The 72,089-nt window shown below is 37.7% G+C and overlaps 2 protein-coding genes across 3 annotated transcripts; one reads left to right on the top strand and one right to left on the bottom strand.

The window, feature by feature from the left end:
- Positions 1–14,606: 14,606 nt before the first annotated feature.
- On the bottom strand, positions 14,607–31,542 carry LOC134542555 (uncharacterized). 2 transcript variants are annotated; one of them, XM_063386915.1, is made up of 4 exons: positions 31,453–31,542; positions 28,293–30,352; positions 17,723–17,935; positions 14,607–15,703 (listed from the first exon to the last, which is right to left on the bottom strand). In XM_063386915.1, the coding sequence occupies exons 3-4, from the start codon at positions 17,834–17,836 to the stop codon at positions 15,308–15,310; spliced, it is 510 nt and encodes a 169-aa protein (XP_063242985.1). In that variant the 5' UTR covers positions 17,837–17,935; positions 28,293–30,352; positions 31,453–31,542; the 3' UTR covers positions 14,607–15,307. The 2 variants fall into 2 exon arrangements, with proteins under 2 accessions (XP_063242985.1, XP_063242986.1); XM_063386916.1 differs by lacking the exons at positions 28,293–30,352; positions 31,453–31,542 and adding an exon at positions 27,945–28,072.
- Positions 23,230–28,421, top strand: LOC134542716 (uncharacterized). Its single transcript, XM_063387190.1, has 4 exons — positions 23,230–23,508; positions 25,382–25,541; positions 25,827–26,150; positions 28,325–28,421. The coding sequence occupies exons 1-4, from the start codon at positions 23,340–23,342 to the stop codon at positions 28,419–28,421; spliced, it is 750 nt and encodes a 249-aa protein (XP_063243260.1). The 5' UTR covers positions 23,230–23,339.
- Positions 31,543–72,089: the final 40,547 nt, after the last annotated feature.

The following is a 72,089-nucleotide window of genomic DNA, read 5'->3' on the forward strand; positions in this document are numbered from 1 at the left end:
TCAGTACCCTCATAAGAGTTCAATTTGTATTTAAATACTTTTTTCACTTTAAATCGGAAACCTAAACTATTGTGTTTTTTCCTCTCTCTGTGTTTCATTTGTTTTTTTTTATTGCCCTTTTTTTCAAGTATATATATTTTACAGACTTGAAATTCACAGTAATGTTCCTTATGTTACGCAGGATGACATTTTCCGAAAATAAGATCCCATGGGTGGTTAAAAACAGGCAACAGTGGGTACTTTGTCTGCATGAGAACAGGATTTTGCATTGTTCATGCCTTCTGCGTTTCCATGGCAACGGGCATCGCGCGGCAGTGGAGTTTCCACAAGGAAGGGCAATTATAATAAGCGGCGCAAGAATGATATGCCTGTAGACTGCCGTAGCGAGGTACGGGTACATAAGTTGTACGTTGCGTGCACGAGTCGGGAAACCATCGGTGCTATTAATTTTCTCTCCGGTACATTATACAGCATTGTAATAAATTTTCACTGAATTTTTTTATTTACCATTCCTGTAAATGGGAGATCTGGCTTAATTTTTTTCCATTAGTATAACCGTACGAAGCCGAGTCGGGCAGCTAATTGTGTTATATTACACATTTGAAACAAAGTTAAAATTCTTCACTTCTCCTGACAGTCCCCATGAACTTAAATCTACAAAAAAACAGCATAACCTCAATAACCTAACATTTAAAGTTTTTTATTATTTTTTATTTAATAGTTTTAATAAGGCATTTATACTCAATTGAGTAAATACCCACTCGCGTATATCACGCAATCCCACCAGCACGGAAATCAAACGCTCCAGCTCCTAGAGTTCTTCCATAAAAACATCTGAGATCCTTAGTGGGAGGCGGTGGGGGGTATTTATAGCAAAAGCAAACTTCAATAAATGCCAGCTAGTGTATATGATGCTGGGAAAAGTTAAAAACCCAGCTCTCAGCTTGTGGTTGGTGGGTCAGCAGGGGGTAACTAAACGGGCGGTTAAGCAAAAGAAACAAAAGAACGCAGAACACGGACGGGGAGGTAACTGGAGCTGATGAACCAGTAGGGTGGTCAGCAAGCCAGCCACGTGGGGGGAGGTCGGTCTTCACGTGAGGGGAAAACAGGCAAAGTCATGCCAATAAGGGGGGGGGGGGGTGGACTGGTCTTGGTTCTTCTTTAGGGTTAGGGGGAGTCGTGCAAGAGGTAATCTCGAACATGGTGAAGAACATGAGGCCCATCAAACGTCACAATCGCCGGTGGCTGCGATCACAGGGTTGGTGTGGCTCCTGATCTTCCTGTAGAACCCATTTGCCGCCTGCCAGATCAGTTCTCGTGGGGAAGGCACGTTGCCCAGCCGGTGCAGAAGGCGAACAGCGACGTGGAGCGGCCACCCAAGGACGGTGCTAAGGCTGAGCTTGCAACCGGAGTACACGGGCCTCTGGCAGTAATCCGGCACATACGCCCAGGGAACGGCGCCGCACAGCTGAATAGGGAGGATCAGCCGGTCCCACATGCGGAGGCGGACGTCTTGACCCAGAGGGCAGGCAGGCGCCGTGCGAGGAGCCGCGCAACCCCTGGCGGCCATGGTGGTGAGATGGTGGGTCCACAGGAGAGTCGAGTCCAGATGAATTCCGCGGGGCTGCCAAGAAATTCACTTCGTAAATAAATAAACAAAAGATAACACATAACCTCAACTTAACTACCTACTAAAAAATAGCCAATACTCGCAATATGTAGCAAACAATAACGTTAAAATTTCTCTGAAGAAAAAAATTAAATGAAAAACTTATAGGTATCTTTAAAATTAGAATAAATGAAGTTTTATATTTGAAAAATAAGAAAAAAGTACTTAAATCTATAAATAATCAAAATTAACTACGTAAATAAATGAACAAAATTAAATCGCTCAACGCGGTCAATTCAACTTCCTTACTGCTCGGTGACGCGAACCCATAAGTTTTGCCTCTACCAAAAATCTCTCAACGCGGTGTGCCGGAAATTAGGTAATTTGACACGTTTTTTAAAATTTTATTATAATTTTAAATTATTTTTGGAAATTTTATTTTTATTATAATCTGTTTACTAAAGGGTTACACTTTGTTCGGCTGGTGTACGCCACATAGTAAAACTTTGCAGCAGTGGACCGAAGAACCTTTCTCAGGGACCTATCTGAGCTGTTGCTAGTCTAATGTAGTGGTCGGTAGTCCGGTTGAAATTTCTCTCGCCTGCAGTCACGTCCCAGGTTGGTAACAAAACTTCCCTTCATGACTAAAATCGCATAGAGCAGCTTCTGGCCTGCAAGCTCTACTTCTCAGAGACCTGCTGAGAGTAGCGAGTCTCGGCACGAACGAGTCTCCCATAGACACTCGTTCCCAGCATCGTAGTGCTTTTTTGATCACTCTCCCCTCTCTCCCCCCCCAATCAGTTATTAGAAATTAACCTAGGACCATTGACCTGACGTGAACCCCACCAAAGCGGTGGCCTACTCCATGGACATTCTCCCTTGCCCTAAAGAGCCCCCCTCTCCCCCACGATTCCTAGCGGCAGAATCTGTAACTTCAGCCCTGGTCGCCAGCGTGCAGAGCACACGCTCGTGACACCTGGTGGCAAGTCAGCTCACTGCCCCCGTTATATCCCCTTTAGGCCACCAGAGTGCACCACCAGCTATGCCATAAGGGCCTATGCTTCCTCCTCGTGGCCTGTAATAGTCGATTGTATGTTGCTTTCTGTACCTGCCGGTAGAGACCGAAGCAGTCGGACTTGGCGCAAAAAACTGAAGTCGTGGCTACGACCACGTCGGGCACCTCCGGATATGTTCGGTCCAAAGCCGAACCTTCCCCCTCCTTTTCCCTTGGGCCCTAGCGCCCGTTTTAAATAGGAGCCTTGTCCACTATCGCCGAACTTAGTACTCTGACCTTGGCTACTTACCACGTCTTCTTGGGGTCCTCTGCGCTAAGAGGCTTTTCGGCAACGACGTACTCGTTCGAATCAAGAATGTAGTCATCTGTCTTAAGGGATGTGATCCCAGCTAAAAATTTCAGTAGCCAGTCAGTAGGAACATTTAGAACAAGTCATGTATTAGTTTAAATTTTTTATTAATTTTTTTATTTCTCTTATCGATGATTTCGGTCTCATCATCCTTGGTATTCTTGGTCCGCGTCATTTGGATGTCGGCGCGTGACATCTCCTGAGCCCTGGAGCTACACCCTGTTTGGTGAGTGACTTCGATCTTTTTCCTCCCCGAATTCCCGTTTGTTGGCCTTCGCGCCGACTGTGTTTGACTGTCTGGAAGCAGGTCTAATTCGTTTGGAATTTGGCTTGTGTTTCAGACAGAATCCAACAGTTGGGTGCCGAAATTACACCCATCATGTTGTGCAGAACCTCCAGCTGCTTTTCCCCCTAAGAAGATCTTTCCTCCCGGCCCGACGTCATCCTTTGAAGACCCGGGTGATATTAAAGATATATTTCCCCTGACATATAATGAACTAAATTAATTAAATGCATACCAGCGAACAGTGGCTTCTTTAAGAACTTAATCGACGAGAATATGTAAAATCCATGAGACTGTTATTTATGTAATCATCGCAAGAATATAATAAGGTGGAATGTTTCAATTTTTTGTTCTGTAATGATGTTTAATTAATATAAATTGTATTAAATGATTTCGGGGTGGCCCCTTATTTTTGTTACTTGTTAATATCTTATTGCAATGCCGAAACAAAACCTATTTTAATAAAACTTCACGTACACCAGCTATTCGTGATTTTCCGCCTCCTACAAACCCTAAGGGTATTTCACGTTTTATTGGTATTGCAAATTTTTACTCAAAATATATTCCTAATTTAGCCGAGCACGCAGCACCACTAAATACGTTGCGTAAAAAAACACACCTTTTACTTGGGTTCCGGAACAAGAAAAAGCTTTTAATTTCCCAAAACAGGCGATTTCTTCCCCGCCTGTACTCCGCATGGCAGACTTTACCAAACCTTTCATTTTACAGACTTAAGCGTCCAGTGTGGCTATTGGCGCAGTACTGTCACAGGAAGTCGAAGGCTGCAGACAGCCCATTGCGTTTGCGTCGCAGACACTTACCCACGCCGAGAGGAAAGCCTCCTCGATCTACGAATTGTATGCCTCGCGGTGGTATTTGGCATTGACAAATTCCGCCAATTTATAGAACACAGGGAATTCCTGTTAGAGACAGATAATCAGGCATTAGCCTGGCTTTTAGCACACCCGAAACAATTAGAGAAACTCGGGCGGTGGATTGCTATAGTTTCCTCTTTGAAGTTCAAAATCCAGCACATTCGTGGAACACAGAACATAGTAGCAGACACACTGTCCCGCATGTTCGAAAATCCAACTCGGACTCCGCCCGAAGGAACACCACTCTTATGTCAAGCCCTATTGACAGATTTTCCGTTGGCATTTCAGGATTTACAGAGTCAGCAGGAAGCTGATCCCCACATTTCCAGCATTATTAACATTTTTAGTTCAGGAACGGCGCCAAAATACTTTAGGATATCTAAGGGGCTGTTGCAAAAACGCACCCCCCAATCAAAAACATACAAAATTGTGCTCTCACAAAATCTGCATAATATTCCACTATTATCACACTTCGCCGATGGGCGCACACCTTGGCATATATAAGACCATTCAGGCTATCAGACGTCACTTCGTATGGGACGGCATGCACAAATACATCACCGAGCAGGTAAAAGTATGCCAAATCTGTGCGCTGAGTAAGCCAGCGCAGAACACTTGTTTCGGTATTTTAACTTCAGATGTGGCCGAGCGCCCCATGCAAAAGATGTTTATAGACTTTGTCGGACCTTTCCCGCGCTCAAAGACAGGAAACACTATGCTGCTGGTGTGTATCGACGCTTTCACAAAATTTTCTGGCTCATCCCGATGCGAAAAGCCACCGCAGAAAACACTGTATCTGCGCTATGTAATCAGGTCTTCAAGACGTCGGGAGTCCCTTCTATAGTAGTGTCAGACAACGCAACCCAGTCCACGGCTAAGATTTTCAAGAATATGTGCTTCTCACATGGCATCCTGCACGTCACAACCTCGCCTTATTATCCATAGCCCTCGCATGCTGAGAGATTCAACCGCAATCTCCGGTCTGCTCTAATAGCTTAACATGCGTAGGAGCAGGATAAATGGGATTCAAATTTGGTGTGACTGCAAATGGTCTTTAATTATGCACATCACGAAGGACACAAAAGTACTCCTTTCGAACTCATGTTCACTTACCGACCTAATACCTCTCTTTCAAATCTTTGGTCCTTAAATGACCTGTTGCCCGATGATCCGAGAGACTTCCGGGAGATTTGGAGAAGAGCTCGTAAAAAAACTCAATCTGGCTCATGATAGCAGAAAAAGGAAATACAACAAAAACCGATCAACCTAACCCTTACAGGATAGGCGATTTTGTGCTTTGTAAGGCACACCCACTCAGCAAGGCAGTGGATAAGTTTTCCGCCAAGCTGGCGTATCGCTGGAGAGGTCCCTTTCAAATACAGCGATTTTTAACGCCTGTTACGGTTAGCTTAGCTGACCCCAGTTCAGGAGAATACGTGACCAGAGCGCACATCTCCCATCTAAAGAAAACACAGGCTGACTTAAAGTAGATGTGTTTACTTTCTTACCCCTAACATAGGGGACTCTCTAATATTAGGCATGCCAGAAATCCTCGAGGTCTTACAATTCCATGGTACTAGAAATAAGAATGCTAGCATTAAGTTGTATTAGTTTTAAATGGCCACTTAGTTAATAAGCACTTAGGTAATAAGTTTAAGGTTTATCGATATGTTGTGCCTGAGAGGCGGACGCGTCTCAAAGGTGTTAGAATATAAGTAGTAGGATACAGGCGAACCTGGTACTAGTTTTACTAAGGTGTGTATGTTGTTTTTTTATTTTCCATATATGCTCCGCATTCAAGCGGGGGAGTTTATGCCGGAAATTAGGCATTTCGACACATTATTTTAAAGTTTTTATTATAATTTTAAATTATTTTTGGAAAATTTATTTTTATTAAAATCTGGTTATTAAATGGGTGATTTACACTTTTTTTCGGCTAGTGTACGCCACGTAGTTAAACTTTACGGCAGTGGATCGAAGCACCTTTCTCAGGGACCTATCTGAGCTGTTGCTAGTCTAATGTAGTCATCGGCAGCCCGGTTGAAATTTCTCTCGCCTGCAGTCACGTCCCGGGTTGGTAACATTACTTCCCTTCATGACTAAAATCGCATAGAGCAGCTTCTGACCTGCAGCTTTACTTCTCAGAGACCCGCTGAGAGTAGCGAGTCTCGGCACGAACGAGTCTCTCATAGACACTCGTTCCCAGCGTCGTTGCGCTTTTTTGTCCACCCTCCCCTCTCCCTCCCCCCCCAATCAGTTATGAGAAATTAACCTAGGACCATTGACCTGACGTGAACCCCGCCAAAGCGGTGGCTTACTCCAAGGACATTCTCCCTTGCCCTAAAGAGCCCCCCATGACACCTAGCAGCAGAATCTGTAAATTCGGCCCTGGTCGTCAGCTTGCAGAGTACACACTCGTGACACCTGGTGGCAAGTCAGCTCACCGCCCCCATTATGTCCCCTTTAGGCCACCAGAGTGCACCACCAGCTATGCCATAAGGGCCTATGCTTCCTCCTCGCGGCCTGTAATAGTCGATTGTATGTTGCTTTCTGTACCTGCCGGTAGAGACCGAAGCAGTCGGCCTTGGCGCAAAAAACTGAAGTCGTGGCTACGACCACGTCGGGCACCTCCGGATATGTTCGGTCCAAAGCCGAACTTTCCCCCTCCTTTTCTCTAGGGCCCTAGCACCCGTTTTAAATAGGAGCCTTGTCCACTATCGCCGGACTTAGTACTCTGACCTTGGCTACTTACCACGTCTTCTTGGGGTCCTCTGCGCTAAGAGGCTTTTCGGCAACGACGTACTCGTTCGAATCAAGAATGTAGTCATCTGTCTTAAGGGATGTGATCCCAGCTAAAAATTTCAGTAGCCAGTCAGTAGGAACATTTAGAACAAGTCATGTATTAGTTAAAAAAATTTATTAATTGTTTTTTATTTCTTTTATCGATGATACGGTCGCTTCATCCGTGGTATTCTTGGTCCGCACCATTTGGATGTCGGCGCGAGACATCTCCTCAGCCCTGGAGCTACACCCTGTTTGGTGAGTGACTTCGATCTTTTTCCTCCCCGAATTCCCGTTTGTTGGCCTTCGCGCCGACTGTGTTTGACTGTCTGGAAGCAGGTCTAATTCGTTTGGAATTTGACTTGTGTTTCAGACAGGGTCCAACAGTTGGGTGCCGAAATTACACCCATCATGTTGTGCAGAACCTCCAGCTGCTTTTCCCCCTATAAAGATCTTTCCTCCCGGCCCGACGTCATCCTTTGAAGACCCGGGTGATACTAAAGATATATTTCCCCTGACATATAATGAACTAAATTAATTAAATGCATACCAGCGAACAGTGGCTTCCTTAAGAACTTAATCGACGAGAATATGTAAAATCCATGAGACTAATATTTATGTAATCATCGCAAGAATCTAATAAGGTGGAATGTTTCAATTTTTTGTTCTGCGATGATGTTTAATTAATATAAATTGTATTAAATGATTTCGGGGTGGCCCCTTATTTTTGTTACTTGTTAATATCTTATTGCAATGCCAAAACAAAACCTATTTAAATAAACCAGGGAACCTATAGACCAAGCTACTTATGAAGTGTATATTTATTTTTCATATTCCTTAATCCATTTAAACGATCCACTAGCTCCCAAGTTGCTTGTGTGTGTAGGGAGTATAATTTTGTTTTGTTCACCACCTCGTGCCCCCTCTGGTAACTCTTATTTTTTTTTCTCTCTTAATTTTGTTCAGTTGTTTCCTAGGTTTTTATTAGTTAAATTAAAATGATATATTTTTGAGGCACAAGTATCGTTTCAGCGGCTAAAGAAGTTTTCACTTCAAAAAATTATCAGAAATACAATACGAAATGTTGGGAGACCAATCCAGAACTTCAAGGTTAGTAAACATGTATTTTTAAACCAAAATTAAATTCGTACATATATATATATATATATATATATATATATAAATGTTATGTTGGTTTGTGTAAGCTTCAAAAACTCGAAAAGTTCTGCACCGATCGATCTGAAATTTTACTATTACCCAAGCAGCAAAAACATATTTTAAAAATATTTTTGTAATATTTCTTCATTGCACTGGCAATATTTGTAAAATAAAACATTTTTATAATATATATAAAATGTTTCCTGAAAAACATTAATGAAGAAATATTTTAAAAACGTTGTTTGTATAACATTACTTATAAGGTCTTTTAAAACCTTTGTTTAATATTGCACGAAAAATATTTCATTAAACATGTTATCAAAACATTTTTAATAAAACCTTTAAAACCATTGATTTTGAATATTTCTCTTAATCGTTAAGAAATTTGAAATATTTTTTTTTATTTAATGAAACTGGATGGAGCTACTGCAGCGTTGCTTATTGAAACCACAGCCATGATCGAGACCGAAATGAAACTGAACCATAGGTGCAGAATTCTATTCAACCGTAAAATTGTGTTTTGCAGAAAGTCTTAAAAGCAAGCCGACCTCCGTAGCGTAGTCGGATGCACACCGGCTTACGGTGCGAGGGGCTCTGGGTTCGAGTCCCGGGTAAGGCATGGGTGTTAATTTACAGTAAGAGATTTGATTGCTACGATAGGATTAAGATTGGAATGATTTAGTTCTGGTTGTGGGCGAAAGCTGTTAACCATACAAACAACTAAAGAAAAAAAAATTTAAAAGCAAAGCTGCTTTCATTTCAGCAGTATCTGTTTCTGATTTCCTATTGGTAGAACCAGCAATGATTTTTTTTTGTGCTTGTACACAGAAACGAAAATGGTGGCTACGATGTGTTTGTTTTTGTTATGTGTTGCATTTAATTATTCTCAAGGAAGTGTTCCCGCAGATACCAATTAATTTTCTGCTGTGTAGGGCTAGGTAGATAATGTAAAGCTTTTGCTAAACTCTGGACAAGACCTCTCGGTACTTAAAGAATGTGGACGATGAGAGAAAAAAAAAAACTCAGTGTAGGCCTATATGTGGTGAAAGTGAAAGGTGTTATTTGGGTTATTTGTTTGTGCGTTGGTAATAAATAATCGTGAAATGTGACGTACACATTGCAGGTAAATTATAGTTTTCTGTTTACTAGTTCAGGAATAAATTGTTTAATTTTTCATAACAAAGTGATTTTGTTAACCTAGAAGTAATAACATCTTGAGTAGGTACAGGCAAATAGTATTTACTTTTTTTTAGGGGGTAAATCTGAATGCATTGTAGTAGAAACCCTTCATTTATCATAAATAAGCACATCTACGACACAATTTAAATACGATAAATATTTACATGGCTATCCACAGTTTCGTAATAGTGTCAAGGTCTTGATTGAACATTTGAAATAAACAAATTCGGTAATTATCATGACTAGTCAATCTTCCTTAAAAAAAATTTAAAAATTGACAATACTTTCATTTTGTGCTAAAAAATTTACTCTTTTTAACACAACTTGCGGAAAAGTGACAAGGGCTAATTAATCGGCTCTGTTGGTATTGTTTGGCTTAAGGGGTCGGTCCCATAAAATAATTATTTTGGCGTTTTTAGCAAGTAGGTATACCTTCCAGACTCTGGCATTAAGAAAGGAGGGTTAAAAAAAAATGGTTTAGAAATAAAACCAAGTGTAATTTAGTAAATTTTTCTATAATGGGATGGTTTTTGAATTGGTGTATATTATATATAGTTTTGGGGTAAGGAAGCCAATACCTATATTTTTAAAAAGTGTGTTATTACTTGATATCTTAAAATTTTTACCTGAATGCCTTGAAATTTTTTTTGTTACAATATGTTAAGTTTAAATTAATTCATGTTCTCATAGCACTTGAAGTTTTCTTATTTTTTGCTTCACATTTTATTTTTCAATAAATAACTACTGTTAATAATAAATTTGCTGGAAATCTATTCACCCTTTTTTGTTTGTGAAAAACATGCAATTTACAACCTTTGCAGTTCAGTTACATTGTTTGAACTAAGATAATTACTATTTTTCTTATGTTTTAGGTTTTGGCACTTTTTGCAGTTGAGGGTACTACGATTTCCAGAGTAGTTGGAAGTTCTCTCCGGCTAATGTTCGACAACAATTTGGCTGCCTGCTACAGTTGGAAGGGGCAGAAGCATAAGAAGGCACTGTGCAATTTGGAGATAGTCAAGATTATCTTGGGTAAGCCTCAACACATCAGCACTAGCTATTTTTCAGTTTCCTTTTCATATGTGAAATTTTAGGGTTGCTACAGGACTAGAAAACATGGAAAAGTCTAGGATTAAAATTGGTCAAGGAAAACTTTGAAGGCCTGGGGAAATTACTGGTGACTGGAAATTCAAATGTGTAGTTACAAGCTTTAAGCCTGTAGTTACTGACTTATGTTAAGTCCTACAATCAGAACAATCTTGTAAATAGTGACACAGATAATGTAAACTATACAGTTTATTTTCAGTGTGTAATTAAAAATTAATTTATTTCTGAGTCTTGACAAATTGAACGCAGAACATTGCTGTTGTGGTTTCTGAAATATTAATCTAAAGAGTTTACAAGTGTAAAACGCTCCCTCGTGACTACCTATCATTTTGTGGGTGGGGGGGGGGGGGGGGGGAGGCATTCAGTAGGAATAAAAATGTAAATTTTCTCGTTTGTGATGACCTGACAGATTTTGAAACACATCCTTCAACAACTAAGTTAAACAACCCTGTTATTGCACATGTACAGGGCCTCATGGTAGTTTGAGAAAAAATAAATAAAATAAATATTTTTGGTATATATGGCGATTGTTTGCATACAGCAGAAATTCACTACAGAATCTCCGCTGTCATAATCGATAGGGCACAAATTTGTTTGATATGAATGGGTGTTGGCTAGATAGCCTAAAAACATGTTGCTTAACGATTTGAATACAAGTTTTACATGAAAATATTATTGTTTGTGGGTTTTATAACAAGTTGCACACACCTAGAACAGACCATAGTGTGTGCCTCACACACTTTTCAAAATAAAATATTGTTTTTTAAGAGAACTTATTAATTTTTAACTTCAAAATCTTACTAAATTGAGAACTAACATAGGGGATATTTTGTTAAAAATTGGATTTGACATTTTCTCAACTGTGTGTTCTTTGTTGGATGCTACATTTGTGACTTAGGCTGTCGTTACAGCATTTAGACAAAGAAAGAGTGATGTGCATATGTCACTTTAAAAACGTATCAGGTAAAAAATGATGGGAGATATTTTGTTTAGAATTATATTTCCAACATTTCCTGTAAGAGTGCATTTTTTCTGCTAGATATAAAGAATATTTGTTAATGGGGGTTTTTACTGTTAAATACATATATGTAGTTATTAATTTTTTTATCCCCCCCCCCCCCCGAAGAAATATACTATTATCCAAAAATTTCTACTACCTGTTCATAATAGCACAAGACCAGACAGTTTCGGATATAGAGGCTACACTACTAGATTTGAACCTAGAGTGAACACTGTATGAAGCTGGTGCTTACAAAGAAGATAAATTAATCCTTTATGTGTTGCAGGAGTGCTTCGGCTCAGGATAAGGGAGATGAACACGAGTTCCTGAACTGAGGGTGGACAGTTTGCTGATTGTGCTATGTTAAATAAAAATTGAGTGCTTACATTGTTAAACCATGCATATTTTTTCTTCAACATTTCCTCCCCCTTTTTCCCCTCTTTTGGCATGAAAGAAGAAATTTGTATAGTAAATATTAGTGGAGAGTGTGTTCAGTCACATATGCAATTGTATTGACAGGGAGATTGCCTAAGCATATCTCATGTAGATTTTTTTTAATTCTGGTACTTCGCCGATTACTTATTTTGAGTTTCATATCAGCAGAATACAATGACAGTCCATGTACAGTGGTGGTTGATGTGCTCTACCAACATTTGAAAAATATTATAAATATGTCCCTTTTGCAATAGGGTTGTAATATTTTAGCTGAATTGCAGTAACCTTTTGTTAATATTTCATAAAAATTTTGCAAAATTTGTTTTGCAAGTTGAAAATTTTTGCAGCAATGTTAAATTTGCAACAGGTGTGTTCAAAATATCGCAGCAACCAACTATTCATATTTATTCCATATACTTTAAATATTGCAGCAATGTTTCATTTGCAACAGGCTTGCTCAAAATCTTGCAGCATTCATTTCTTAATATTTATTTCATGTACATATGTAATTGCAGAAATGTTTCATTTGCAACAGGAGTGTTCAAAATCTTGCACCAATATTGCTGGAACCTTCTATTAATATTTATTTAATGTTTTTGAAATATGTTGTTTTGCTATCGTAATCAATTTTTGTACATTTTATATATGTTTTTACATTATATTTTTAAAATGTTTTTAAATGTTGCAACAATTTTTCATTTGCAATGGGTTTGTGCTACTCATAACATTGCTGCAATGTTTCTGCAAAGTTTAATACATATTTTAAATACATTTTAAAATCATTTTTGTAATATTTAGAAAAATATTTTTTAAATATATCCTTGCTGGTTGGGTATATACAACCCGCATCAAGGATTGTTTTTATATTCTTTTCATGTCAGCAACATACCCGCGACCGCGAAAAAGTAACTGCGCCATTTTATTAATGTGTTATCTCACCAATAAAAACTAAAACACGCATTCTCTGTTATAGAAACGTTTCTCCATGCCAAAGGATTTCTCTTAGCAATGGAAAAAAACTACGTCAAGTGAAGCGAGCGGGAAATGGCTATATACAATGAGAATGCTTTTATTGTGAGGTGCAATAGTTAAAAAATGACTAAGCGTACCGGTACGGGACTAATTATACAATATGAATGAGGTACTTTAGTGTGATCGTGTCTTGATTGAGCTGCGCCGTTATCCACATCGTAAGTAGAGGTTATGTTTTGTATGGGTCTATCAGTGGTGATGGTTCTAGGCTATTCATTTTTTGAACTCCTTAGACCCTATACCTTTTTTTAATTTTAAATTTAATTAATATGTTCTATCGCCAATAACAACAATTGCATCACATTCATAGCACAAGTGCGAAAAAAACAGTTTTTTTTACCTATTATCTGTGTACCAGTGACCGCGCCATCTGCCGTAATCGAGGAAAACACTCGCTGACAACCGCAATAGTAATGGCGCAGTCACATGAGACACAATATTCGTTTCCAATTGCATGATAGGTGTGCCAATTATCCTCTTGCGGAATATTAATCAGCCAAAACTCTGCAACGGCACGCGACTTTCAGTTAAGAAATTAATGAATAACGTAGTGGAAGCAACGATTTTAACGGGGCCTTTCAAAGGTGAAGATGTCCTCATTCCTCTAATACCCATGATCCCGACCGATACACCATTTCATTTTAAAAGATTGCAATTACCAATTCGATTGGCATTTGCAATCACAATCAATAAAGCTCAAGGTCAATCTTTAGAATTGTGTTGTTTAGATTTAGATGCGGATTGCTTTTCACATGGACAACTGTATGTTGCGTGTTCCCGAATCGGAAAACCAGATAGTCTTTATATCTACGCATACAATGGAAAAACAAAAAAAAATATTGTATATCCACAAATATTGCAAAATTAAACTTATATGAAATGTAGTCTTTGTTTTGTTTCTCATTTCTCAACTATTCAATCACAATTAGCCACAGCGAAGCGTGGCAGGGTACAGCTAGTAATTATATAAAATTGTAGATACTGAATGTTATTTTTCAAAATTAGTATGCTCTGTTTGGGCAGAAAAATAAGGAAATGTAAGGTTCAACAGAAAATATCTTTAGCTCTCAACAAGGGCGTACAATGAAAACTTTATGGGTTTTTAATCGAAATCTAGGGGGATTTGAAGTTGGTTCTAGGGGAAACACTCTGTAGGAGTTGGCATCACTATGCGATACTGGATTATATTCCACTTAAGACACACGCATTGACAACGGCCAAGCTGTTAGTTGAGAACTAACAGCCCTAGAGATCGTTATGTGGATCAGTATGTAGCATTCTTCAAAACAGCAAGTCACGAGAAAGGGTGTAAAATACATTATAGCTTTTTGGGTGAAGGGAGGGAGGAGAGGAACATTTCGGTGCTGGTGAAAACAGTACTTCGTAACAAGAAAGTGTATGTTTTTAGAGTTTAGCGAGAAATTCTTTTGAAAAGTGGCGTATCTTAAAGGTGAACCAAAGTGTTCACGTCGGAGGTCTGTGAAGAAGTGTTCGAGAAGCCGTGCCCTCTGGAACCAATTTGGTTTCGAACCAATGTGTTGCCAACTGCAGCGCTAATGAGCCAAGCTGCCTCATTAGGCTGAACGCGAGCATTTCGCCCTCGCATCGCCTCATGAGCGCCTAATGAGCGGGTGGCAGCGAGCACCAGAACCAGGGTTTTTCACGTTATTGCCGCAGGATCGGTATCTGCAGTTAATACTGGCAAAAAAAAATCGTGATGAAATTACTCCAAACGCAACTTATAAGTACAAAAATACTATCTATGAATTAAAATTACAAATTACCTTCAATGTAGTGTTTAATTTATTACTTTATAACTGCAATATTTATCTAATCTGCAGTTAGGTAAATTTCATAGTTTAGAACAAAATGCATGGCTTAAACACTTAAGTCCATTTTTTATGCTCAGAAAACATTAACCCGAGCTGACTCGCTTTACGTGGGACATATAGGGGTCAGTCATTCCTAGAAAATAAACGGAATATGTTCGTTACATGTAGGGTTAAAATAAAACAAGTGTCACTCATCTAACTTCACAAACACAAAGATGGAGTCCTGACCACAATGGTGTGACCACAGCTCACAAAAATCATCAGAAGTCACGATTACATTCAGTTACTTATGGTATGTTTCTTCCACTATTATTCATCTTTAGCATGTTAATCATTTAACCTTAGGCCGTTAGCTGACAGTACTAAGACTTACTAAAGTGTAGATAGGTGCCGTGATTTCAACATTTTGGTGTAGCTGGGAACTACGGCGCCCTCAGGTAGAGGCGCTGGTGTAGTGTCCAGCATTAGGTCTCAGGCTGTCGGAAATACGGATACATCAAGCAGTAAAGCCTCCAACAGAAGGGCAATAGTTGTGATCTAGAGTGGGGATTCAGGAGGAGCCTCCAGTGTTAGATTGTCAACTGGCAGTTTAACGACAGCTTCGAGTGAGGTTGAAGTGGAGTTATCCAGCATTAGATCTACATCTGGCAGGTTAAGACGCAGTTGAAACCTGTGGTAGGACGATATCCTCGAGCAAGTTTACCGTTGAAGCCTCCAGCTCTAGGCTGCTGGCTGGCATTTCTTCGACTTCAAGCCGAGTCTCGGGTAGAGCCGCCGGCGCAATGTCATGACTTGGCAGTACTTCTACTTCCCCGGGAGGCGTCGCAGGCGGGGCCTCTAGAGGTGGGTCGCCATCCGACACCACCACGATGGCTTGCAGGGGATCGTCCGGCCGGTAAATGCGCCCCACGGTGATGTACCCATACCAAATGTACAGGCAGTCACACACGCGGGGCACAGTTCGTCTGAGGCACCACACCACGCAGATCACCGCCAGGACCGCGAGAAGCACGCCTGTCATTACACCGAGCTCATACCAGAAGAAATTCTGAAAGAACATCATCAACATACAAGGGGTTCACACACGTAACGCGCAATGGTTTTCAGAACACACACGGCACTAACATCACACATGAACTTTGAGCGAGGTACGTAAAACACCGATGAGATGCGACCAGTACGTAACTTGCTGGAGCCTGCTGCCTGCGGGACATGTATGCTCTAACTGGTTAGTCTAGAGGATGTGAGTATCGGCACATCCGAATTTACTGATTTTATATACTGTCAAACAATCAACTTAAAAATAAAAACTACCAAAAAATCTTTAAAACTAACTTATTGAAATTTGTGTTACATCTAGTATTAAATTTGAAGGGTTTTGTTTATACAAAATATCAGTTACATAACTGTGCAGTTTTTTTAGAGGCAGTTTGAAGGATGTTAGTTACTATCGTTTACAATTAAGGTAAGAAATTATAAACAATTCTGTTTACGGTATAATTGATGGACTAAATTTAAGTTTATAAGTCATATATTTAGAGAAGCTTTGGTAACACATTATGTATGAAAATACGTTGATAAAACTTCATTGGTTAATGGAAAACAGTAAATAGTAAAAAAATTCATCTTTTTTTTCTATGCGAGGTTATTTATTATTGTAACATTCTTCAATTAAGAACGAAGTTTAATATTCCAAGTCAGAAACACCAGAAGAAAAAAAAAATCCATCTAAATAAAATAGGATTTAATGCGCATAATCTCTATCGACGTTCGCATTGCGCTCTTAAAATAAACTGCTCAAGTCGATTAGCCGAAAATATTACTCGGATATACATATAAATAACATTTAAAGTATTTACTAAACAACTCCTCTCAACTTATGCTTTGCATTTTGTAATTTGTGTGAGTAAATATTTGTAAAACCCTTAATAAGAGAGAAAAATATTTGTTAATATTATTCTTGACACCCTAAACTCCCATTTTTTACAACATTAATAATTTTGTTAAAGTAGTTGATAGCTAGGTGTAACTGTATTAAGTTATAACAAATACAATTTGTACATATATATGTATAAATTTATGTATTTATTATATAATTTTATATGTCGTTAAAATTTGTTTTTATTAACGTACGGTTATATCAAGTTTTACACAAGTGTTATCCAATAGTTTGTAAAATGTTACATTTAGGAAACATTATGTTACATGTTAATTCTCAATATTTTTGATATTACTACAAAAACTCTAAACCAAGTTAGTGTTTGATTTGCAGTTTTTTTTCATGTTATGTGGTATAAAAAGTTTCTGGCCTTAATTTGGCCCCTAAAACAAGTCGTTAAAATTTACATGAATGTTTAAATTTAAAAAAAAAAACTCTTCTACCAAATTAGTTCTTATATGAGCATCTATACGAGATTAAATTGTACTAATACGTTGTAAAGGTTTTATAACGAAGCAGAGACGTATTTCTGCTAAACACTTCTTCCAATGCATTGAAGGAAAGATACGTTTGTTTCTGAGCGGCTCTTGATGTATATTTGCGGGAACAACAGGCTGGCATAATTTTGACGTGTTTAGCCAAATATCAACAAAATTATACGTCGTAGATAAGCTAAAGTGCGCCAGTATTAAAAAAATAAACCTTATATTTACACATTAGTCTCAAATATATGATATAATTTTACAAAAAATCCAAGTGTTATGTATATTTTATTTTAATGGTGCTTTACGTCACGTCGAAAATAATATTGTTAACGGGGGCGGGACTGTTGATCAAGGAAGAATCGTAATTAGGCAAACAGATAAATTGCAACTGTCAACTTTGATTATTTTTTTTTCGTTTTGTATATAAAAATACATTTTTGGTACGTTAAATATTCAAGGAGAAGCATTGTTTTTTTCCTACCTGTTAGGCAGAATTTCCTCGCGAACTATTTTGATACAATCATTTAGGTTCGGCTCCTGTTGGATTGCATACACTAGAGAAAGAGCGTATACATAATGTGTCTGTGATGGTCGCCCTACATCCGGCCCGGGTGCAGACCTCGCCACTGGGGGATCTACTCACCGTCAGGGCTGGATCTAGGTCCTCCTCCAGGCGGGCGGGGAAGGTTATGGCCGTGGAGGTCACCGTCTCGGCCACGCTCGCCCTGGAACTGACAGTGATGGGCCCCAGTGGCATGCAGCGCTGCTGGCTGGCGTCACTAGCACGGCAGCATAGTGCGAGCCCGCGGCAGTGTCACGTGGAGGTCTGGCCCAGAGTCCAGGGCGGGGCGCAGCGCTACAGGTCAAATTAACATTCATTCATCATTAATAACATTCCTCAGAGTTACACAAACGTTCCAAATTTCAAAAAATATATATAAAATTACCAAATTTCATGAACCGAAACACTTTTTCTCATAATAGCTTGATCTCGATGCTCCAGAAACCACTATTTATTCGTTTTTCAAATAAAATAATTTGACATAACATTTCCCTTAAAACACACAGAAAAAAATATTTTTAAAACTTACATTTGTAGGAGGCTTTGTCATTTTTTAACCGCAGGGCAGAACTCAGAAGTTAAAAAAAAAAATTCACTATAAAAAAATTTGGTATTCGTGCGAGGTTTCAGGTATTCCTTGCTTGGAGCAATTTGGTAACTACATATACGTACCGAAAATATGTATCGTGAACAAAAATTTTATGTTGACCAAAGTATTCCTACTAGGGAGATTCAGACCATTGCCTACACAATGCATGACTTCAGAGCGTCACATGAACCAATCAGTGATAAGCACTGTGTACAATCGTACACACTAAAATTACTCTTTAGTTTATGAAGCCAAAAAAAAATTTACACAGTTGCTGCGAGTTGTGTACGATTGTGCACATTCTTAGCTGCCAGTCTACTACATGTATAACTATCTATGATATGTAATTTTATTTTTGCTAACAGTTGAATGTGGTTGTTTGTGGTTCTTGGCAAGGTGCTATTTTGATAGATTTTGATTGTATAGTAGGTGTGGTTTTATCGTATTTTCTGTACTAAATTAATATTTTCTAGTATCTTTGAAATGTCCTCTTTACTGTGATGTAATTTTCTGTAAACACATTAAGTATTTTAATATTTTGCAAGCAAAAACTTTTATGTGCACAATTGTACACAAATGTAGCCACCTGAACTTTTCCTAGCGATGAACATAACCTGTAACTATGTTGGTGTAGGTATCTGTGCTTTACTGTTTTGTATTGTGTTAGCATATAAAATATCCAAGGAAACTTCAAGTTATGGAACCACAAGGTGACATGGGATTTTCTGCGTCTATACTTGACATGATCGAAAGTGGGGACATTTCTGACACTTGGATTTCAGATGGTGAAGATGACCTTGTTGAGGGACTTGTGAACAAAAACATTAGAGTGGGTGTTGACCTAGTGGGAGTGAGTGATTTAGTACCAGGACCTTCTGACAGTGAAGAGGAAGTTGAAGATAACCAGAGGTCAAGATGTACAGGTGCACACAAAGAAAATGTAACCAGGAAAAAGAGGGGCATTCAGTGGTGGCATAGACCACTGTCGGTCTTAGTTGCACCATACGAAGGTGTAGACAAATGTGGTGATGCAGAATTGTTGTCACCATTTTCTTACTTTCAAAGGTATGTACCTTTGACCTTGTTTGCTACTATGTCAGAGATGATAAATCTGTATGCTGTACATCAGAATAAAATAAGATTTAGGCACACTTGTCCTTCAGAGCTGCAAATTCTCTTCGGGTTACATATTGCAGCAGGCTCGTTGAAATTTCCACGTGTGTCTATGTTTTGGCATCAACATGTTTTTGGACAATATGACCCGGGATCGTTTTTACGAGCTCAGATCAAATTTTCACATCGCAAATGTGTTGGATTTGCCAGCGAACTGCAAGGACAAGCTGTTCAAGATGAGGCCTTTGTACGATGCAATTCGTTCCAGATGTTGGGAATTAGACTTGGAAGAACATCTGTGTGTGGACGAGCAAATTGTTCCCTTCACTGGCCGTTTCTGCCTCAGACAATATGTGAGAGGCAAACCTTGCGCATGGGGCATTAAGATTTTTTATTTGTGTGGCAAGTCAGGTCTCGCCTACGATTTTCTGGTATACCAAACAAACATGGAGGAAATCGTTCCTGAAAATATCAAATTGTATGGTGTAGCTCCATCCATTGTACTTCATTTAGCTAAAAGTATTGGAGGGCAAAAATGCCATCATAAACTTTTCTTTGATAATTACTTCTCATCCTACATCTTGTTTCAAGTAATGTTAGAGAAGGGAGTATATTGTGCTGGTACTGTTAGAATAAATAGGTTTGGGAAGACTACAATCATTTCAGACAGAGAAGCGATGAAAAAGGAAAGGGGCTATGCAGAAGAAATAACTAACCCGGAAGAAAACGTCACACTCGTAAAGTGGGTTGACAACAAGGCAGTAGTGATGCCATCAAACTTCGTTGGAAAGGGTGAATGTGACAAAGTACAGAGATGGTCCAAGAAAGAAAACAAGTACATCACTGTGGAACGTCCTGAAATTGTGAAACTGTACAATCATGGGAGGGGTCGATTTGTTCGACCAGATAATTAGCTACTATAGGACATTTATAAAGTCCAAGAAGTGGACTCTGCGATTAATTTTTCATGCTGTAGATATGGTAGTTGTCCAGTCGTGGCTGGAATATAGACGAAATGCTGAGTTGCTAGGTGTTCCAGAAAAGAAGCGGTTGGACTTGCTGCATTTCAGAATGCGTATTTCAGAAAGTTTAGTCTGTGCTGGAAAGAGTGTTCCATCAAAGAAACGTGTACGCCCATCCCTAGAAGAAACCTCTGCAGCTCAACCAGTTCTTCAACGAAGGAAGGGCGAAGTTAGGCCAAATGTGGATATCCAGTTTGATGGAGTGGATCATCTTCCACTTCATGATGGCGATAAATTGGGCTCGCGGTGTAAGATGCCCAAATGCGTTGGGCGATCGCGCATTTCATGCAGGAAATGCAAAGTACACCTGTGTTTGTCTAAAGACAAGAACAGCTTTGTGACATATCATACAAAGTGATTGCCATTTGGTCCTTTTGTACTTTTTTTTAATTTTTGTAGGAACTTTTATTAGTTTTTTAGTGGTGTAATTTTAGATATTTGTGTCAAAGCTGTGTTTTATGATCATAATTCTAAGAATGTCTGTGGCCTCAAATGGAAAAAAAATGGTTTACTATACTAAGTTACAAAATGATTGAAATTATGCCTAATACCATGTTTTTTTAATTAATAATTTATTTGAGATAGGTTAATTTGTAGTTGGTTTGTGAATAATTAGTGTTTTATAGCTATTTTTGTGTATTGTTAAATGTATTTCAATTACTAATTGGATGTCATGTTCAATTTCAGGGCTACATACATTTTGCATTACTTGAATCCTTTTGTGTACAATTGTGCACATCATTTTTTTTAATATAAAAATAAAAATTTGAAAAAAAGTAGTGCATTATTCTGAGAAAAATGTACTGATATCAACTAAACATTGAATTTTTTTTTCTTCGGAGTTTTATAAAATCAGTTCTGAAAGGGATTTATTTTTAAATTTTTTTCTAATGTTAGTCTTGTCCTCAATGTGTGGGCGTGTGGCCACCACGCATGTTGGAAGTGAAACTATAAGAGGTACAGAAACACGCGTAACCATACGTTGAAAATAAACCTTTATTTTATAGTTTCGCTCCATGTCTTCAATGGAACATAAGAATGAATTGATGAGTTTATGATAGCTAAAATTTTATATTGGAAATGTCTACACAAATTGCTACAACTCTAGAGCTAACACCGGATCCAACCTCAGAGTTGAGAGTTTAGAGTTGCGAAAGTATGCAAATGTTTACAAAAGTATTGGAAAAGTATACGCGATCATGAGCTGCTGCTCAATCTGTAAAAGGCTGTAAAGGTGTTTCAATTGAAAACGTTTTTTAAAAAAACCCTATGCCATAGAAAAATATTTGTTACAAACGTTACATATTATGCACGTCGCTCCGCTACATACTCACTCCTGTTACCCTGTGATTCTGATATTACTCTACCGGCTGCTATAAAACTGTTTAATTTCAAAAAGCCAAGGAAACTGAGGAATAAATTGGCCATGGCCTATGGCAAAGAACAAACCTAGAATTTACGTGGAGTGACTTAGAGAACCAACGGGGAACAGAAATCAGTAAAGTTTGACCAGAATCAGAAGCGGAATTGTACTGAATGAGAGTCCAATTTGCGCCACATTTCATAGTATTAAAACATATTTAAAGGATTACTACGCGATATTCGACAGAAAATTTGGACGTGAGTAATCTTGGGCAGTGATGTACGAAAACTCGCCGACATAACATTTTTTAATAAGGTTCTACGTCGCGCGATTCTGCATAGAGGCCCAAGGCAACCCGGCCTCTAGCACTGCAGCGAGTTTGGAAACACTTCCTTATCGACTCAGTGATCATTAATATATTTAAAGTGGCGCCCTCTGACGTATGGAAGTGACATGTTGGAGGTCACGGCAACCTCTCAGCCCATTCTGGAGATGATTCCTGTGCGATGGTGATGTCATGATTCAAGATGGCCGCCGTAATGTCAGAACCCTAGGTGGCAGCGACAATCAATCCATAACCAGGAACCATTAGCAGGAATACCCATTAGATACTACTTGTGTTGTTTAATACCCGATTGCGTTTCTTATGTTATATTTTTCTATTTCGAAATGAGGTGTTCAACCACAAAACCTTGAGTTGTTATACTTAAGCTATAATCGGTATATGTAGGAGAATTAAATCATAAAATGATAACTTAATGTAATTAGTCATTTTAATTCAATATATCTTTGGATTTTGTCTACAAAGATTTGTTTGTTTTATTATAAAATTTGTAAAGGTATTCAACCCTCATATTTTTACTGCCCAGTTTATAGATTAGTTATTTTGAATCAATTACGTATCAAACAACTAACACACCCAATACAACACAACACAAGCAACATTAGTAAGTGTTGTGTTCCCGTTGTAAATATAAAATAAATCGTAAATGTCAAGCATCAAAGCCACTTATACGACCTCAGATATCCTAAGGATAAAATGGGCAGCTTTTTGCGTGGCCTGTTTTCTCCAGGGTCATTCTTAAAACCAGCAAACTGTCCTCAGAGACAAAAAAAAATGCAAGGAATCATGAAATTAATGATAAATTTTCCTGCTCACCGCACAACCGCGTCACTAGTTTGACCAGGCGTTGTCATTTCGTGTCGGGTAGTCCTACTACATTTGATAGTGCAGTAAAATGTCTTAATGGCTCGGTGACTTCTACATCTTTCAGTTATATTCAATCGTCTCACTTCGCTGAGTCCTTTTCTATGGCATAGAGTAATATGTGCACCACTTCAATCGCAGCTTTCCTACTCAAATGTACGCGCTTCAAACCACGGCAACCGTGAGTCCGGACCACTTAAAGCTACGTTTTCCAAGGACCACCCATGCGCGATGCGCGATGCGTGATGCGTCACTGCGTGACCACGCAGCACTTGAACCTGTGTGTTGAAACGGGGATGATTTCCAAGGCCGCGCAAGCGGGGGTTTCCCGCTCGCCACGGCTGCGTGTCGCGGATGGGCATCGCGCAGCAGTTGCCTGGCCCCCGACTTCAGCGTGATCACGCATGCGATTTATCATGGAGTCAAAGAGTTTTACTGCAGAACAGGACGAGAAATTGATTGATTTAGTAAGGGAGCATCGTGTGTTATATGATTTGCATCACTGCAAGTACAAAGACAGTATTGTTCGAGAAAATGTGTGGAAGGAAATTGCAGCTTCTTTAAACAAAGGTGGTAAGTAGAGATTTTAATATCTGTGTTAATAATAAAATAAATACTAAGGCTCATAAAACGTGGTCTTAAAAAAAGTTCTTACTGCATTAAAAAAAACAACTTACGGTTCTATATAGTTGTTACTTATTTAAAAATAGGCCAAGTTTAAAAAATATTTTATGCAGTGTTTAAACTAAACCAAAAATAATTTACGTCGGTGTGCACCAGGAAATGTGGAAATAAAATATGTTCCATTTTGAAGTAGTAGGTGAGCCTAGGGCAAGTTATCACAATAAATTGTTTTCTATCTTTTTTTAAGTTTGATAATATTATGTCTTATTCTTCTAAATGCACAACAAAAATTATGTTTTTTGAAGTTTATAATCATATGTTTTCCTATTTATAGTTACTTAATTTTATGTCAATACTAAGGATAATGGCACATTTGCTAATAAATTATCTATTTTGACATAATATTTACAAATTTTACACTCAAATACAAAAATACACAGCATTACTATAGCACAAAGAGAATTTTTTTTTTTAAGAAAAGAATAACATTTGCATTTACCCTTTCTTCACGTGAAAAATACTTTTTAACTTGTTTTCCTCACATGATATAATTGCCAGCTTACTTGTCCTTCTTGGCTGCAAAAGTAATTTTTAAATTTGTCTCGTATGCTATACGCAAGATGAGTAGAATTACGTCCTTGTCTTGCCATGGGTATCATATTTTCAGTAGGGAGACACACATTTCGGTCCTCTTCTTCACCCGGGCATGGAATTCTTGCAGATCTTAGATGATTATGTATTATGCATGATGCGATGACCAGAAGATCCACTGTGTCAGGCTTGATGGCGATGGCAGTGAAAAATACTCTAAAATATTGGCAAAGTATTCCAAAAGCGTTTTCACACGTACGTCTAGCTCTACAATGGCGATAATTATATATTGCTTTTTCTTCATCACATTTAGATTGTGCCCTTGGGTAAGGACGCATTACTGAGGAAGTCAGCTGAAAAGCTTCATCACCCAAAATAACGTGTGGCATTAGAGTGTCAGTTCCAGGAAGTATAGCTGGTTCAGGAAATCTGAATGTTCCTTCTGAAAGTCTTTGTCCTAAGACAGATTTAGCAAATATGCCTGCATCACCTTCTTTTCCATAGGAACCAACATCTATTGCTAAAAACTTGTAGTTGTCGTCTACAAGCGCAAGTAACACAACTGAGAAATAGTCTTTGTAATTATAAAACAGAGATCCAGAATGTTTAGGTTTGATTATTCGGATATGTTTTCCATCTATCGACCCACAGCAGTTGGGATAGTTCCATTTGCGATGAAAACCAATGGAAGAACGTTTTAAAACATCTTGGTCAGGTGATGGTATTGAAGAATTCAACATTTTTGAACAAATAGATTGCAATGTCTCTTTTATAATAATACTTACCCAGCTAGGGCATATTCTGAATTGAAACGCCAGTGAACGAAAACTCTCTCCCGTGGCCATAAACCTAAAAGAGAAAAAATATATGTAGTTATTTATTTTAACTGCTTAAGGCTATCTTGGCACCGAGTCGGTACCCAGAAAGTTCGAGGCCACTATTAACTTAGTGATCCCGTCACCTTAGACTAGAAGAGTAAATCTGTGAGATGTATATCTGTGTGTAAAAACATTAGCTATTTAAACATATTTTATTTTATTTTGGAGGCCTTTTTGGGGAATCGTAAAAACCCAATAAACCTAAGGACGTGAACAATACCAGTACCTTAACTCACGACTCTTATAGCACTTAGGTTGACGTTTTTTAATTTTTTGCTGCTCATAAAAACCTCACGAAATATGTTTAAGAAAAAGTTTGATCATTTATTTACACAGATTTTTGAATTTTACAGCAGAAGACTGCAAAACGAGATGGAGAACCATTCGCGACTCCTACAGAAAAAGCAACAAGAAACTGAAAACTGGGTCGAAGACAGGTTCACCGGCATTTTCAAAATCGAAATACAACACAGATAGCCTTAAATTCCTTGATGAAACCTTCAAAGAAAGAGCGTAAGTACTCTTTACCTTATGTATTAAATAAAATTTGTATAAACAATATAATAATTGTTGAATGTTTATTAAAAATTATATATTCTTTATTGAAATTATTGGAGCTGTTGCAATTTTTTTGGTAGGTTTCAAATGAAATATATATTTATTAGTTGAAAGAACTTCTTATGAATTTATCAAAAAAAAGTTTGTGTAAACCCAAATACACCAGATCAAACTACTCACGCACGCGTGTGTGTCAACATAGCATAGCTGATGGCACTGTTGATTTAATTTTTTTTTCAGATCAAAATCAAACATCAGCATAAATGAAATAATTGAAAATAATCAAGAAACACAAGAAATGGTGGATGACTGTCCCTCTGAAGAGTGCAACCAATTTCAAGAAGAAGAAAGCGCTCAAGAATCTACAAATTGGCCTAGCGAGCAAACAAGTTCTTCAGAATTGTTAAACAGCTCCATTAAAAAAAGAAAAATTACAGTAAAAGAAAAAATGTTAGATGAAATAAGAAAAGGTCGTGAAGAAAGAGGGAAAATATTCAAAGATCTACTTGAAAACCGCGGCCAAGATCGTTCGCAACATCCGATAGACATATTCTTCCAGAGCATGTCTGAAACTGTTAAGCAATTCCCCCCACACCTCATTGCGGAAACTAGATTAAAAGTGTGCCAAGTTGTGTCTCAGATGGAACTGAGATCGTTGATGGAGCATCAGAACCAGACTAATCCTAATCACCAACAATGTTATCAACATGTGGATATTGGCAGCGGTTTTCCTGTCTCTGTCATAGATCCCACCCAAATTTGTGAATCTACTGGCAGTAATAGCTTGATTCATTCAACAGATAGCTGTAATTCTAGTGGTAACGATGCTAATGTGGAAGAAAGTGGCTTCGTGAGACTAATTTATAAAATAACCAGTATTAGTTCTGTGAGTAGATGAATGCATAGTCAGAGACATTTTAGGAAATTCATCAGTACATGGACATTTAAATTTTTATTAAACCTATAATTTCAATATAATTAAGTAAATATTTTTATATTTTGTTTTCGTTTAAGTACTTTGTGTATATAAATATGAAACATTAAAAAGAAAAACATTACATTAAAGAGGCTTAGTTAAATTTGTTTACCTGAGAGTAAGACATAACTTCTGTTCAGCAGATATTGGCCTTTTGACTCTGTTGCACTGCGATCTCGTGATGTCTTCTTTAACAAAGCCTAATATTGTATCAAATATCTCAGTCGACACTCTGAAATATTCTCTAAATTTAGTTTCGTTATCAATTAAGTGACGTAATATCAACACACTATAACATCCCTCGTCTTCTCTCCTTCTAAATATATCGCTGTCATCTTCTAGGAAGCAGGAGAGCAATAAATCATCATCAGCATCTTCCTCCAACAAGACGGCAGAGATCGCTGCTTCCATCGCGCAGACTTGTTTCCCGCGTTCTAACAAAACAGACCCAGGTCAGTCATCACGCATGCGGCGATCACGCATCGCGCATGACGCATCGCGCATCGCGCATGCGTGGTCCTTGGAAAACGTAGCTTTAGGCAACCCAATAGCAACGCGTCCACGGTAAAAATACCTTCAGTTTTTTAAATACTTTTCAAATAAAACACAGATTAAGGTAAACTAATAATGCAAGCTCACCTGTGAGGCCAAGCAAAAATTAGGCAACCATTTTTTTCTTTTTACTTCTGTATTTTACTAAACGGTATGAAAAATTCTGAAATAACTAATGAGTGAAGTAAAGAACAAACAAATAAAATTGTTTATAGTGAAGCGTAACATGGCCAGTATATGACTAAGTAAAGCATGTGCCATTTGTTAATTTGCATAAAATATTCCTTTCGTTAAAATTACACTATAGTGGAGATCCTATTATACTTAGAGACCGGAAAAATTCGCGGATTCATTTCGTGATAGGCTAAAATTCATACATGTGAACAATTCTGCTGGTTCTGCTATTGGCTCGCAGTTTAACTGGATCTCTCTGGGCAAATGACAGACTATTGACCAAAGAAGCCTCAAATCACAAGCTACCCAGTGGAGACGCCTCACAAGTTAGCACCCAATGAACACGCGTGTTTGCTTGAGAAATGCAGAGGATAATGGAGGCTATCCTAGATGTCATTGAATCCGCGAATTTGTCAGGTCTCTATTTATACTATAATGTCCTGGCCTAAAATCACGTAGAGCGCGTTACCAAGGTGAAGACTGCACGCCAATTCGTCGTCTAGCACGTAAAGGTGAAGGGGCGCGTGCTGCTCGAGACGGTGTCGCCCTTAGCGCCACCGAACTACTAGAGCTCGTGCGCCGGCCTACGTAGCTAGCGGTTGTAACGCACCAATTGTCTTGGTCTGAGAGAAATGAGAAAGTTTTTCAATACTAACCTTAATGACAGAGGGCCGCGTAACCCGGCACAAATAAGTAGCAGCAGAATGCATATCCTAGCCATCACTATTCAATCGTTTCGTAATTCACAATCCTCAATTGATAGTGGTATGCACGATAGTTGTTTCTAACAAAGGGTTTAATTGTTTTATTGTTTACGTGTTTTGGTCATAGATATATAGATAACTGATAAAACCCCAACAATCGATCTGGAACGATGTTAGACCTAGCGGGAATTGGACGTGTTAAAAATTACAACACGAGTTCATACATTACATCGGATACCTTTAATTTCATAATTTGATCCAAATGGATAAGTGCACTGATCAGTGATCGTCAGCCTGCACCTGAGTGTGTGTATGTGACCGGACAACCGCAGCTCTTCTTCAGACGTCGGGCAGACAGTCCCGGCCGCCGAGGGTGCTGAAGACTCTGTCACGCAATCCAACTTCCGCTTCCAGCACATGCCAACATGATTCGTCAAAACAAATTGGAGGGTTATGATGTCACCAAAAATGTCACTAGCGCAGCCATGTTTGTTTGGCATGTTGGTTGACGAGTTTCCATAATATATTTTGCAATTAGGTTGTACTATAAAATATTTTTATGAGTAGGAAAACAGCATAGAAAAGGAAAACCATATTGATACTGTTTTATTTACACTAATAATTAAATTAAAACACTGATTACTAATCACTCTTGGTCCACAGTTTACTCTCCCCACTGAAGCTTGATTCAACAATGGCTCCTCCTACTTCTCGTATCTTACCAAAAAACTAAGGTCCCAACAAACTGCCTCGAAATACTCACTCGTCCGCCGCACACAGCACAGTCCCGACGCACCAGTCTCCGCCCTCTTCACTGCCACGGAATTTTTTTTACCTAACTAAAACTAAGTGTGTTGGGGAGAGTTCCGGGTTAGGAAGGGAGAGTAAGTGCGTCTCAGGCCAAAGCCAAAACGCTCTAATCATGCAGGGTATTAGCCATGCAGGAGAGGTAGCATGCATAATGTGCTAGGAGGGGATTGGCCAGCCATGGCAGCGATTGGTGCCACGACTAACTCCCCTCGCTGACTATACTAGACTAAAACTAAATAATTTGAGCGCAGGTAAAACCTGCATAGACACAGGGAAAACCCTGTGCTCTAACATGCGGGATGCAAAAATGTCATGCATTAAAATCAAGCAGGAAGCTTACGGGAGACAGAAGGATGGATCTGGAAGAGGAGTTGGATAAAGTAGCAAAGAGTCTACCATGCAGGGGGGGGTTGGGGGCTTGGACATTGCTGTCCGCATTGTTTGGATGGCACTGGTTGTTTCGGGGGCGACTTTTGTCGTTTCCCGTCGGGCTGATAGCCAGCCCACCTGCGACGGCGACAGGAGTTGCAGTTTTTATACCCCTCAGCCCCCTTCTGGAATCATCTTGCACCCCTTTGGAGTGTCACGTCATCACGGTCGACTTAACACCTGAAGCTCCCAGAACAATGTCGTCCTAGTTACGCGAATCCCTGCGGATGGCTCCGGGCACCCGCAGAATCCTCTGGAGGAACGGAGAGTTCGATGACAAAGCGCCAAGGAAGGGGGAGCGGGAAGAGTTGGTAGCGAGGCGGCGCTGCTCATACGCTTAGGCGTGTAGCGCTAATGGACCGCTCCCCACTCGTGGGCTAACTAGCCGACCCACTGGCCTCGTCGCCTCGCCTCTATTATGCACGTATTAGGTAGGATGTTGAATTCAATAGTCAAAATCGGGCCTAGCGAGCACGAAAATTGTGTTACAAGAAAACTTTAAAATTGGGAATAACATACGTGCGATTAAAGATTATAAAAGTGAAATTACTAAAATAATGTTAATATAAATGTTGTTTTATATTTAACAAACAAATTTCTGTGACTATAATTCACTGAAGATTAATTTTAGTATGTAACGAGTATTAATGTGAGTTAAATTTACAGAGGTTTAAAATTTTTAAATTTGCACAAAAAGCACAGCTTCGGTGATTGCATTCAGCACAATGATGCATTAATTAATTTCAAAAAGAGATTTCTAATAAAATTTTGAGAAACCTTAGGCTACTTATAGATTTTGATAGTATAACATGTTTTAAAACACAATTGAAGTTAACTGTCCTACTTTATTTGACAGAGCGAATTGGAGGCCAATTCCCGTCCAATATGACTCCTCTGTCAAATACAGTTGTACCGTGTGCCAGGGCCTCCGGACTGCGGTCACGTGACGGGACCGCAACCAGCAGCGCCCTGGCGCTCGGGCGCGACTGCGCAGGCGTCTGTCTCACCGCGGGCCGCGGGCCACCGCCTCTGATGGTGCTGGACGCGACTAGGCCGGCGGACAGGGTGTTTCTCCAGAGACTTGTCCGAGGGCGTAACGGCCCGTCTGCAACAGTCCCAACCTTGGGCGGCCCGTGACCTCATCCTAACATCGTCACACGGAAAACTAACTTGTCTACAATTGCAATATCCCATGTCCGAATCTACTGATTACTAAATTTTGTCACCTGTGCGCAGAGAATATATAGCGCCGAAATAAGTGATTTTCGATTGTTTTTTTTTTGTTTATTGTTTTGAAGCATTGAAAATGAGTTGGTACCCGGCTAAGTTTTAAATATTCATTTAAGTTGTGGAAGTTGTGGAACTTCAATAATATTTAGATATTTGATAAAGCAAAAAAAAAATTTAATAAATAAATTCTAATTACACTGCCAAAAATTAACCCGTGTTCGGCCCTTGATAAGCTCTGATTACAAATGGACAGCACTTAATATATTGTCTTAGCCTTCATGGCTTCCTGTTCCTACCGCATGGTTTTTTTATTGTTTACAATCGGCAATCACGCAAAAAAAACATGGTTATTACTGCTATTCCAACAGTGTGTGCAAACAGACTTAAGCATATCAAGGCTCATGTCAGTGTAAATATGTTCAAAATAAACATGGTGGGTATTCTGCTCGTTCAGCCATAAAAATATAATGAGATTACAATTATCTCTCAATAGTTGTCTCCAGCTATAGAGTGATGTTGAATAACACTATCTTTTAAACTAAACAAAGTCGAAAATAAAACTCAAATGAGGCAGAGTTTCTGAAGGAAGAATATCTTCTTCATTTTCGTGAAATAATAAAAAAAATCCCTTCAACTTCATAGATTATACGAGCCTAATGGGAATGTTCAAGTTCCAGCTTTGAGCTGTATAAATAAACATCTCCAAAATGAATGCCATTTGGATGTTCGAACCATGACAAAATTAAACATTTTTCCGCTTTGATGATCCAGCCACAATAAACTTTATACGACTTGGCAACAGGGAATAATACCAATTTCTAATTGAAATACCATCTTGTATTATACTGACTGACGATGAGATTTACTGTTGTATAATCTCCAGTATTAATACTAAGCCCAAAAATATAAAACAAGCATACTCATACGCAAGCCAATCAGTGTGCTATTATGTGCAGAGCAAGAAGGAAGGTGAAAAATGATGCTGACTTACTTAATTCAGTTATAAATAAATTTCCATTGACTTGCATTTATCAAGGTTTAATTTCTGCGGTTCGGAAACATAGCTTGCTAAGCGACTAGCCAGAGATGTGTGTACCTACTAAGGTAACTCCCTTGATGAGGCATGCACGCAACACGACTAACATATTACCAAACCAATAAACTAAATGACAGACATGAAGTAAACAAAATATTAGATTACAAAGGAACCCAGATCATAGAAAAAAACAACGTAAAGGCAGTCATGGGACTGTCGACAGAAGTCAAAACTTAAAACTATATATTAAAATGTTTAATATGACATAATTTCTACGTCTAATGTATGTAAGAAATTTTTTTTTCTATTATATCACTAGCATGTCGGTGACGCGAACACATACGTTTTGTCCCTACCAATAATAATTTCAAAATTAGAAGAAATTAAGTTTTATCATTGAAAAAAAAAAAAAAGAAATTAAATCCACAAATAATCAAAATTACTTCTCATAAATTAATAACCTGACAATTAATCAATATTACTATGTAAATAAATAAACAATAGAAAAAAACATAACCTAAACTTAACTACCTAGGGGAACTGTGCCTAATATCGCACCCATTTTGAAAATACTGATTTATTTTGAGACAAATTTCCTAAAAAAATAAGTAACCACAGTTTTGCACATTAGGGTTATTACTGCAAAACATGTTATGTTGGACATAGTATTATTTTTATTAATTCGCAATTTATAACAGAGAAAGAAAATTGATGCACTTTCGTCATTTGAAAAACAGTGTTCCTAATATCGCACTAGTGTGCGATATTTTGAACACCATTTTTTTAAACTAATATATCTGGCACATCTTCCATTAACAAGAATAACTAACACATGGTTCAGTTTACATTGTTCTTATGCTGGTATATTGCAAAAGAAGAGTTTCTAATTAAAACTAAATTTTAAATGTGCATTTTCAAACTAGAACAATGAAATAAATACGAGTCACGTAAATCTTCAAAAAATTTGTAGCATTTCCCTTCCAAACAAAAATCACATATGAATGAAGTGTAATCATCTGTTCCTGAACACTCTTCATGACACCAAATGCGACAATTTGAACAGATAACCCATTTCCCCCCCTGCCTGTCTTGTAAATACAACTGGTTGCAGTAAGGACACACATAATCTTCATCATCACTATCTTCTTCATCTGTGGAAACTGTCAGATGTTCAGCCATCTCTTCTTCACTTGATTCTGAAGACAGTGATGTCTTCGTCTTCCGTTTCTTTTGTTTGTTGCTCTTGTTTTCCGTAACAGATTCCTTCTTGCTAAGAGTTTTGCGTGTCTCACAACTTCTTTTTTTCTCTCGTGCAATATTCTTCTTGTAGCCCATGTACAGCTGTTTTGTCCTTCCCTTAATAGATATGTTTTTCACATAATCGGATAGCTTGTTTTTGTAATGCTAACTTGTCAGTACGGCAGCAGGGCAGGTTGGTTGACCTCTCCCTCTTGATGTTTTTGTTTGGTTGGATTTCAGAGAAGGCACAGGTGAAATGTCAGCAGGACCTACTAGAATCCCTGACGCCATGCTAGTGCTTGGCTGAGATGATGAACAGATGTCACTAGGACTTTTATGAAGCTCTTTTTGGATAGACCTACTTGCTGTTGATAGGCCTAACGACTGATTTCCTTTGTTTTGTAGTGGCGGTGTCGTATGAGGTTTGTTTACTTGATCGTCATATAGAGGGTTACTGTTGAGCTCGCTAACAAACTCATGTTGACCGAAAATGTTGCAGTTGCAAGGGAACAAACCAGTTTTCTTGAAACCACTTGTAGCTGTTGCAACAGTAGCTGCCTTGATGTAAGCTTCTCCCAGAAGTCTTCCAACTTGATAGTGAGTTACCACTCTGCCTACATTTTGCTTGAGCCAAGTTTTTATTGCTTGAGCAAAGTAAGTTTTCAGGGGCAACATAAATGCAGCATCAAAGGGCTGCATTTTGTGTGTGCAGTGGGGGGCAAACACACAATGTGCACACTAATTTTCACGAGCAAGCTCCAGCAGTTGAAGATTTCTGGTATGGGAATAATGTCCATCAAGCACCAATATGACAGGATCTTCTTTGTTAGGCTTCACAATGGCCAAGAACTGCTGTTAGAACCACTGAAGGAAACTGTCAATTTTTATCCAACCAGATTTATGACACACAGTTATAGAACCATTTGGAGTGCCATCAAGCAGTTATGGTTTCATGTTGACTCTAGGAAAGACTAGACGTGGTGGGGCATAGTGACCCGAGGCATTCATACACGTAACTACAGTCACCAAGGAACCTCTTTCGGCAGAAGATACTGCTCCGACCTGATGTTTCCCCTTTACTGAAACCACCCTACTAACTTTGTGCTGCACAACAGTGAGACCTGTTTCATCATAGTTGTAGAGCCTATTTGGGGAATGTTTAATAACATCCATCAATGGCTCAAAGATGTCAAAAAATAGGTTAACATTTTCTTGTGTGAACCCTCTTATTCTTCCCAGTGATGTTGCTTGGGGTTTTCTGAGGCTAAGTTGTGGATGTCTCTTCATGAATGAACGTAGCCATTTCCATCCCGCTGCTTCTTCTCCCTTAGAAAAAGGATGACATTTACCATTCTTTTCTGCCAGTTCCAAAGCCATTCGTTTAATGTATTTAGCTGTTAAGCCATAAAACCTAACCTCCATTTCCAATTTGTACCTTACTGTAAGCTACACATCACAGTTCATTCACTCAGATAGCATTACAGGCAGCCTGCTTGCATTAGTGCATGTGTGACTAAACAGTTTCTAGCAAGCGTGCCTTGAAAAGCCTACAGCAGGCATGAATATAGAAACCAAATACTTTTAGATTATTAAAATATTTAATTGTTTTATCGGCCTAACTTTTGTGGTAATCGTACCTGGACGATGATGTCGTTTGGCGGGTTTTTTTTCGGGAATTCAACGTTATCCCACCTTTAATTTCGTTCTCATGATATTTTTCATCTGCTTTCAAATCCGCACTGTTCAGAGCCACCAAAATCTCTACTAACTTGACTTTAGGTATAGTATGCTTGGTTTTAATGAACACACACTAAAAATATCAAAGAAATAAACCATTTTATAAACCCTAAACGAAACTGTTTTGTTTCTTACTAATTAGAAAAATTAAAACGCCATAACACATTAAGTGACTTACAGTAGCCTACATTTCGATACTTTATTCTTCATAAAAATGTGATGAAAATAGAAATTAGAGAATTTTAATCAATGCTAACAATTTTAAACTGTTTTTGTTTCAACCAATGTATCGTTTACTATTTTCAAACTACACAAAAGTAATTTCAATAGTTAGGTATTTTTCTAATTATATTACATATTTTGTTTTATATATGTACTATGTAAGTAACATGCCACATACAATAATGTATGATATCTAACTAGATAATGGTGTAATGCAGGTTGCATTGTATTTTATTAAGCTGCTAGTCGTAGAAAATTTAAGATATTCCTAATATCGCACCATGCGATATTAGGACTACTTCAATGTGCGGTATTCGGCAAGTGCAAGAAAAACAAAAGGCGGCCATTGTTACAAAAAACGTAACTTCAATTAAAATAACCACTCGTACTAGCAACACTTTGGTATTATGACACGCTATTTATATAGTCAAATTGTAAAAACCACATACCTTTGTTGTTGAAACAAATCGAAGAAGTGACCCGTTACAAATATTTAGCTCACAGTAAAAAATTCATTCTCTCCTAGCACACGCAAATCTTTGTGAGGACGCTATATTCTTCCACCGACACGATATTTTGCCCGTAGCAACGATTTTTGCTTATTGCCGCTAGGTTGAAGCACATACCGGCCGAGATACCATGGGGTGCGGAATTAGGAAGCGGTGCGGTATTAGGCACAGTTCCCCTACTAAAAAATAGCAAATACTCGCAATATGTACCACACAATATCGTTCAAATTTCCTTGGAAAATAAAAGTAAAAAGAAAAACTATGAACTTAAATCCACAAATAACCAACATTCACTCCATAAATAAATAAACAAAAGAAAATCGCTCAACGTGGTCAATTTAACTTCACTCACAGCTACTAAAGCATGTCGGTGACGCGAACTCACAAAATTTTACCCTTGTACACAGGCCGCTGCGCGTCGCCAGTCTGGCGCAACACGTCACTAGCATGTCGGTGACGCAAACCCGTAATTTGTGCCCCTACCAAAAATCGCTCAACGCGGCTAAAGAAGTTTTCACTTCAGAAATAATAATAAATTTGGTCAGAAAGTCGCTGCTTGGTGCATACATAAAGTAATGCGTGTGAAACAGAAATATTGTCAGGTTTAAATTTTAAAAATTAAAAAAAAAAAGTAATAAACTGCCTAAGGGCGGAGTTAATACATTCTTATTTTTAGTCCTTGCTGCCTTAGAAAATCTGATGGTGGAGCAGCAGGCATCTCCAAAAATGTCACTGCTGGAATACCCAGGTGAAAATGGTATTGCAAAATACAAAATGCAAAAATGAGGTCTACGCAGTCAAAAAATGGGTCAGGCCTATTTTCACATGACAGGAGGAGCAGAGGCAAACAAAGAAAATGAAAGATGGGGAAATAGATACGAAGACAACATAAAAATCTACCAAAGCAAGCCCTTACTACTATTGATGTAAAAAAAGCAGAAAAAATTAAAAATACCTTTATTCAGAGGCGTATTATATGCGTGATGGTATTCTTTATTTAGACACATCACAAGTAGACGGCCTCCACTGGACGGCTTACAATAAAAAAAAAGGCAACAATTTTGACAGTTTCAGAGAATTTATGCAGCTGATGGAAGAATGCAAGTAGTTGTTAAACTATGAAATAACATACAATTATGATAGACTGCAAAATTTTAACTCATGAATTTATGGACATTAAAGTTTTAAGTTTTACACTTTCTATATAAAAACCGTAAAATATAGGCTACTCACTTAGAGTTCAGTGTAATGTTAGCTACACATAATGCAAGAGGGAGAAATATTTGATACTACTTTAGCAACTATCCTGAAATTAAATAATGTGCTAAACTTCAAGCTGAATAGAAAAATTGTCTTTCACTTTAGTTTCGTTGGGACCACTTTGGTGCTTTGTTCTGCCCTGGGGGGGGGGGGAAGGGGGGGGTTCGAATCGGCGTACGTGTATACCTTGGGCGCCACCACGTGGACCCGGCTACCGACTCTGCCCCAGGGCCGTGAGGTGACCCGTGTGGAGCTAGGCTCGACTTGCCCCCGCTAGCTCTCAGCGGCCCGCTATGTCACTGCTCGTGGGGCCTCACACCTCCGTCTCTGTGCTGGGAAACTCGTGGGCGAGAGTTAAGTGCAACGAGTCTGGTGAATATTGAGCTTTATTGGCGCCGACACGTACAGCACATAGTCCAGGTTTCTTGCTGACCAGGACACCGCGTGGCCCGGCTCCGAAAGTGTAAGTCCGCCGATTAATCTAAAACACTCCGGGGAGCTTTAATTAATTAAGTTAAACAGTCTGCCGCCGGGGTACGCCTCGAAGGTTGATTAAAAAAGGTTTAAAAAATAGTTACGATGGCGGATGTTAACGGATCGTTTACGAGCAAAAGGTGAAGTCGACGAGGTGCTGAGATGCGTCCTACCCCGCGCGGCGAACGGAAGAGACTGCCCCGGGCCCCGGGTGTCATGGCCGCAGTAAGTGCTGAACTTACCGTTAGTACAGTAATAGTAAAGACAGTTAAACATAACTATTAAAACCTTTCAACAATTGCAAGTTAATTAAGATTTAAGGATTACATATTAAAGATATTTAAGAATTACATTATTTAAAAACATGCGGTCTCCACTGCTCCAGTTAGGGTGGGCGCCCGGACACACGCACACACGCACACACGCACTTGTTGGCGGGAGGTTTGAAACAGAGGGTGTTGTGGGAGGAGAGGGGTCGGCAGTGGCGTGTGGCACATCGGGTTTAGGGAGGGCGTGGCTCTGGTCGACGTCAGTTCAACACATTTTACACATGAGGGAAATGACTCTAGTTGCATTAAACACGTAAAATTAAATTTCCTAATGTAGAGAAGTCCAATAACATTGTTCTGTTATGTCATAAAGGAAGAAGAGTTCCAGGAGCACAAAATTACAAGCACTTATGTAATAGAGGATTAACAGGCCTACTCTAGGCAGAATTTACCGGCAGACTCTACTGAGAGGTAATTCTAATAGCTTACACTCTATAGTGTTTACTGGCAATGTGATCGTTGATTTTAAGGGCGATGATACTCTGGTGTCATGCTAGGATTCAAAAGCTTGCTTTATGACGCAAACGAAGTGCATGAATCAACAAACGTTATAAGAATTACGTGTAATTTCATAGGTGACAGTTTTCTCAACAGTAAAATAAACACCATTATTCATGAGTTTGCTGAGAGAGATCCTCCAGGTTTCCTGGTTGTAAGTACGCCAAGTACAGAAAAATCTCATTTCAGTCACACTGAAAAGTAAAATAAAGTTTAAAAAAAACTGAATGTGACAAACTTAGTGTTTATGGAAATGCAATTTAAGTGTTCTTATGATTTTTTACAGTACACCTAAAAAAAATCATAGTTATACTGAATTTTTTAATATGGTTATGCTACTCACTGACTCTCGCTGGTTGATTCAATGCTAATTTGGCTTTGACTAAACATGCCAATATTCATTATTAGTTTTTTCTTTGCAAATAATTTAGAGAGGTAATTATACACAAGCTGTTCAGCCACAATATTTCAGAATCTTATGACAACATAACTAAATAATTGTAATGATTATGCAATGTTCCAAAAATGAGTAATGGGGTATTTTATCTTGGGTTTCCTTGGGGTGATTGAAGTATAAATTATCCACTCATTCATCCCTTCAATGCTTCATTCTAATCTCATCACTAGCTACATTCATTTATTGCATTTGCGACAATGCAAATTTTATACGATTTTCAGAATTTTTTTTATAGGAGAAAATGTGAATTTTCCACTTAAAAAAAAACAAACAGAGAATTCACCTCCATACACTCATGATGTGAGACATTTAAAAACATCCATCCATTTCAATTATAATATGGTTACGAAGATTGCAAGGAAACTATTAAAAAAAATATCTGCTTATAATTTTTCTTTAACTATTGTTTGGTTCTCATCCATTCATAACATTTGCTGTTTAAAAACTTGGCAATGTCACCAAAAATGACAAGGTGTGGTAATTCAATAACTGGACTGGTGCCACAAAACATTTTAATGATCACCAATTACATTAGAAGTTTATCACCTACAATGTACTCTCCTTGACACAATACCTACAACCTTCCATAAGAGAAGTCTACTTCTGTCAGCTTGTTGAGAACCTCTGTTGCTTTTGTTTTCACCGCTTCCACATTGTCAACTCTTGTCCCCTTAGGCTCCGATATGACCTTAGAAAATAAAGAAAAAATTCAGGGGGCCAGTACGGGCGAGAACAGTGAGTGGTGAAATGTGGTGATGCTGTATTTCGCAAAGAACACCGGGCGTAATGCCTTGGTGAAGCATCCAGACCTGATCTTCCACAAATCAGGTCTTCGTCTCCTCACTTGTTCATGAAGGGCAGTCAGAACCTCGAAGTAATAATGCTGATTGACTGTCTAAGACCTTTGGGGACCCAGTGAACGTAGACAATTCCATACTTGTAAAAAAAAAATGTGATGAATTGTGGTTTTTTGAAGTGAAACTTCTAATGCGACTTCCAACAAGGTTGCGTTAAACGTTTAACGCTCCTGGGGAGGGGGAATAGAAAGAGACAGAGCGAGAGTGAATGCGTGGCACTCGAACGCATGCGCGAGCGTTAGCAACGAGTAGTGTCCAATATTCCAACGCAAGAGGGAGAGAGAAAGAAAGATACACAAAGGTAGAAAGTAGGAGAGAGAAAGAGAGTGAGTCGGTAGAAGCTCATGCGCGTGGTATTCTTGCTATGCAGCGAAGTAAACAGTGTGAGCGTCGTGAAATTAGCTGAAATACGTAGTTGTTCTATTTTATTGTTCTATTTTAATTTATAATATTCATTATTTCATTTACTTGTTTTTTCAATACTATTCAATATGTATTTTTAATCAGGGCCTTTCAGAAGTTTCACTTCTACCGTGTGTGACTTGCACACACACACACATTTTTATTTTAACTATGATCCTGAAACAAAGGGTCAATTGATGCAATGGAAGAGCCCAAACTTACCACAAAAAAAATTTAATGAGAAAATGAATACTCAAAGCCTAGATAATATTTATCTAAGCTTTGAGTATTCATTTTCTCATTAAATTTTTTTTGTGGTAAGTTTGGGCTCTTCCATTGCATCAATTGGCCCTTTGTTTCAGGATCATAGTTAAAAAAAACACAATTCATCACAAGTAATCACCATGTCTAACAGAGCTCTCTATCAATGCTGTTTAAAAGGTCAGTACAAATGTTCATTCCCAAATCCTTTTGCTTTGGATCGAGAAGTTTTGGCACCCATTTTGCACAAACACTGTGTATGTTGAATGATTCATGCAAAATCTGACCGACACTGTTAATTCCTGAGATTTCAGCAAGATATCAGACACTCATACGACCAACTTTAGTCGGTCAATTTAACAATTTTCTGGATTTTGTCATCCGTTTTTGATATTGAGGATTGTCCAAGGTGTGGATCGTCTTCCGTCGTTTCACTTCCCTCCTTAAACCTTTTACACCACTCAAAAACTTGTAAGCGCATTAAACATTCATTTCTGTACACTTCCTTTAACATGGCATGAGCTTCTGTAGCAGTTTATCCCAGTTTCACAAGAAACTTGAGGTTAAGCATTGCACCATCTGAAAACTTTACTTTTTTTCAGACGAGACATTAGGGCAAGGACTTCAAGAGGCGATTGCTACAGTGCAACTGAGCAATGAACAACAGTGCTCGTCCAGCTCAGAATGGGGTACGCATCAACAGGCATAGACAAGTTCAAACCTGCCGCGGCGTGCTCACTGTTTGCCGGTAGCAGCACCAGTCCGGATATTTGCTACATCCTGTATGCTTCAATACTAAACTACATGAATGCAAGAGCCCAAAACCGAAAGCTACACAATCAAAAGTTAGGTCAATATTTTGAGTTCTCTAAGCGGTACATATTTTGTGTATGACCTGCAACCATTTGACTAAGAAGTTCTTCTTCTGTAATGTGGTTCTGTGATTAAGGTCTTTGTTACTATTATAAATTGCAATTAAAGTACATATTGTCCCCAGCTTATAAAAAAGGAAGCAACCTGAAGTATTATTGCGATGTTCTACGTGCTAGGTTCATCAAGCCTGTGATCATGAAACAGCCATTAAAAATGTGAGACCTTAGGCAAAATGAATGGTTAAGAAATCTTTTAAGAAATGTAAAATAAATTGTTAGGAAAGATGAGTAATTCTCTAAGGTGTAAATGATCCCATTAACTTAAGAGGTTACGTGCATGTATGCCTGAAAATATCTTAAATGTGTGCTAGGTCTCTGATATACGATGGATGGATAGAAGTTTTAATCATACACAATGCCTCTAGTAACATGATAAAATTATTTTTTAACCAAATTAAGCTCTAAAATCTTAAAAACTTCTTTCAGTATTTGGTTCCTGCTCACATATTTCAATGAAATACATGTACAAATGCATGCCTCTACTCATCAATCCTTATTTTATCTAATGACTAATAGTCCAATCAAATTAGGCAAAAATGAAGGCAAACCCGGACATTAAAAATAACAAACCGGGACTACTGGGAAAATGTCGAGGACACTTTCCGCTGCGTCCATACAAAAATCCCAAAAAATCCGGTTGCTGGTTTTCCGCCATTTTGAAAAATACTGTCGCCATTTGAAATTTTCACATACATTTACTAAAAAAAATCGTAGCAACTAAACGGTTTCACTTTTCGGGATGTTTTTTTTCCCTACATACTTCCTATAAATTTATCTTTCCATAAATGTTACTATACACATAATTTCTTTACCTGATGTTTGCGTTTCGTTGTTTAAAGTATTGCCGTTAATCGTTTTTACTTTAAGCTGAAAAACTTAAGAATTTACATCAAAACGGTAGATCGCATTCAAAAAGTTTCAAACAAAAGTTGTAGAGCATAGAAAAACCTATCGAAAACAATTTTAAAATATAACATACGCAAATAATTATCCTTTTAGAAAGTGTTTCTCTGCGCGGTGGCGTTAGCTTGCAAGGGAATTAAATACACAGCATATTGCATCAGAATTTTTATCCTAAATTTGAAACATCAAAGTGTATTTCTTCACGCAATGTTATCCTAAGTCTCGTCAATAAAGTAGTATAAAATTACTATTGTCGAACTCTGCCCTATCTTTTTTTAATAACCAATAATATTCTCGGAAATACATTTTTATGTTATGATATATAAAACTCGTGAACTGATTTTTTTTTTTAATTTATTTCAAAATCTATAATTTTTATTTATTTCCACTGTACAACAGAACAACTGTACAATATAATTTGTCCAGTTCCACCTGTAAAACATATATTTTACTGGTCAGCATGTTTTATGTTATTTACATAAATATACTGCAAGTCTTGTTAATAAATAGTAAATACTATTTAGCATTAAAACAAAATGTTAATGAATGCCGTTGACATGTTAATTATGTGTAAATGCAAATGGTCACCAAACAATTTTATGAAAGTCACTTTGTACAACATATTGAAATTGTCACAATTGTTTAAAAGTCATTGCATCCTTCAAGACTGACATATTTTGTGGTTTATATAAATGTTTTTGCAGGTGTTTCCTCGGAATTAAATTTCATATAAATGTTAAGGAATTAACAAACAATTATAAGTATACTGAATGGTAAACATGATTCCTTATTATCAGAATCGAAGAACTTGAAATTAAACATATGAAAACAAAGAACATTCAGACACTCAATTTTGTCCTATCAAATTTGAATCAACAGAAAGGAAATTATTAATTTAATGCACTTTGCACATCAATGACAGCAACTTCTTCTTCTTCACCAAATTCACAGTTGGTGCTTATAAAAGGACTATTGCTACAGCCATATCCAGAACAATGACCACACATACCAGAACATTCAAGTCCACTTCGTTTGCACAGTTTTTTCCACATGAAATTTTGCAGTTGCACATTACAAGTTTCATGATGTTGTCTGGAGCAGGTTTTTGTAGTGTTGGAACTGGACGGAGCCTATTGTTAAGCATCCAGCCCCATTCTGTGGGCGACAGATCCACGTGTTTCCTCTGCTGCACTTGTAAATAAACGCGTAGGGAATGCTGGCGTGCTGCTGCCGTTGTGGGCGGGAGTTTTGCTAAGTTAAAGCTACCACTGACTTGCTGCTTGCCCACAGTCTTAAGGTAAAGGTGATGTCTTGCTGTGTCGAGATCAGATTGTCCCTTAGCGCCATACATTGCTAGAAAAATTTTCTCTCCGGCATCTGCAACTGAATCTTTGGATGATGATGAACTATTAAAGACTTCAATTTGACTTTGAAGCAAATCATTATCAAAAAGCAGTTTGTATGCATTCTTTTTCCCTTTGTTGAAAGGAGCAGAAGTGGTATCGCACCCTGTAAATGCACAAAGGAACAACATGTATTTCTTCATGTTCCCTAAACTGGCTTGCAGCTTCTGAATGCTATATATGCGATCTGGTTTTGTTTTCGTACCAGGTATCAACATATGTGTATCAGCTGTTGCATGCATGATCAACAAGACTAGCAGATCAGTATCTTCTCCAACAAGCACAGATGGACCTGAAAATGCTAACTCTGTGGCTTTGGTAACAATAGTCGTATCTGCATCTCCATCTGTTTCGTAAACATTGCACCCAGCTTTTTGGAGATGTTTTTTCATAAGTTTGATGAATCCATCTTTGTTGGTCTTGTTTGACAGAAAGTCTTGTTGTGAACACTGCACATGAATATTGTCTTCGACACTTACTTTTACTGAATTTCTATTTTTTTGTCTGCGTAAATGCTCAACATCTTTTGTGCTGGGCCCTGCTTGATATCTGTCGAATACGATGTAACAGTGAACATAATGGTCCTCAACATATTTAACATACTGCTGACATATCTGCTTGAATGTTGCTGGACGAAGCCAAACAACTTTGTGCAGTAAATGGCCACCATCAATTGTATATACTGCATTATCTGGAAGAGACAACTGATTTGACGACAATTCATCAAGGACATGTACAAGAGATGATTTCGTGCCCTTACGAATAGATACATCATCAAACAGCGATGGTGGATGAACAGCCAGTTCGTATGCTAAGAAGGATGCCAGCTCTTCATCACTTCTTACAAGGCACAGCATTCTGTGGAAAAGTTTGTTTGGGTTGATCACAATTTCTTCATTGTGTACTCTTACAGCTTTACTTGCATTGTCTAAACACTTCACCTTGTCTGTGCATCGGTAGTGAACTTCAGAAAAACATTTGCCTACAGTGTTCTTAAGATTTGATTGGCCAACTTCCCAAGCTTTGTCAAAGTTTAAATATTTGTCTCCAATCACCCCACTGGAAAGAGAAGTTAGGTCATCTGAGAGTCTTTGAAAGAGATTGTGTTCATGAAGCCAATTTATGAATGACTGAATGTCAGATCTATCTCTATCCAGGTATAAGGCAAAACAGATAGTTCGGGTTAAAAAATTACATGCAGAGTGCCACAAACAAGTTTCATAATAATAGTTGATGGGGATTACGATAACATTTTATAAATAGAAACGCTTTAATGTTTCAAATTTAGGATAAAAATTCTGATGCAATATGTTGTGTAATTAATTCCCTTGTAAGCTAATGCCACCGCGCAGAGAAACACTTTCTACAAGGCTAATTATGTGCGTATGTTATATGTTAAAATTGTTTTCGATAGGTTTTTTTATGCTCTACAATTTTTGTTTGAAACGTTTTTGAATGCGATCTACCGTTTTGATGTAAATTCTTAAGTTTTTCAGCTTAAAGTAAAAACAACGATTAACGGCAATACTTTAAACAACGAAACGCAAACATCAGGTAAAGAAATTATGTGTATAGTAACATTTATGGAAAGATAAATTTATAGGAAGTATGTAGGAAAAAAAAACATCCCGAAAAGTGAAACCGTTTAGTTGCTACGATTTTCTTAGTAAATATATGTGAAAATTCCAAATGGCGACAGTATTTTTCAAAATGGCGGAAAACCAGCAACCGGATTTTTTGGGATTTTTGTATGGACGCAGCGGAAAGTGTCCTCGACATTTTCCCAGTGGTCCTGGTTTGTTATTTTAAATGTCCACCTTTACGCCTAATTTGACTGGACTATAAGTATAGATGAGCTAAGGCACTGTAAGTGGTGAGCAGTGTTGTTAAAAGTACTCGGAAAAAGTAATTGGGCTCAATTACAGTAACTGTGGTGACAATGTAACTAATTACAAATAAAAATTAGTTTACATATATGTAATCAGTAAAAGTACAATTACAATTACAATTACTTTCTGCTACCATTTTAAAACTGACTTTACTTTAATGTTAAAAAAAATGATTTCATGTAATGATTAAATTTATTATATTTAATTAAATGAATAATATTTGAGGAAAAACTTGCTTGAATAACATCAAAAGACTTCATACAAGTAGCTACCTGTAGTAAAGTTAACACTCTTTAAATTTTGGAATTGACCTTACAAAACAATTACAATCGTGGAAATACAGTAGCTAATGTCAGTAAATGTTAAAACAGTATTAATACATATCATTAATAAAATTCATTATCTAGTTTGCTTACCGTGCATACGATCGTAGCACTACAAGCGTAAAATTATAAACTTTACTAATACAAAAATGTATGTTCTTCTTGTTCTTAATTGTATTCATTATACGTTCTGAGAATAAAAGTAACGGCAAGTAAATATAAAGTATCGATTACCTTAATGTATCGATTACAATTAATGTTATGTATTCCGATTACAAGTACGAATTACATTTTTTAAATGTAACTTGTTACAAGTATAAATTACTTGAAAAGTAATCGTTACAAGTAATCCGATTACTTGTAATTCGTTACTTAACAACACTGGTGGTGAGTTATGATTTTACCGAACAAGACACACTACAAATGTTTGCGTTGTTTAAATGTCGTCACTGGAAATGCAAAACCACGTTAGTTTTAATTTTTGGTGATTTTAAAAAAAAAACAATGAACAAAAACTCAGCAAATGTTTCCTGCAGTACACTATTGTTTTTTAAAACAAACCTCCATAAATAAAATTTTTTTCTATGAATAAATTGCTTTAGGCATTGCTTTTTAATCTCCTGAAAACATACCAATTCATATATAAGAGGTTTTGCACTCGCAGAGATGATGTAATGTATTAATGTTGTAAACAGTCAATGTTATGATCCTAAAACCACTTTAAATGGTTGAGAACTACAAAAATCGAATGAAATAGTGACAGTTTAATATTTATCTACAAGTAATAAATAGCCACTCCAAAGAATGTGTGTGTGTGTATACACACACACAAGTGCACCCAAATGTATGCACGCACCCACACACACACACACACGTGTGCACCAGGGCTCACACACCCACCCACCTACACACGCAACCCCACACACAAATCACACACATGACCACCTCCCCACACACAAACACTCTCGCACGCACCCCCCCATTAACACACACACACACACATGCCACCCCCACCCCCTACACACACATGCGCTCCCCCCACTCACACATACGTGCACACTGTTTCCCCTATACACACACACACACGTTATGTAATGTTTATTAAATTATATTCTAGGTCAGACTGCACGACAGAACATGCTGTAGTTTAACAATAACAGATACTCAGAGCTCTGCATGTCTCTTGGCACCATAATGTCTATTAAGGTATGGTAATTAACCAAGAGAATGTTTTATATATCTGTGATAGGGTATTAGCCTAGCAGACAAACAAGATATTTTTTTTTTTGTAATCTTAAATAAGCACAATCATAGATGTAAAAAAAAGAAAACAGTCTAGAAATAGTTCATCTATCTCTGTTTGCATAGGAAGTTTACTACTCTTTGACTCTAATATAAAGAAAGATTAAGTAGGTAACCTAACTTAAAGCATAAAACAATCCACATACTACAAATAATCAACAAATTTTTTATTAGGCAAATTACATCCAAAAAATTTTGTCTCTATAAAGTGTCATTAAGCACTCAGGCAATATAAGTATGCTACTTTTCAGAAATAAAACCCAATGAAAACTAATAAAACTTAATAACTTATAACTAACTTCCAAACAAAATTTTAACAAGTGGCATTGTACATATGAGTCATATACCAAAAATTTGTTTAAATTTTAATTTATTTTCTTATAATAACAGTTAAAATGATACAAACAAGATGAATCATACTTTAACACTTTCACAACACTCACATCCTAAAGCTTAAAAACAATTTATCTTAAAACAATTCATTTCTTTCATGTTTAGTTTCATATTTTTTAATGTCTTCCAGTACTTATTTACAAACATAACACAGTGATTTTTTTAAAAAACAACTAAAATACATTTGTATAACCCCGTAGCGACACCATAGTTCTTTTTTATATATATAATGCATACTCATGAGAATAACATGCCTCAAATGATTAAAAAGATGATTAACTTTCAGTCTTATAAAACTCATTTACAAAATATGTATTATTCGAGCAGTGATTGATCTTGTGGCAGCAAAAACATTAACATTCTTAAGTTTCATAAAGGTAATTTACAAACAACTACCAATTTGGAAAATTCAATGAAACAATGAACAGATTCTTGACGTTCAGGAATTAGTGGCGAAAATTTGTTAGCAGCAACTATGAGATGTTTATGGTGGGTGATGTTAAAGCAACAACACTGACTTGACCGCAGAGCAGCACACCGCTCTCGGTCGTAGCTTGTGCCCGCGAGTGTGTGGCGGGCCCCGTCACACGGTCCCTGGTCCGGAGCGGGAGACGCCGTTCGAGAGCAGTGACGCAGCATCGCTGGTGCCCGGGTCCGAGGAGGACGCCACGCTCGCCGCGGACTCGGACCGCCCCGAGGGGGAGCGGGGGTGCGGGCTCTTCCCCTCCTCCCACTCCGCGAACCCCCGCCTCACCATCTCCTCCGCCACGTTCACGTCCTGCAAGCACGGCGCTACTTCACTGCTACTGCTCTAGACACATTCTCACATTGCCCAACATCACTAGCGAAGGTCATCACAACTGAATAAGAAATACCTATGGAATGCATCATTTGTTGGCCCCTGACCTTCCCCCCTTCCCCACTTTGATTACCATGTTCCATGACCACATGGTTAGAAGACAGGTATGCTGGTTGGTAAAGGAAGGAATCATTACAAATGCTGTACAATATGCTGTGTTGATTATATTTTTGGTTTATAATTTAATTCATTTGTGATGTTTTAGAAAGTACTGTATCTGATGAAAATTCTTTCTTAGTTTAATGTCATCACAACTGAAATTAAAAAAAAAAAATATTCTAATAATATGCTTCAGATCATATCCATTAATATCTCAGATGAAGTAAGCTAGAAGTACCTCCAACTGTATGGTCTACAAATTTCTAATTACATATAGTATTCATAGAAGGAAAGTTAACGGCAAAACTCAAGAGACATAAAATATAATTAAGCCTATTAAGACAGAAGATTGGCCTGATTCTTGGTGAATTTTCATATAGTTTTTAGCATGTCTGATGCGTAACATACATTTGCCTGTTCTTCCGTTTCTTCTTCTGCTTATTGTTGTTGTTGTTATAATGGAAAAATGTAATAAATATTAAATTCTACAAAGACCCATAAAGTTGAAAGATAGTTCTTTATTTGATGTGGTCAGGATTTTCTAAAAGAATTAGGCTGCATATTAAGTTTCCACAAACACACTCATTATGAGCTCTAAACAACACGCTTTTGTCATAACCATTTGCTTTTAAAGCACAGGTTTTTTTTTTCCAACTAGGAACATCAGATATGCTTTTGTCTCTTTTGACTAAATTAAAAATTACATCTTAAAAATCAGAAATTAATTTGAATGAAAATAATATGAGGAATTGATTATACAAACTCTAATGTGTCAATCACAACTTGGGATATTCCACAAAAGTATGTACAATTGTACCAATTACAAATCTACAAATACAATGCCCAGTAAGAACAATTTACAAGTTACAGTGTTTCACATAGAATTGTTACAAGTGTAAAAATAAAAGTACAACTTTACGAATTGGCAATACTTATATCTGTTCTTGTAGCCCCACAACTAAACCAGCGGTTCCTATTTTTTTTAGCCAGGGAACCCTATGATTGACTTTTCTTTTAGTGGAACCCTAACTCCTTCAAAGAACATTATTTGACAATAACTGTGCATGCTTTATATGACCCCTGTGACCCTGCCATGGAACTGCAGGGTTCCGCAGAACTCCTTACTCCTTTTGGGAACAGATGACCTAAACAAAGTGTGTCTGGAATAAATTTTTTTTTAATTTTCTGGTGGCTTGTTGGAAAAGACTGAATATATGAGCAAGCTGTAAATCTTAAATGATATAAGGGACAACACCATTCTTTTGGGCCTCTTCTCTGATAAATGCACCAACCGAGAGAAATCAAAACCTTAGTTAGCAATCCACAAGAAGGCTTGTGGCTTGGGATTAAACCCAGTAAGCAAATATTGCATGCAGACGAGAAGGATTTCAAGAAAAATACCACTGTAACATTATTATAAAATTTATTATTGATAGTTATATTATTAACTTAGGTACTCTTTTACTCTTGTAAATAACTTTAACTGAAATTACACCTCACTATTATGAATAAGAAGTTGGTTTATATTTAAAAGGCATCATAAAAAAAAATCACGTAACTGATAACCACAAAAGAATTAACTACTCAATAATCTTTCACCTATCTCAAGAGCTAGGTTAAATTGCATTTACAGCTTACAATTTTATTTTACCCACTTGTACTTTTCCTGACAAACATGTGTAATCAGTTGTGCAACATAAATTCTTTAATATTTTATAACTTGCAGGATAATTAACTTGTAACGTGTACTTTCATGGAATAGGCCCCAGGATGAACTTAATGTTCCATCCACATCTGGTTCATTAGAGCCAATGAAAGGTGATGAGGTGCTAATGGAGTATTGACGGGATGAAGGGATGGGGGAAAGAGTATCACAAGAAAACCGAACAGCTCACTGTCACATTCGCCACATTTTCCATCTGTGAAATATATGGGTTCGACCCTGACAGGAATCGAACCCCGATCGTCCTGGTGGGGATGATAAATGCGACGTTGCTGGTGATTCTAGCGAGATCTGCCTCTAAGTGCCAAGCCTCGCCGTGCATAGGGCAAGTATGATATCTGAGCGGTAACCACAAAATTAAATGGCAAAGAAATAAAGATAAAGGAATAATAAGTCCCTTCAATGCTCCCAAGGATCTTCACCAAGATTTTCATATCCTTAATATTATTTTGAAAACACATGTTTTAGCCATTTTCACTCTCTCAATAACACAGTTTAAAAAATATATCTGGAAACAGTACTACTAATCCCAGCTCATCCTAATCTTAAATGCGTTTTGTGAACACATACCACACATATCTTAGGTAGTTTTTAATAGTGTGATTTTTATCGGAGTTCTGCACACCGTGTGTGTGTCCAGGTAATAGGAAAGAATTTTTCTCTTTCATCAGCAAGAAAGCAGAGATATTGTTTCATTGTTAAAATTTTGGATTACTACACTTAACAAAATTTGTCGAGTAAGAAATGCAAATATTAAATAGTATTTGCCTTTGTATGATTTACAAACATCATGAACCTGTAATTGTATCAGTAACATCAATTATTAGTATTACTAATGCACTTAAAACTAGTATGCAAACCATGGAATTAACCCCGAACTACCTGAGAGTTGTTACTGTCAAACAGCTCGACACAAGGGATGGGACTGCCTTCCCTTGCACTTGGTTCCCTGTCCTTGTATGAATCGATCTTGCACATGACGGTGGACCAAAGAGCACAATGCGTCAAGTCTGCGAATGCATCCAAGGCTTCTTCCTTCCAGGCACCATCCCTGCAACACAGAACACGAGAAACTGGATACGGAGTTTTTCCTATGGGTTTACATAGTAATTAATCACATTAATTTTATTAGCATAGCCTAGTACGGAATTTTAAAGTAATCTTAATCTAATCTTAACTGATAGACATATTTCCTTTTTTTTTTTTTTTTTTCCAGATGTGTCACATTCCAACTACTGTGAGCATTTTGGAATGGACGCTTCTGCCAGTCATTACTGTCCATTACTGCATTGACTAAAATAAAACCATTAGTAAAACTTCAAGAGTTCAGATTAGCAGGGCTTAAGTACAGACAAGCCAAGCATATATGCATATTAATAAAAAAATAACTTTGTCTATAGTACTGAGACAGTCAGGCCTAGAGCTGTGAAATATGGTACATATATTCTCTCAGTATTTTTATAAAATTTGATTATTTAATTTTGTTAGCAATTTTCTAGATTTTTCACTATAATCTCATGGCAACAACACTTTCATTGTTGATGCCTCATTCCCTTACTGATCTTAATTCATTCTTTCTGCAATTACCACTGCCATCACGTTGACACAGTAGGTATTTATTGGGTTAAATAAATATGAGTTTGAAGGCTCTTGAAAATAGTTGAATCCAATATGGCAAATTTGATTTATAATTCATCTGGTTATCTTAAGTATTCCATCAGTTAATTTACAACATTGTATTTTTTTTTTCTGTTCGAGGCGTGACAGTGGCGTACTCGCGAGGAGGGCATGCATAATGAGCAGTGCGAGAGAGAGTTCTGCCTGCAGACTGCCGTAACAAAGCATGGGTGCACCAGTTAGTATGAAATATGCAGACCTATTGTTCGGGAATAAAGGTAGACCCAAATGCAGCCCAGTGAAAGCACTTGTGTCGTAATTTGCCCACTCACCTTTGAAGCGGTGGAAAACACAACAAATCTTAGGAAGGTGGTTTCAGCAACGACTCCACAAAGCAATGAAGATAAAGAGTCGCAACTCAACTCTCATATATTCTTTTGAAATAAGCGAACTGTGCGATATTTATCAGCAACCTAAAAACCTAAAAGTCGTTAACTTTTCGAAAGTAAATGTTGGCTAACATTATTTTTTTTATAGTCGTTCGTTACTGGGAATATTCACCATTAATGTTTCAATACAGAACAACAAAAAAAATTTAAAGTGCTTTATATTTTGTTTCAAAACCTAAAAAATGCATAGCCACAAAGTATGAGTTTTGAAAATCATAACTGCAGTTTCAATTGCAAAAACTACACACTAGCACACACCTGTTCACATAGCAGCCATGTTTATTTCATTGCTAACAAGAGAATTATAAACTGTCAAAACAAAAATTTCCTAAGTATAATAATTAGCAATTATACTCAATAGGCCACTCCGTTAATACATCAGTACACAAATTCTGAACTAATAACGTCAGTAAAATTATTATTTTTTTTAAATTGAATTAATTATGTTAAAGAAATTTCTATTTTTTCTTTGTATTTATAATTTAATTCTGATGTTGGCATTTCTCAATCGCAAAGTTTTTTGGGAAGCCTTCATTTCACAGACGAGAGAGCCAAAAGCCGAAGTTCCCCGAAGTTCATGCTTTTTTCCGTATCTTTAATGTAGCTATCCTAACCAAATCAACCGTCCACAATGTTTTAAAGTATTTATAATGTAGCTAACCTAACCTAATATACCATTAGTATCCTTTTATCAACACCACCATATTTATTTACAATGAGCAAAAAAAAAAAAAAATAACCCGAAGATGCACGATCGGACGTTTGGCTCTCTCGTCTGTGAAAAGAAGGATTTCCAAGGTTTTTTTTGGTGGCCATGTTCCGTCTGTACATACAGCTGAACGGCTCGCCCGGGGAGCCGGCTCGCCAGGCAGATGCGCTCTACACGCCGGGGTGGGGGGGGGGAGGGGGAGGGAGGGATCACAGGGCAATTGCGGAGGGAAACAGGCCGAGACGCTGGTGGCGATCCAACCAGCACAGAGTCCCCCCTCGCAAGGTCGCGCGCCGGGTAACCAAACATACGCACAGACTGCGGCCGCGACCTGGCTCTAGCGGGCCGTGCACCCAGCATGGGAGCAAGTCGGCGGTCGCACATCAACAACCGAGCAAGCTACCTGACGTGTCTTCACAAACATTTATTTGTTTCCGTTTACATGAGAATTGTGAAAGACAACAAAAATCACAGTGTCTGGCTTACACATGATAAATTGTATTTTTGACGTGACGTCTAATAAATCGATGAACGCCGGCTGCACGAACGAAATAGTGTCCCATTACGCTGTGTCCCGTTACGCTCATTGTTCCGTTACACTGTCGGCGAGTGCAGTAATAATAGGTTATGTTACAACTGACTAAAAAATTATGGTGATTCATATAATTGATGATATTTGATTACAATTTATTTATGTGAAAACTTGTTCATAATTATATTTAAACTTTATAGCTAAACGCCAGTTTTTAAAATAAATTACAAGTAATCTACACGTGAACTGTTACGTCGACTGTTTATAACGTGAAGTGAAAAGTTAATGTGGTTTTCATTGCTTAAAACAACAACAATTTCGGCAATAAAGGTTAATTATTCTTGCATTTTAAAAATCTGATTACTAGTATAATTTCAAGAATTTATTCTTTTATTATTAAATTAAAATGATTAAATTTTATTCATAAAAGTATGCAATCATTTCATCAATGTTTTGTTATGACGTTGTCACGTTAAACTATCGTCCGTAAACCGACTTTACAGACAACCAATTTTTTTTAAATTTCTTATAAACATTTGTTAACACAATAATTATTGTAGCAGAAAAATATTTCACAACATAGAGGGTATAATGTTAATTAATCTTATACACACATAACATCATTTATATTATCTTTAATTTTTTTAGTATTAAGTGAAAACTAACAACCTTAGGCCCCCTTATATGAAACAAACCAAAGGACTAAGAACCAAGCTATGTATTAGAAGTCAGATAGCAAATTTACCTTCACTTATATGTCGGTGACGGGAACTCACAAGACTTTTCCCATCCAAAAAGAGTCCAACACGCACATGATACAGTCGAGTGTATACAATGTACTAGTGTATATATGCGTATACATGTACACAGGCCGCTGCGATTCGCCAGTCTGGCGCAACACGTCACTAGCATGTCGGTGACGCGAACCCGTAAGTTATGCCCCTACCAAAAAAACGCTCAACGCGGCTAAAGAAGTTTTCACCTCAATAAATATACAATTAAGATTAGCATTTCGGTGACGCGAACCCATAAGATTTTCCCCTACCAAAAAGTGCTCAACGCGGCTAAAGAAGGTATGTGTATTTATGTGTATATATATGTATTTATGTGTATATATATGTATATATATACATACACACACACTAATAGGTACAGATATACAATTAACATTAGCATGTCAGTGACGCGAACCAATAAGATTTTCCCCTACCAAAAAGTGCTCGACGCGGCTAAAGAAGTTTTCACTTCAAAAATTCCGCTATTGGGTTTCTAACTTGCTACTAACCATTCGCTTGCAAATGTGTACCTTGCTCTTTAGCACACTGTTAGACACACGTCGTAAACGAAGCAGAAACTGAGGGTAGTCAAAGATGTTATTCTAATTATTTAAAGCATTTTTGAGTCGTCATTAAAGTATAAAATGTATTCAAGGATACTTAGTTTCGCTATTACAAAGTTATATTTGGCACACCGATATGCTACGTACGACAGTGGATGTACAAGTTCATGGCTGCAGATACGGGTCCACCATTCGGACGAAAAAGGGAACTCTGTGCATGCGCAGCAGTTTGGGCAACATAAGGTCAGGGACAGGATACCAAAACACACTGCCTAAAATCAGGGGAGTTGCCGTGACCTATCTCAGGGTCTGGGAGCGATCATGTGTACTGGGAATAAGGTACAGGTCTAGATGAATACCGGTCTAAAGGTCGGTCCACGAGCAAAGTCTTGAGCAACGATTTACGTGCGCCGTTCAAGTTGCTGCAGGCAAGACGTGGCGTGTGCACGGGGTAAACAGAGCAGTCCTGTGGGAAAACGGAACAACATGGAGACGTCAGACTGACGTCAAACATAACTTCACAGGGAAGTGCGCATGTACACTCGCCCCGTCATCCGTTCCGTTCAGACAACAGTTTTCTTTCGATGGTGGCCCAGATAAACAACACCATTACTGTACTACTTTAAAAGGTAGTGAAGATGACCGACCTTACTTCAGCGCTCTAAAGTGTTTTTGACAGAGTTTATTGAACTTTATAAGAGTTGCCATTGTTTCTGGCGAGATGAAAGTACACAGGATAGTGCTGTTAGATGTGTGCAGTCACTAACTGCAGTAAATTAGGGTATGCACCTACGTACATGCATCGGTAAATTCCCCTTGCCATTCACGAAGTAACACCACAATGGGAAAATTGGTTTCTCTTCAGCAGTCTGCGCCCAAACCACCTTGAACGTGGTTTCTTGACATGTCTCGACTGATGAGATTAAACAAAACAGGTAGAAAAACTGAACAAAGTAACAATTCCCCACATGACTGTATCGTACCAATCGCTGAGTAAAACTTAGTACGTGGACGCTCGGAGCTGTCACCATTTTGTCCACAGTTTTAACTGCGCAGGTAGATCGTTACTCAAAACGTTTCGTGTGGACAGGCCTTTTTCACTTGTTCGACTATACTTCATTCGCTATCACCCATCCCCCTCTCAACGATCGAGCTCCTGAGTGTTGCACTTTTCGTTATTCTCCGATGAGTCATCGACTCAACTTACCCCACCAGCTTTAAATAAGTTTCGCTTCAAGAGAAAAGAACCTCATTTAAACGACTTGCAGGAACACAGCAAGTGAGTAACGAGACAAGCAGACCAGAGGCGAGACTTAGCCAAGCGAGTGTTTTCTGGTTTGTGCTACAACTATGTCCTGGCTAAACAAAGGAGAAGTTCATGAGCTGACATAAGTAGTTTTGTAATTTTTAATTTTGACGTGACAACGTCTAATAAATCGATGAACGCCGGCTGCACGCACGAAAAAGTTTCCCACTACGGATGTCCCACTACGGATGTGTCCTGTTTGCTCATTGTACGCATGCGTGGCATCTCTCTTCCACTCGATTGGAACAACCATCGATTTGACTTTTCAATCATATTTTCGTCGTTTGAATTATTAATATTATGTAATTTAACTATCGTCCACAGATTTTCAGCACAATCGGTACGGTTATTTAAAAGTAATGTTGAATATTCAAATAAGTTTTGAACCAACAATGGTGTTTTAGAGTTACACATAATAATTCAAATTACACCCGGGATCTTTTGCACAATGTTTTAAAAAATATTGTAACACATTATAAATAAGTTTGGTGTATTTGGGATGCGTATTTGTTATAAAATCGTGTTATAAAAATTAAATATAATTATTCCCCTAACGTGAACAAAATTTTTATAAATATATATATATATATAACATCTAAAACTATCACCTTTAAGAGTATGGCATCGTGGCCGTGTGGTCAGCGTCACTTACATCCAATTCAAAGGTTGTCGGTTCGGATCCCGACAGCTACTAAATTTTTTTTTGTACTTGTAAAAATAAATACGGAGCACGTAACATTTCAAAGGTAATAAATATATTTGAATTAATGAATGCAAATAAAAGTAAATTTATTAATTAAATTGTACATTTCATTTCACTCCTTTGTATCCATACAAAATAGTGATAATTCAATAAAAATGATTCAATTTTATTCATAAATGTATGCAGAGGTAGATTTTGTCACACAAAAGATAGAAAAATTAAAAACAAATTTCTTCCTCAAAGAATATAATATGTTTAATGCCTAACTGGTTTGGTTGCAAAAACGAAACCTATTACGGCTCAGTCTCAGGCCGAATATGATATTTACTTTTCTTCTGGATCAATCATTTCATCAATGTTTTGTTATGACGTTGTCACGTTAAACTATCGTCCGTAAACCGACTTTACAGAAAACCAATTTTTTTTAAAATATAATTTTACGTGATTCACTGAGCTTACATAATTTAGCAAGACAACTGTTGGTTTTTTTTCTCTGTGTGCTCTTGATTATTCCTATCAATATTCTGAAATTTGATTTAGTTAATAAATAATTTGTGTGGAATGAAAGCTTAATGCCTGGCATGAATCTTAAAAAAGAAAGTAAATTTTTCGTGGGAAGAAGAAGCAGTGGCAGGCAGTGCAGTTGAAAATGGTTCCAATGGAATTCGAGCCCATGTTTCTGAATCTAATTCATTTATTTGTCCCTTAATAATTGGCTTGAATTGTTCTAAGTAGGCGAATCAGCCTATTAATTACATTCAAAACACAGATTTCTAGTCGCTATTCCCATCTGTAACACCACAATGAAGTCCTAATACTGCATTATCAGCGATAGCGGTAGTGACTGCTCTTCGTCGTTCGGCAATCGAACCAGGAATAACGCACCAACTACAAGGGAGGCCACCAGGGTTCCAACCCTTTCTCTTCAACCAATTTCCCTTGCTTTTGCCTGTTTTCCCTGGCCCATATAACTTTCCCTCCCCCCTCACTAAATCATTAGTCTATCTAGAATGTCAAAAACTAACAGTTCCCACCATTATTTTTTTTTACTGACTGAACAATGCTTATCTGAAAAAAATACAACGAATGTATTTGTTTGATTAAGCTTTAATATTTTATTGTGTTTCCAATTCATACACCATTGTTCATATCCCGTTCTTTAAATTATCAATAATTTTATGGATTATTAAGGCTAAGATCCTGAGTTTATCGCGAGCGGGCAAAGACACGCGTAGTTACCTAAGTCCTCAACAGAGCGCACTAGCAGTACGGGTGAACGATGTAGAGACGCGCGGAAAAGGAAGGGGGGTGGGAAAGAGGACGCTGTTCTCAGAATTCTTATCGCCCAGCGGGGAGTCATGTTTACGACCGGTCAGGGAGAGGGGGGTGGAGGAAGGGTGTACTCTGCCTCGGCTAGTATTAGATTTCCAATCCCTTTGCCTCTCTGTCCATGTCCCTCACACCCACCCAAGAATACTGAATCCTCAACAAAGCGCAAGAGAATAAATATTACTATTTTTGGTACATTTCAGTTAGAAACCCGTACGTAACCGAGTGCAACCCAAGGTAATTATAATAAATATTAATTTGGTGCACTACACATATACGATATACAAATTGTATGTTTTACTGTGTTGATTATGTGGCCAAAACTATCAGATTTGATCTCTTTTGCAAGAACGCTCGTTCACAGCTAACCACTACATTCAAATAAGTTGACCAGTAATGTAGTTTTCCTGCCCCCGTAAAAAAAAAAAATATTTAACTGTGTGTGTGTACAACAAAGGTTTTGCGCTTCTACAAATTTTATTTCTTTACCCATTTTGTCACAGGTGTGTGCGTATATGTATTACACAAACAGTTAAACGTTGACCACCTAATAGCATGATGTTATGTTGCAAAGCGGTATTATTTGCTATATTTTATATCTGATTAGGACTGTATTTTTCTGTGCAACTATATATACAGGCGAACTTTTTATACTATCGGAGAATTTTTTGTAGCTGAATATCTGTCTTCAAAATATTGCAGGTTATTGCAATAATTTTAGTGTTTTAAATGTATTATGTTTTTAAGTATGTATACATGAGGCTAGAGCTAGAAAAATGTTTGGTTTGCTTTTTTAGCTGACCTGCAGCTTGTGGCTTTTGATTACACTTCCTTTTTTATATGTGATGTTTAAAAACGATATTAGTAAATGTCCTGGCATTCGTACTTCTTGTAAAAAACATAATCATATTTTCGAAAATTAAGCTATAATTTAGTAATTTATTATTGCAATATAAATACTTGTGTATGTCAGTCGCGTCTGGTGAAATGAGGAGCTCCTTCACGCTATCCCTACTGGTGACGTCAAGCATCACTGGTAGTTCGTCTTTTATGTATGAACTGGAAGTCAAAGATGCTCGAAATAAACATCAGTTGTAACTAATAATAATAATAATTTAATTCTGAAAGGACCACATACTCGAAGAATCGCCTTCTCTACGCAATCAAACGTGTTGGAAGTAAAATATCTAAGGAGTAGGCTACACGTCATAGGTTGTATAAGGGAGCTAACCAAAGGATATTTTATCGTGAATACAGATAAAGTGATATTTTAAGAGTAGTAATTACCCCCTCCCCCAACACCACCCACAAACTGATGGATTTATTGACACATCTGTACATAAAAAAACACTGTTCCAGAATCTGCACCTGAATCGTCTTAGTGGGGAAAAGGTGTACATAAATTACAATCACTCAGGTTATACAGAAGGTAATCAACCAGAGTAAGTGATTAGGAGCAAGGAATACTAATGCAATAAATATGCCATTGATATAATTTAATGATAATTTTTACTCACGTTTTAGAAGTTGATATTGCTGAATAGCAAATTTAAATGTTAAAATATTGTAACAATGAAAAATTGCGAACCAATAAATATTTTTTGCTTAGTGTATCATTTGATTATGTCTTAAGACAAATGGAAACTAGATATTATGAGTACGAAATATTTTTTTAAGTAATAAAATTTACATAATAAAATACTTACATTCATACAAAATACAAATCTTTTTCTTAGATATACAAGTATAACTACAATTCATTTTCGGCCAACGAACATATAGTTATGCTTTTGGCCCTGATAATAATACATAATTACATTTTCACTTTTCACCAAAAGTACCTACATGAGGCACAAAAGTCAACAAATCTTAAAACACAATAAAAATATATCCGGTCTACATTATATTTTAATACAAACACCAATACAATACTAATTTTAACTGAACATTTTTTGGATATATGCATAATTTTATTAAAATTAATCAGAAAGTAATGCAGTTACATGTTTGCAACCTTGCGTCTTCACTTGCCTTTGACGAATCCGGATAGGTTCAATGTTTAGCCAGCCGAAAAAGATGTTTAGATTTTATTTTTAAACGCATGTGAAATTAGTCCTTTTTTTTAACACTTCATCGCTGTCACGTGAACTTACGGCAACTTACATTATTGTTTTACTTTTGTTTTGTAGTAACGATTGGTAGGCTAAATATGTACATGTGTTTGTCAATTTATTTCTTTATACCAGTCAAATACAAAATAAATGATATTTATTTTACGACCTCTTAAATTATTTAAATGATATATAAAATATGACCAAACATTTTTCAAATGAAAACGTATTTTCAACTGGAAGTACGCGAGAATTACACAGATTCATTTACTTGCGTATTGCATAGCATAATTCACGTCCATTTTTGACAGCCTTGCGACGTCACTTCCAAAGTATATACAAGTATATTCTTCAGGCGAATTCGGACACGGCATTATAATCTGCCATTATAGGCTAGAAGACGTGTTCTTACATTTGCTTGGAGTTTTAAATTATTTTTTTGAAATAATAAAGGCAATTTTAAAGTTTAACTCCATTGCAGAAACACTTACGCAATATATTTGGTGGTTCTCTGCAAGTGTATTTTGTGTTTTATTCTAGTTCGATAATGAAGTCAATCGGAATTTATTGACTTTTTTTCAGATTTGTTTATACATTAGATGTATATAAATATAAAAAATTATGTAACAGGATGGATCTTAAATGGTTTGAACAGTTATCTATAATGACTTAGTTGGTTTGTTCATTAAAAGCCTTTCTTTTTTACTGTTCAAGTTGGATTCCTTTATAACTCAAAAAAATTATCACGTAACTAAAAAAATAATGAAAGAGCTTAGTTCTGTTCGTATGTAGGTGTTAATTTTATGAAAATAATGTAATACAATTTGTTCTCTAGATAAGTAGATTTAGAAGTAAGGCTTCATATTTCAGTCGTTACCATGGTACGACTTCCGGAAATGTTTTAAATATATTTGTTTTTACAGAAGGTACCGGAGCTTGCAGGTTGCGCAGAAAGGAATTGTATTGTTTGTGAGAGTTCTCTGTTGGTAGTAACACATATGATATATGTTTGATGTTCTGTTTCCAACTCATCGTTAACTAAATTTTACAGACTGATAATTATTCTTTGATTTAAAATCTAAGTTATTTACAGTGTTTAAAATATACTTTCTTGCGTTTAAGAATATTTCGTTTTGTTTGTATGATGTTTGAGTCACCCGCAAAGATGAGATAGTTATTTTATACTGCTTCTTTCGCGGTTTTTTAATTTTAGTCTTGACAATGGGGAATGAATTATTGAGGCTGTGATAAATAGATAGATTATGCTTTATATCATTAAGATCAAACTCTTCTATTTTTGTGCATTTGATAGTATTCCTAGTTTAGTTAATTTATCCAACAATATATTTAAACAATCGAGGCCTTAGATGCTTTATAAAAAAACTCAATTGATTCATAATCAGTTGCCGTGTATAGATTTATTTTGTAGAAAATAAGCAGTATGTGTTTTAGTACTTACAGTTGATGTAAAACCATGTATTAAATTTGAAAGTATGTTGTGCTTTTCATATTTAAATTATCATACAATGATCAAATATTTTTTGATATAAGTAAGGACACCTGTATTTCGCGAATACATCTCGTGTCCGGCTATTTCACACATAACTGTAGCTTTTTTCTTAGAGGTTTGGCGAATTGTGGGCGTGCAGCAGTACGGTAACTACGTCCTCATTGGCCCCGTCAAGTGCGGGAAAACAGCCTTCACCGACCACAGCCAATAATTAGAAGAAAAATCTACAGTGTTTTGTAAAATACCTTGACACGAAATGTATTCGCGAAATACAGATGTCCCTAGATATAAGCCGTAATTGATCTCGGACGATAATTTTCTTTACTGGTATTATCACCTTTCTTATGCAGGAGAATAGTTTTTGTAGTCTTGTGATACCCATTCTGAACGAATTCCAATAATGGAATATGTGTTTATTATAATAAATTTGAAAAAGAAATTATAAAAAATTACAAATTAATCTACTGCACATAAATCACAGATTTTAAAAAGCCAAAATTACTATAATATTCAAAATATTACAGAGCGTGCCATGTAGAAAACACGGACGCATGTTGTTGTCTAAATGAAATAAATAAAATACAAGTCTGCGGCTTTAAAAACCAAAGAAATAAAATGTTTCATAAATATTCAACGGTTATAAGGGTACAACCATTCATTACACTGATAGGACATAGTTTTTCAGTACATCATACTGATTCCAAACCAGACACACATATATAAATAATTTGTGTTACACTTCAATTAATTTGGCCATGATTTAAACCTGATAAATAAACAATGCAAACAAGCGGAACTGTACAGAGTATCTTCAAATAAAATCTGGGCCAAAAGTAAATCTATATTTTAGTGCTCAATACAATTCGAAGGAAATGGAAGATTTTTTGTAGTATTATAAATGATCATACAAGGATTGCTGATTTGGTTTTGTATTAATTTTGAGCGTAAAACTACCCCGAAAATATTGCCATCGTAAACATTACTATGAGTCTGATTGGCCATGTTGGTGATATGCACGATTTTCAAGGCTGTCTCCCGATATTATATGATATGTGTTTTATTTTTTATACAAAATGAAGCACGAATATGTTTTATATTTCTTGTGTGTGATACCAGTTGCAAAGACTTTGCAGTTGGATTTTATGGGTAGTGAATCAGTGGTATAAAATAACTTCATTTATTTTTTCCCGATAACATATTTTTGACATTAGTATAATTTTATCACTCGCCAAGCAGAGAACCTTATTTTTTTTGGTCACGAAAAAAATTGTTTGTATTCAATATCAGCTAATAACTTATTATTGCTTATGTCATCAAATACATTTACAGTACTGTTCAATTTGTACAAGCATGAGAAGTAAACAATAATTTCTGCAACAGCGTTCTTCCGAAAGAAGGTATACACCGATTTTAAAGGTGCGTGCCTATTTCTTAATTTTATTTTTTTAATAATTAGTAAATAAAAATTGGTACTTTTCCGAATTTCCTCATTGAGGCTGCGACCCAAATTTCAAGTTTCCAGCCCTTTTGGTAGTGGGTTTGAATTTGTATTGGCCAGTATGTGAGCGAGGGAACTACTTTTTGCATATTCGAGCAATTCAAAATTTAGGCCCTAAAGTTTAATTATAACAATTTCACGTAAACTAGATAGCTCAAAGGCTGGTAAAACAATATAATTTTATTTCATATAATTCTGTATCAATTTCATCGAAGTATTACACACCCATTTAAACACATTTTATATACATAATAATTTTACTTCAGCAAGGTCTTCGGTTTCTTGTAACACAAATAAAATTACCTAAAAAAATTACGGGAAATACTTAAAAAAGTTTTTAAATTGTAATATTTGCCAAAGAATTTAAATAAATCTAACTGCAAATGTAAGAACACAGTATAAAGGTCTTTAAAATTGTATTTTGGAAAATTACCTGAATTTTTATTTGCTAAAACTCCTCATTTCACTTGTTCAAAAGTATTTACATGTATACATATGCGTGCGTGTGTGCGCGCACGTGGAACTTATGTTTCTATGATCATTTATAGTTGCAAATAATGTAGCGGAAGTTAAATTAAAAAATATATAATTCTTGTTGGCCAATATTTGTTTTAAAACATAATTTTACATGACCCCAGATGCAAAAAAAAAAATCGCCACTGCCTTGTAATTGCGTTTCTAACGAACTTGTGTAACTAACGAAAATGCTCAAGGTTAGTGATAAAATAAATGCTTGGGTAGTGAAAAATCCATTGTTAAAAACCAAAAGTAATTTTAAACGACCTTTAGTTAACCATACTTGAACGACAGCATCGAGAGATTGTCCCTATTTTTTGTATCGTTATATACATAACTAAATCATTACGGGAGGAAGTTGCCATAGGCGGCTGGTCCTTCAGTTACTAATTTTTTTTAAACATCTATTAATATTTTTATCATAACTCATTTATGTAACATTACAGCCAGAGGTATAGCCCATACTACCAGAGCTAAAGTCGAGGTACAAATATAATTAAAGAAACATAATTAAATAAATTATAACTAAAGAAATATAATTAAATTAATTTATACAAAATCATTGTCATTTTGCAAATCAATTTTTTTACAATAATTATTGAAATATTCTAATAAAATCTTAAACATTATATATTTGTCTTGAATAGAAGTATAAATAATAAATTAAATTGATTTTGGAAGTTATATTATTATATGTTTGCTATTATTTTAATACACCGTGATTGCAGGATTCATTCATGTGTTACGGTAAAGAGTCATATCAAAATACATAATGAAGTCACTAAGATAATATGTGAAATAAGGTTGTAATAAATGTAATTTGCGACGTTCACGTAGATGCCCGTAAACGAAACAGGTTAGATATCATATTTAGCACTTTAGTATTTCCAAAATAAGTTTTTTTTAAGGCGCCCAACTATTATAGTAAATCTCTATCTACTAAAACAATTCAGTAATTGTAGTTAGATGATTTTAAATCAAAAATATTCTATGAATAAATTTGTCACAAGAGAAGCATATTAATTATAATTTACATCACTGAGAAGATGACAAATATATCTATAGAAATTGTCGACAACGTGAGACGGTTTTCAATTCATTTATTACTATTGCTGATACTAGTGTTGTGTTTTGACCGTTTCGAAGCGGTAATATTCCCGCCTGAACTCCTGCGATATTCGAGGCATCTAGTGAGTAAACTCGGAACTAATCGGAGCTCTAGCGGCAAACTGTTGAACTCGTTCCTTTCATGAGCGGCAAGTGACAGTTAAATCACAATATTTTGTACTCAGATTATTTAAATTCTGTACGTTGTATTAAAAAAATTATACGGCAGAATTGTTCATTGTACCTCCTTTAAGTTGTGTGCAAAGTAACAGCCGTTTACCGTTTAAATATATACCTAATATTTCGTTTTTAAAATTTGAAAATTAAAATTAAATAAGAAAGCATTTTTTGAGAAAATTTTAATCATCATATTTACAAAATTTAAAGTTTTGTTTACAATTCTGCCGTTTATATATTTTTTATCTACTACGATATTCATGGCAGAAATAATTTTCTTGGAGGCTGCAAAACTAAGGATCTTAGCCTTAAGGAATTTATAATTAAAATATTGTTACGAACGCAGAAAAGACCGCGACGCGCGCCAGGTTCGGAGCGGGCTGGCGGCCCCGCGCGGCCACTGACGTTACGCGCCTTCTAGCGACGGTAAGACATACCACGCGTGTCTGGCCGGATTACAAGGGTCCTCGCTACCCCCCTGCTTCACTCCTCACGCACCGTTACGCTTCGGGCTATTTTCATCTTCAGCAGCCTGGGAATTCCGGGCTTACAGAGACCGCCGCGAGGAGTGGCGTGAATAAGCGTCACAGTTCTGGGTGTTTCGGGCGTCGGGTCGGCCCGGGATGACGCGACACGTCACAGCCGCTCTCGTCGGTTCGAGAAGGACGCCACGAGTATGTACATTAGTAACGACGCCGGCCTCCGAATGATTTCCGAGCGAGTTCCGCGAGTTCCGCGAGTGAAGGGAAGTGCGACATCGGCGAAGAGGGTGAGAGACCACCTAGATAGCGGCGCGACGAGGAGCGATAGAACCGCGAGAGTGCGACTGAGTGGCGCGAGACTGTGTGTGTGGACAGGCGCGGGGTAAGGGGCGAACCACTGTCGAGCCTAGCTCCAGTGAGGAGTGCGAACTGTGGAACTCGACAGACATCGAGTGACTTACGAACAAACATTTTTAAGTGCGAGTGATTAGTGATTTAGACATTTATTAGTAATATAAATATTAGTAATTAATAAAACTGCAAAAAAACTTATTTGGGCTATCCCTTACAAACCCAGTTTTCCCCACATTATTCGTAACAATATGTATAAAATTTAAGTCATTAGGATAGTACACACTGTGTAAAATAACTGATGGTTGCTGTTTTGAAAGCACAGTATTTTTTTTTCCATTTTCCCTGTGTTTCGCAGGCATTCTGAAATCGCGGAGTTGACCCAGTCTGCGACACCAGGTGAGGGGGAAGGGGGAGAACTGCGTCAGAGACAGTGAAGGGGGAGGGGTTGGACTGCAGCGAAGAACGGAGGGACAAGAGAGGGAACAGAAGGGGAAGAGGCGGACGCCATGCCGGGTCAATGCGGCGGGCGGGAACCAGGGACCCACCGGGGTGCCTCCCCCCCCCCCCCCCACCAAAGGGCGGGACGCAGTGGCGGCACTCCACACGCCCGCCGACCCAGTCGCAGTGAATGACGCCAGCCCGAGACAGGAAAACGGCGGGAAACCTCACTTTTTCTTTCATATAACTAAAAATCATTTAAAAAAATAAATAATACAAAGTTAATATTTTTTAAATCATGCGTGTTTGGCTACATCATAAAATATTATTTTTTATCTCATAAATATTTTCGTAACTTTACCTTAGCATGACAAAAATTAAATAAAGAGAATACTACTTTTTTTTTCACTGTAGGCAATCTCCCTTTTGAACTGTTTAATTTATCCCCCCCCCCCTCCTCCTCCTCCCCACCGAGGATTGAACGACCTAAGTAAAACCAGCAAAATACAAATCGATGAATAGTAAGCGCGTAGCCCAGACTGCCAATGTCACTTGCTGGGGCGAAATCGAGCGGCGAGTTGACCAGTCGATTTGATTACATTGAGAGAGAGTTGGTAGCAATGAGTAAAATCGCCCAATTGGGCGCGCGCATGAACCAGCCAGTTGCCTGTATGCGCGGTGTTTTCCCCGTGCCTGCTCGGAGTCGCGCGACCCCAATATTATTCTGCACGCGACCACTGGCAGTTTCATGTAAGTAGTACCTTTAACGTATAACTAATGTTTCAATGTCTCAATTTTCTAATCAAAAAAAAGCGTTTCGAAAATATCAGTATTTTAAAACCATAACAAAAAATACGTGCAATAAGGAAACTGCCATGTACATTGGATTGTTTACATAATCATTGGACTAAATATTTCGAAAAATAACTATACAGGTAGTTAGGAAACAGAACATATTTCGCGAATTCATTCCTTACGGAAATTGAGATAAGCCACTTACAGCCTAGCTTGATTCATAAGGGCGATGTTCGTCCTTCAATATCAGGCCGGATTACAAGGGTCTTCACTATCCACCCCCCCCCTCCGCTCCCCGCGTACCGTCCCGCCTCGGGCTATTGTCACCTTCAGCGGCCTGGGAATTCCGGGCTTACAGATGCCGCCGCGAGGAGTGGCGTGAATAACTGTCGCAGTTCTGGGTGTTTCGGGCGTCGGGTCGGCCGTTCTCGTCCCTTCTGGAAGGATGCCACGGGTATATAAGCGACGACGCCGGCCTCCGCGAGAGCTCCGAGCGAGTTCCGGGAGTTCGGAGAGTTCTGAGATTAGGGGAGAGGGCCTCGTGGTCCGACTGCCAGTCTATCCCACTCTTTTCTGATGACGGTAAAAAAAATATCGCAGTTCATCTGTTTCGTCACAGGAAGACTTAAAAAAAGGGCCTTCGTTGTGACGTCCTCATTTCTGTGCGTGTGTCGATTTGTCCGCTAATGTGTTCGTGTTCCTCTGCGCTGTCTCGGTTATCATTCAGTGAAATTCAGTTGTTTCCCATATTGTTTTGAATGTTTTACCTATAAGCGACATGTATGTTGCAGTTTGATGAAAGTATGCAAAGCAAGGGTTGCACTCGGGTTTCAATGAGAGCAAATTAAAAAATAAAACACGTGAGCGAGTGTTCCAGTACTCGCCAGTGATGTGTAAACATCTAAACTCTGTAACGAGCAAATTCATGTGTTCTCGTGTTGCAAATTAATACACTTATGATACTAAACTAAACTTAGCATTCTTAAAAATAATGCCGAGCGTGATACACACACACACACACACACACCTAATATATATATGCAAATTGCGTTTAACTACATTTCTTGAAGCGAATCACACATAGTTTCCGCACCCGCCGCTAGAATTCGCTGCCGGAGCAGCTACGTCGACTACTGAATCATTTGATTAGCATACAGAAATTTAAACTGTATAATGGAACGGCTCCGATAAAAGCGAAAAAAAGACTGAGAAAAAATGCTAAACCCCTGCTTTGGAACAGATTTTCGACAAGGAGTTTTATTTAAAAATACTGCCCATCTCGTTAAAAATTCACTACACAGTTAATACTATGAAGTTCTCCTTTGGCTTTGTGAACTTTGGTTCGTGCCATCCGACACCGATGGCAGCACCGTGGTTACACATTTCCGTTCCGTTCACGAAATTACTCCAAATGCCGTGCACCGAGAGCTGAAATGTTACACATAAAAAAAAAAGTGTGTAAAAATCAATGATCGAGATCCCGACTCGTAGCATGTCAGTAGTCACGTGAGTGATCGCATCCTGCCCGTGTGGGGGAAGTCTTCTTTTCACAGACGAGAGAGACCAACGACCGATCGTGCATCTTCGGTTTTTATTTTGTTCATTGTAAATAAATATGGGCGGTGTTGATAAAAGGATACTAATGGTCAATAAGGTTAGGTTAGCTACATTATAAATACTTTAAAACATTGTGGACGGTTGATTTGATTAGAATAGTTAGTTTAAAGATACGGGGGAAAAAAATAGTGCGTGTAGTCCCTCCGCGCGGAAGAAGAGAAACTTCGTAATGTGGAAATGAAAATAGGAAGGGGTAGAAATTGATTTTTAGTGAAATCATATTGTTTCTTTAAGACAAACTTTACTAACATTGCTTACAATGCATAGCAAGAATACCACGCGCATGTGCTTGGGATCTACCGACTCACTCTTTCTCTCTCCTACTTTCTACCTTTGTGTATCTTTCTTTCTCTCTCCCTCTTGCGTTGGAATATTGGACGCTACTCGTTGCTAACGCTCGCGCATGCGTTCGAGTGCCACGCATTCACTCTCGCTCTGTCTCTTTCTATTCCCCCTCCCCAGGAGCGTTGAACGTTTACCGCAACAGTGCTTTCATACCCCCTCCATGGTAGCGTTAAACGTTTAACGCAACCTTGTTGGAAGTCGCATTAGAAGTTTCACTTCGAAAAAAACATGAACTTCGGGGAACTTCGGGTTTTGGCTCTCTCGTCTGTGAAAAGAAGGGCTTCCCGCCCGTGTGGGCTGGACGTCGGCAGAGACGCACGACCGCGACCTGGGTCGCCTCGTTGGTCCTTGCCTACTCCAGCATTCTTCACCTTGCACGCAATCAACACGCCGAGTTGCCACCACGTTTTAATAAACACGGTGTGCACACAAATCTGTCACGTAATTTCCCTGATCTTCCTTCGCGAAAAGTTTAAATTTCCCAGATTATTTGGAAAAAAAAATTGGTTGTCTGTAAAGTCGGTTTACGGACAATAGTTTAACGTGAACACGTCATAACTAAACATTGATGAAATGATTGCATACTTTTATGAATAAAATTGAATCACTTATATTTTAATAAACAAAGAATAAATACTTGAAATTATACTAGTAATCAGATTCATTTTCTTACGTACATTTGACGTAGAAATTATTTCATATTACACATTTATAATCAAAGTTTTAAGTTTTCACTTCTGTCGGTGCGGCGCAAGCGTACAATGAGCGTAACGGGACACAGCGTAACGGAACAATGAGCGTAACGGGACACAGTGTAACGGAACAATGAGCGTAACGGGACACAGCGTAACGGAACAATGAGCGTAACGGGATACAGCGTAACGGAACAATGTGCGCAACGGGACACTTTTTCGTGCGTGCAGCCGGCGTTTATCGATTTATTAGACGTCACGTCAAAAAAAAAATTTACTTAGGTATTTCGTTAAATTCTGTAATATAAGTATAAACAAAATACATCCACACAGCTGGCCTAGTTATCTCTCAACTTTCCCTGTTTCAAACAGAACACTCGCATACGCCATTTCATAGTGTGTATGACTATGCAATAAAAAAAACACCATCCGAAAAGAAAAAAAAAACTTCTTTCACAGACTGGGTGACGGCAGACTGACACATTTCCCCCTCGAATTACAATCACTGGGGAAGTTACATCACCTTTCAAGGATTTCAAGTTAAATCCCTTACTTTCCCTAACGAATTTACACCTACCTGACTTTTCAAAGTGCGGGACACTTTGATAAATTATAGTTAAGAGTTGCATAGTATTTGTCTACACGTAAATAGTGTCATAATTAATTTTATTTTGGACATTTCAGCGAATTACCTACAGGGGAAATAGTTTCTACTAATAAATTATTCTATATGAAAAGTCGATACTACTTCGCGAAATAAATATGAGTTATTTAAGGAAAAAAAAGTCTTTCGGAACACGCTATCCGTTAACATAATTATGACACCCGAATAAAGTAACATTTATGTATGTGAGATAAATTCTCAAAATGTAATTTAGTTGCCAGGAGTAGCCTGCTGACGTTAACCTATGACGTATCAATTCCGTAGTCCATTTATTTCTTATGGGATGGTCGTGCCAATAGTAAAAATGAGAATTTGACAGACAACCATGCAAAAAAAAAAAAAAAAACTACCAACGGATGATTTTCTTTATTTCACGACAATTAAGTTATTTAAAATGTGGAAAAGCTGAACAGTATATTAAGTAAATATAAAATAATGAGCTGATAGGTGCACGCCGGCTTTAGGGTTAAGCCTATCTCGTAGTGTATTAGTGCGCGTGATAAGGTTCACCTTCCAAGGCGTATCACAATCTTACTCAGCCTTATGAACAAAAGTAACGTGTAAAATGTTTTCAGTACTTTAAAAATCTTAAGAGTAGTCATATCTCACAGACTATGTTTTTTTTTTGTTGTAATTCGTGTTTAGAAATATTTATCATTATTGACATACATGATATATTTGCAATTTTTCACGCTGTTATCTAACATTATAATGGAGAGGCCATTATATAACCGCCGAGATAACACTAGTGATCACGTGGGAGACTGCATATGTCAACATGTTTGTTGACTTCCAACAAGAATCTGACGCTTGCTCCTATGATACGATTGTGTATAATACAATTGTAATGCAATCTGTGGCTATTAAAGAAAAAACCCAGCTGACGAGGTATAATCTCTTAAGGGCGTCTTGTCACCTGAATGGGACAGCTGACGGTGAGCATTAGATGATGAAAAGCATTAAGAAAACTGTTAATGTTTGAATGCTGTCGAGGCAAGGCACATACTGCATCCCAATCATAACCTTGCAAAGGCCGTGTTTACATCTCAAGGCGAGAGCAGAACATTTGGAGGAAAAAAAAGTATTCAAAAACTTCTAAGGCATACTAAAGCGGTGTCGAATCGACATAAAGTGTTAGAGTGCTCTGAATTAGCCTGCACTCTTGTCGTCATGCACCGTGCGTTACCCTAGCATTTCAAAAGGAGAAAACCTGAAGCAAAGTCAAAGCAATCGTGTGTAGACACAAAGAGTTCAGAAATGCTGGAACTATACTTCAGGAATGGCAAATAAGCCAGAAACAAGCTATTTCTGTTAAACATATGTCCGAGAAGCAATCCTGCAAAGTTACAGGCGCGAAAAGTAGCAAGCACTGTGCTGGTTGCTAGTGAGTATTTACACCCACGATTCTACACTAAAAGATTACCTGTTAAACTATATTTGTGGCAGAATAATGACTAAAGGGGAGGTATCGAGTTACAATTTCAAAAGTATCCCTTAAAAAAAGTAATGAAAAAAAAAAACGAAAAGAATCAATATGGCTTGTGAGACGGAGCCTTAAATAGTTCTAACAGTTTCTGTAGTGCGTAGAAACTGATTTCCATGTATTATTCCCGGCAGCATACGTAAGGCAAGACAATTCAAGTCTATTCCCTGGCGAAAAACGAGCGAGTGGCGCGAAAACATGGCATTAGCTCGCCAAGGGAAAATTCCCAACGACATAAATACCACCCGCTCCCTCCTCCAACGACGACGCCGCGCCGGCGGGAAACAAGGGTGACTCAGTGACCCCCCACTCCCGCACCCCGGGGAGAGACGCAGAGACGCCACTACGCATGCGCGGCCGAGCGGGTCGCGGCGCCCGCCAGTCGCTCGGCGGACCTCGAGGGCGAAGGAGCTTGTGGTGTCTACTGAGTAGCGGCGAGCCGGAGCTCTGCGGTACCGGTAAGAGGGGTTAAGCCTGGGTGACGAACCACGCAGCGCAACACGTTAACTGTTCAGCAACCAATCCCACGAGTACCGGATATAAACTACGCAAGGCGCAATAACGCATCACCAACTTTATTGCGTTTCTGAAAGCCTATTTGAAGACAAAAAAATTTCCGAAAACTTTTAAAGACGCATACGTTATGTACACAGATGCCCACGATACTATTTTTGTTACATAAATTTTAACATTTGTTAAACATTCAAACAGTGAAACAAAATACTACTTTGAAATCTAATTTGTGACT

Source organism: Bacillus rossius (genome assembly GCF_032445375.1).
Source record: "Bacillus rossius redtenbacheri isolate Brsri chromosome 9 unlocalized genomic scaffold, Brsri_v3 Brsri_v3_scf9_1, whole genome shotgun sequence".
Taxonomy (NCBI): domain Eukaryota; kingdom Metazoa; phylum Arthropoda; class Insecta; order Phasmatodea; family Bacillidae; genus Bacillus; species Bacillus rossius.

Coding starts and splice junctions, on each gene's coding strand:
- LOC134542555 (XM_063386915.1), bottom strand. CDS start 17,836: ATGCCACTGGGGCCCATCACTGTCAGTTCCAGGGCGAGCGTGGCCGAG. Junction 15,704..17,722: donor ACCTAGATCCAGCCCTGACG/GTGAGTAGATCC, acceptor ATGTTCTTTCAG/AATTTCTTCTGGTATGAGCT.
- LOC134542716 (XM_063387190.1), top strand. CDS start 23,340: ATGCGATTTATCATGGAGTCAAAGAGTTTTACTGCAGAACAGGACGAG. Junction 23,509..25,381: donor AGCTTCTTTAAACAAAGGTG/GTAAGTAGAGAT, acceptor TGAATTTTACAG/CAGAAGACTGCAAAACGAGA. Junction 26,151..28,324: donor GACATATTCTTCCAGAGCAT/GTCTGAAACTGT, acceptor GGACAACCGCAG/CTCTTCTTCAGACGTCGGGC.